At 36.1% G+C, this 67,326-nt stretch overlaps 4 protein-coding genes and 3 long non-coding RNA genes across 8 annotated transcripts; 6 read left to right on the forward strand and 1 right to left on the reverse strand.

The window, feature by feature from the left end:
- The first annotated feature begins 6,730 nt into the window (after positions 1-6,730).
- LOC116016994 lies at positions 6,731-7,921 on the forward strand. The gene is made up of 2 exons (XR_004097829.1): positions 6,731-7,012; positions 7,132-7,921. It is a non-coding gene; the product is annotated as an uncharacterized LOC116016994 (long non-coding RNA).
- Positions 7,922-14,598: 6,677 nt separating this feature from the next.
- LOC116015323 lies at positions 14,599-16,899 on the forward strand. 2 transcript variants are annotated; one of them, XR_004097604.1, is made up of 3 exons: positions 14,599-14,778; positions 14,867-14,918; positions 16,448-16,899. It is a non-coding gene; the product is annotated as an uncharacterized LOC116015323 (long non-coding RNA). The 2 variants fall into 2 exon arrangements; XR_004097603.1 differs by lacking the exon at positions 16,448-16,899 and having other exon boundaries at positions 14,607-14,778; positions 14,867-15,051.
- On the reverse strand, positions 15,007-15,719 carry LOC116015322. Its single transcript, XR_004097602.1, has 3 exons — positions 15,635-15,719; positions 15,369-15,571; positions 15,007-15,280 (listed from the first exon to the last, which is right to left on the reverse strand). It is a non-coding gene; the product is annotated as an uncharacterized LOC116015322 (long non-coding RNA).
- Positions 16,900-28,711: 11,812 nt separating the features above from the next.
- LOC116015899 lies at positions 28,712-30,493 on the forward strand. The gene is made up of 4 exons (XM_031256064.1): positions 28,712-28,723; positions 28,871-29,095; positions 29,192-29,945; positions 30,087-30,493. The coding sequence occupies exons 1-4, from the start codon at positions 28,712-28,714 to the stop codon at positions 30,491-30,493; spliced, it is 1,398 nt and encodes a 465-aa protein (XP_031111924.1).
- An 88-nt stretch (positions 30,494-30,581) lies between these two features.
- LOC116015900 lies at positions 30,582-31,049 on the forward strand. The gene has a single exon (XM_031256065.1). It carries the CDS (start codon positions 30,582-30,584, stop codon positions 31,047-31,049), a length of 468 nt encoding a protein of 155 aa, XP_031111925.1.
- Positions 31,050-41,896: 10,847 nt separating this feature from the next.
- On the forward strand, positions 41,897-43,239 carry LOC116015901. The gene is made up of 2 exons (XM_031256066.1): positions 41,897-41,915; positions 42,029-43,239. Exons 1-2 carry the CDS (start codon positions 41,897-41,899, stop codon positions 43,237-43,239), a joined length of 1,230 nt encoding a protein of 409 aa, XP_031111926.1.
- Positions 43,240-49,483: 6,244 nt separating this feature from the next.
- LOC116017017 (2-hydroxyisoflavanone dehydratase-like) lies at positions 49,484-50,599 on the forward strand. The gene has a single exon (XM_031257521.1). The coding sequence runs from the start codon at positions 49,525-49,527 to the stop codon at positions 50,491-50,493; it is 969 nt and encodes a 322-aa protein (XP_031113381.1). The 5' UTR covers positions 49,484-49,524; the 3' UTR covers positions 50,494-50,599.
- Positions 50,600-67,326: the final 16,727 nt, after the last annotated feature.

The following is a 67,326-nucleotide window of genomic DNA, read 5'->3' on the forward strand; positions in this document are numbered from 1 at the left end:
ATATGATCACCGTCAGATAGTAGAAGCATGTTCTTCAGAATTTCTATTTCTGCATATGTATCATTTTGTCCACCAGTCATTCCATCGCCGATATCAACAATCCAATTAGCAAAATCTGCTAGTTTTTGTTTATCAACACCTTGCAAAACAACGTTTAGACGCAGGTTTTTTGTAAGCTTTAAAACTTTGCAACTGTTCCACAAATATAATGAAGTTACCGCTGTAGATACAATATCTTGTCTTGTACCCTTAGGGACTACTAGGAGTATTTGCTTGAAATTCCCACCTAATACCACTGTTTTTCCACCAAATGTCTTTGCCGAACTATTGGGGTCAACAAATCGCAACAAATCACTCATAGTTCGATCTAGGGCTTCAAAGTAGTGTTTGTGCATCATGGGGGCTTCATCCCAAATAATTAAGCTCGTCTTTATCAAAAAATCTGCTAATTGGCTACCTTGTTTAATGTTACATGTTGAGTCTTCATTGATTGCAATTGGCATTGCAAATCTTGAGTGAGCAGTTCGTCCCCCTACAGGACTCAACTACTAGATTCACTGTTGAGGTAAATCGCAAGTCATGCAATCAACCCATTGATAAGACCTTAGTCTTCATGCGTGCACAAGAGATCCAATCCACGCCTTACATCATTTTGAATCACTTTTCTATTGATACTTCCAGTAAAACATGAACTCCCACACTGTTGCTTTCAGTTATGACATCAAACCAGGCGACAAATCATGTCACTACGCTAAGTCCAGGAGTTACTACAATTACATTTGTCATAGTTGCTCAGTTGCTAGCTAGGCTCGTAGTAGTTGCTAATAATTTTTGACAAATATTGTTTAGGTTGCTTTTATGTATTTGTTGTTATCCCCCTTTGACGCTTTAGCGTTTTCAAGGATTATGAATATGGGAAGATAAAGTCCAAGGGGAGTGTTATGAATATTTATTAATATGTGACCATTATTTTTAGTGGTTATTTATTTTCCTAGTTTTTAGGAAAATATATACATTGTATTATACTGTTCAGTTGAGGAATTAATGAGAATCCCCCGAACCTTTCCCTTTATGCTCTCAATTTCAATTTTATACTTTCTCTCTCTGTTCTATCACTTTTGCGTAACGAAACACTCTAATCAAAGATCACCGAAGATCAACTACGGAAAAAGTCTTAAAATCTACAACAAAAATATCTTCTTTATTTATTTATTTTTTTTTCCACAATATGTCATTCCCTTAGAGAAGTACATTGAAATTTCTTGGATTATTTGTTTAGGTATCATGAGAGAACGTAATCTACTCACCTTTTGGCAATCCAATAATTGTTAATCTAATAATAATATTCCGAAAGTATAAAATTTTATTAATAATACTTGATTTACGGAAAGTCCGTAACCACAACTTGAAAGTGTGATGTGATCTAGATGAAACTCGTCTTGTGATCTTAGTCGATAAAGAAGTATAAAGAGATAAAACAAATTAGGTTGTCCGACCAGTTCAAAGTGATCCATCCGATGTGGATCTAAATGATAAGTGGTCGTGTAAATTATTTCAAGTCGGGTTTGATGATTTTATCGGGACCGGCCCCACCATAAACCGGGTACAGAAAATACAGAGCCTAGGAAATAACAATATTATTGTCTGGGATCTCCAGGCCCAAAAATAGCGAATAGAAAAGACCGAGGCACCAACCCAAGAATGGAGGACCAAAATACAAAGACTATCTCCAGGCCCAAAAATAGCAAATAGAAAAGACCGAGGCAATAAACTGTATCGAAAGAAAACGAGAATCAAACATAAGACAGTTGAGTTGTAGGTATAGATTACAGACCACTAGGCTAGGGTGCTTGTAGTGCTTAAACATGATCCTGATGGGAATTGAAGCTAGACGCCTTATTTATAGCAACCTCCCCTCATCCTGGGACGTCCATGTGTACACCTCAGGATCTCGCATCGCCTCCTTTCGCCACGTGCCCTACATCTTTACCCCGCATTGCCATCACGCACACACCACCGCCCGCACCCCCTTTCCCATCGCACCTCATGACTAGAGGGGTGCAGGCCGCGTCCAGACCGTGCACCAAGTGCGCCAGTTGCGCCCCCCGTGCGTGGCCCCGCCGGCGGTTGACGACCACCCGGCGCGGCACCCACTTGCCCCTTGGCCCATCCTCCTCTATTTCATGGCCTATTGCACTCACCTCACCCCAGTCCAATAGCATAAGCCCAATATACTCTAACCCATACCCAATATCCCAATCACAAGTCCCCCACTTCTTTTAGGTATCAAGATACCTGAAGGAAATAGAAGTAGATTTCCACTTCTTTCCAAATTCAAATTTGGAAACGATTATTCCCTGAATTTCAGAACCACCTCCCTTATTTAAAGTAGACCATTCTCCCTCAATCACACCACAATAATTCCCCTAGTTCTTGAACACATGGTCACTATCACCCCCCTGCGCTAGTACTGATGACTCTATTTCTAAATACCTTTTTACCCCATTTTTCATCTATTTTTGTTGTTAAGTGTTGTTACTTGAGTAGGATTTATTACTTGGTTGTGTGTTTTTGTGTTTAAAGGTCAATTCTTCCACAACAAGTAGAAAAGGAAGCACATTGGACGGCTTTGGATCATTTTTTGTAGCTTAGGATCCCACTCAAGGAAGGAGAGGAGCAATGGAGCAGAAAACGGAGCAAGAGCAATCTGGAAAAAATGAAATGGGTACCTACACGGCCGTGTGGGCACCCGTTTTAGTCTGCCCTAATAACTGATCCGCGCGTCACCGAAATGGGTCCCAAAATGGCCGTATGGGGTGCCGTTTCGGTCTGTACTGTTCTGTTTTAAGCGATTTTCTGCTGCAATTTTGAGGATGACGAACCCTAACTACTGTAGAACTTCTCTCTCTTATTTCCATAGCAAATATTAGCCTAGAATAGCTTAGATCTACAGTAGAGAACACATTGCAAGCTTCGTTTTGTGGATTTGAAGTAGACCTCAACATCATTTCTCTTCCATTTAATACAAAAGTGGTCGTCTATTCCTTTATCTCTTCTTTCATTTACATTTATTGCTATTTAATGGTTTCTTTGCTTGTTATTGCTATGTCTACTCTAGAAATGAGTGAGTAGTTATATGTCTTGGAACTATGAAAAGCCATCAAACCAAAAGAACTTTAATTTCAAGAGTTGTGTTCAAATAGATTTAAATTAGATTTGATTTCTATATCTGATTTGTAATGAAAGGTTGCAACGGTTCAGTATTAAGTACGGAGTATTTACTATTATTATTGCAGGTGCGTTTCTCAAGATCTGCAACATACATTTGTAATACACAAAAACAAAAAAGTTAATATAAAAACTAATAATTATTTCGGCTAAGCCTCCTCAGCATCTGCAACTTAATGTAAAAAGCATTTATTATGCAACCATTTTGTCTAATCCTTTAAACGGTGCCGTTTTTTGTGAGCGGGAAAACATAATTAGGAAGTTGTTGCTTTAATATAACTAGTAATTGCACCCGTGCGATGCACGGCCAAGAGATGTATAGTTCATATTATAAATAGTGTTAACGTATTAGTCGAAGACAAATTGAATGAAATAATGAGAAACAAAATGAAGTTGAATATTATTACACATTATTGAAAACTTCTTTGTAAACAACATTTTTAGTAGTATTCGATATCCTTTTCCTTATGTGGTATCTCAGCCGATATTATGGCGTCCAAATTGCTGGTGATTGTACCTTCCCTTTTCTTTTCAAGAAACAATAAGATATGAGCATGAGGGAGACCTCTCTTATGAAACTCAATGGTATATATTACTGTCAATAGTAAACACAAAACAACACGTTGGAAAATGATTACGGAAAGTATAATTACCAAAATGATAAGCAAAATGCTACGTACCTCCATTTACAGATCCAAACAACTTATTCTTCCGACAATCAGCAATCAAATCGTCCAACTTCATTTTGAAAACTCTACAAATAATGTCTGGCCGATCTTCAGCTCTACAATTTTTCTCTTTTAGAAATCTTTCTATCTCAGGCCACTTCGGATTGCAAGTGAATGTAATGAATAAGTTAGGGTAACCAATCCATTTGCAAATTGCCATAGCATCTTGGTAATTCTGTATCATATACCGAGCACCCCCAACAAAACTTGAGGGTAATATGATTCTTCTACCTTGTGCATTTGGGTCAACCTCCCCTCGAGTCAAAGCATCAGTCAAACAATTATAAGTTTCACACCTCAAATTTTTTTGATGTGTTATAACATAAATTAATCTTCCAGCCTCGACCATTGTGTAACTGTCCACCATAAACTGTTGAAATAACCTCCTTGCGACCAATAAAGTTGATAATTCAGTTAGGCGGGTTTGAATACAGTAACAAAAATATTCTCTTGGACTAATTCTTTGCCGACCACCACTACCGTTACATTTGATAATAGAGAATGGTATGTCTTCCCTATACCCGTCCTCACCATAGGGGAAAAACAACAGGTATTGTAGAGGTAAGTATGAAGGATTTAACTCAGAAATTCGTTGCAGTGTGCCCCATCCCTATACCCGTCCTCACTATAGGGGAAAAACAACGGGTATTCGTTGCAGTGTGCCCCAACGGGTATTCTACCATTATGTAACGCTGCCCCATATTCGTATCAAGGTCTCCAACAACTAACGCAGCAACTTCAGAAACTTGAGGTAAGTTGTATGTCCTCGCATCCTTATTTCGCTTTCCAAGCAACTTTATTTTGACCTCCGCACATGGATTCTTCTCAAACTCATCTCTGGCCATACGGAATGAATTGACTAACACATTATGTTTATCCAAGTCGTTTTTGATATCCTTAACTATTTCTGAATCAATATCCTTATTCTCACCATCACGCCTACATTTTAAGAAAACATAATGTCAAACCAAAGCTAATTAAGGAAATACTTAATGAAAAAAAATTTACGTAGAATAGAAATATTACCTAACAGCATTTAAACGATTGGTAATCTCGTTATGAGTGTCATATATGTACAATTGTGCAAAATGAGGTGATTTCCCTTCCATAGGCAATAAACTACCCATCGAGTGAAAGTTTTGTCCATTCATACGAAAAACAGGAGGTGCACCACCTAAGTTAACACTCTTATCAATTCTTCCTCCCATCGATGTGAAGCAAAACATGTTGTTGTACGTCCTTACTAGTATGCCACCCGTGCGATGCACGGACTAAAATTCAAAAACATATATTTAGGGTCACACTTGTGTGAGACCGTCTCACGGATCCTTATTTGTGAGACGGGTCGGGTCGAAGCATCATGCAAATGTCATACTTATATGTGCAAATCTCACACTTATATGCTCAAATATAACACTAATCAAAAATACAATTTTTGTTACTTATAAGAGAAAAAGTAATACATTTTTCATAATAAGTAATGTTGACAAATGTCTCTCACTTATAAGGGCAAATACAATACTTTTGAGGAAAAATGTAATACTTTTAAATCGAAATGTAAAAGTATTGTATTTTCCCTTAAAAGTATTACATTTACCCTAATAAGTAACAAAAATTTTATTCCTGATTAGTATTACATTTGAGCATATACGTATGGCATTTGTGCATATAAGTGTTACATTTGCATCTTGACCCGACCCGACTCGACTCGTCTCATGGTAAGACGGTCTCACACAAGTTTTTGCCATATATTTAATGTTGTATTATTGCAAAGAATTAAAGTTGTTATATATATTTTACAATATAAGGAAGAATGAGGTTAATTAACAAATGCTATTGTTGTTCATTTAGTATTATAATGGCATTATGACCATAATCAATAAAATAACACATAATAATAAAGGTGGATAATGATATTTATATCACAATATATAAACACATTATTGACTACAATTAAGATGATAATATTCCATTATATATTAAACTTACAAATTCTTAAAAATTTCCTTGTATACAACATTTGACGTTGAAGAACAATAATCTCCATTTTCATTAAGAATAACAACTTTAAGACCAATGGGGTTGTTCACTCTCGATAGCACCACATAAAGTTGACCATGAACAAAAACACGTTTCTTTAAAAATAGTCCAACGGTAGACAGACTTTGGCCATGACTTTTATTTATCATCATTGCATAAGACAACATGAGTTGAATTGTCTCATTTCAAACTTAAAAGGCAATCGAGGATCATAAGGTGTCATTGATAATCTTGGAATCAAAACTCGAGGACCCATATAGTAATGACCAAAACTCGACTTCCTGACATCACTTTATCTTCAACAATATGATTTCCCAATTTAATAATGATGATTCTCATACCATTAATAGTACTAATGATAAAACTAATAATAATAATAATAATAATAATAATAATAATAATAATAATAAAGTGTAACCATAATAATAAAAATAAAATAATAATAATAATACTAATACTAATAACAAAAGCTAAAAATAAAAAGTATAATATTAAAAATAACAATAATAATAGTAATAATAAAAACAATAATACTAATACTAATAACAACAACTAAAAATAAAAAGTATAATATTAAATATAACAATAATAATAATAATAATAATAATAATAATAATAATAATAAAAACAACAACAACAACAACAACAACAACAACAACAATAATAATAATAATATTGTTAATGGACTGAAGCCCATACATTCGCCCCAGACCAAAATCTACCCACAACCCATATATATAAACCCAGCCTATCTACCCGACACAACCCCATTATTCTCTCTCGCTCTGCCTCTCTCCGTCGAATCCTCACCGCTCGTCCTTCTCCTCCTCGACACCACTGCGATTTCCTCTTCCCCAAACCTAAGTCGTTTAGGAAATAGAAGCCATAAACCTCTATCATCTTCAATCGTTCAATCTTCAACCTCGTCCTAGAGGAATTAACCCTTCCGTCGAAACCCTAAACCGAGAGAAGTTCTGCCAAAGAAGATCTGAAATTGTCCACCATTCAAGCAAAAAGTGAGTTCGAATATCTCAGAATACACGATTTCGAACATGCAGTAATTTTTAATTTGATTTTCTTCAAATTTACTTACTTAACTATGTAATAGCGAAAACCTAATCTATGTTTTTCGCAGAAATACGTACCCGAGGCCAAAGAAGAAGAAAAACATCTAATAGCAGAGATTCGAAGTCTGATTATTGCTAAAACATACAAATAAAGAATATCGGCTGAAAAGATAAGTGAATTCCAATGATTTAAACTATATTTTTGTTGGTCTGTTTTCTAGATGATGATTACGCTTAATTTACATCTTTGGTTAACAGTTGATTGTTTTTTATTTATTAATAATTAATGATATGAAACCCTAAATCATTTATATTACACATACGCACCTAAGTCTGAATAGAACAACTCATCGTGAATGAACAATTTGAAATTCAAATTACTCCTGAAAAATAGAAAAAAAACTACACCTACTGAACACATAAGTAAAATCTTCAATTTTTTTTTTTAAATTTTTACTAACTGTGTTTCTCTTTTATCAATATATATATACATCTTAATTCATTTGTTGTCTTGTATATTAATTCCTGTCAGTAGTGTTATTTACTTGAAAATTTTATTTATACTGTATACAGTAATATAAAATTCTTTTTGTACCTTTATTTGAATGACCATACTTTCTTTTGCAACCAATGGTGGTAGATTTTTCTAACTTTCTCATCATTCTTTGAGTTGCTGCCTTGCATGAACAGTCACAGAGAACCTGAAGTTTGAAAGTAGCCTTTAAGTTTTGGATGTTTATTTATATAGAAGCAATAGCACTTGATTACCTTATTAAAGCACTGTTCTATTCTTGTAAAGGATTACTATTTTCTAGACTTGTGTTAAAGAAGTGAATTACCTTTTTATTCCGAATGTAACAGCAATCTGATATTTGATTTCAGTTTTCCATATCTGTTAACTACTACTTAGTTTGTAAGATCAAATTTTTAGTTCAAATTCATACATGAAATTCTGATTTTGTTATTTGCAAGTGACTGTACACATGTTTTTTGATAGATAGGGAGAAAGTATATCTCTTCAAATAGTAATGAATTCAAGTAAATGACATGTATTTTATAGATTTTGCTTGAAATTGAATTTCCTCTCTATTAGGAATGCAAAAGTTTACTGATATTCAATCTCAGATTCTTCATACACTACAAGAAAAATGTCTTTGAGGTAAAATTTCTGTTGTCGAAGCCGGTGTTGTTGTAAGTCCCGCGCAAAGACAACGGTTTTTAACCGTTGTCTTTTCTATAAAAGACAACGGTTAAAAACCATTGTCTATTGAGTGTTGTTGAAGCCGGTGTTGTTGAAAGTCGCGCACATAGACAACGGTTTTTAACCGTTGTCTTTTCTAGAAAAGACAACGGTTTTTTAGCCGTTGTCTATTGAGTGTTGTTGAAACCGGTGTTGTTAAAAGTCACGCACATAGACAACGGTTTTTAACCGTTGTCTTTTTTAGAAACGACAACGATTTTTTAACCGTTGTCTATTGAGTGTTGATGAAACTGGTGTTGTTAAAAGTCACGCACATAAACAACGGTTTTTAACCGTTGCCTTTTCTAGAAAAGACAACGATTTTTTAACCGTTGTCTATTGAGTGTTGTTGAAATCGGTGTTGTTAAATGTCACGCACATAGACAACGGTTTTTAACCGTTGTCTTTTCTATAAAAGACAATGGTTTTTTAACCGTTGTCTTTTCTATAAAAGACAATGGTTTTTTAACCGTTGTCTATTGAGTGTTGTTGAAAGTCATAGGAATAGACAACGGTTTTTAACTGTTGTCTTTTCTATATAAAACAGCGATTTTTAACCGCTGTCTATTGTGTGGCAAATTATACTGTGCACCACGGTGCACATAGCAATGTGCACCACGTACCTAAACGACGTCGTTTTGAGCATTGTAAACTAATCGTCCGGTTTTTTTGGAAATCACGTTTCCCGTTTTGGCCGGTCTCTGTATTTATGTTAATATTCTGTGTATTCCAGGCAATCATTCTGTGTATTCTAGGCAACCGTTCTGTGTATTATAGGCAACCGTTTTGTGTATTCATGTTAGTAACACATGTGATTTCATGTTAGTAACACATGTTGTGATGTGTTTGTGCATTCGAATGTTTAGGAGGATGAGTTCTGTGTATTTTGTATAAATATTATGTGTATTCATGTTATTAACACAAGTTGTGATGTGTTTGTGCATTCGAATGTTAGGAGAATGAGTTCTGTGTATTTTGCGTCAATATTCTGTGTATTATGGGCAAACATTCTGTGTATTCTAGGCAAACGTTCTGTGTATTCTATATAATAATTATGTGTATTATAGATAATGAATTCTCTGGAGTCATTCGCGTCCACTAACATCTGTGTATTTTGTGTCAATATTCTGTGTATTCTGGGCAAACATTATGTGTATTCTAGGCAAACGTTCTGTGTATTATAGATAATGATTATGTGTATTATAGATAATGAATTCCCTGAGTCATTCGCGTTCGCGTCTACTAACACCAAAACGACGTCGTTTTACGTACGTGGTGCACATTGCTATGTGCACCGTGGTGTAGGGTATAACAATTGCTATTGTGTGTTGTTAAAACAAGCGTTGTTGAAAGTCATGCCGGTAGACAACGGTTTTTAACCATTGTCTTTGATATATAAGACCACGGTTAAAAACTATTATTCTCATATTCATAGACAACGCTTTTAAACCGTTGTTTTTTTAAGCATAATAATATAATAAAAATAATTTATGTAAACACCATAAATACCAAAGCATCAATTCATTAGTATAAAATCATCTTCTACTAAAATGTAAAGTATTTCAAAATACACAAGAATTCATCATCTACTTCCAAATACAATAAACAATTCCAATCACCAAGTCTATAAATATTCACAAAGTTCTAATCAAATGCATATCTACTCTATATAACTTGATACACAATCTACCCATTCGAAAAACACTAAATGTGCATATTAGAACCGAAAAGAGTATTAAGCCTAATATTTACCCGCTTCACCATTTGAGTAGTTAGAAGCAGCATGATGGTCCTCATGTGTTTTGAAAGAAGAGAAGATTGTTTTTGGCTTCTGAAAGCTTTCCCTCGTGTGTTTTATATTATGGTCCTCCTATAGCAGCTCTTCAATCCTTGTTGAACTTTGGCACTGCCATCCAACAAATAAATATAAACTTATAATTTTAAAGTAGCAATAAAACCAACAAAAGCTCAAGACAACCCCATATATTCTTTGTACAGATTCTCTCTCTCTTCAATTTTATCACTGCATAATTAAACTAACTGTTGCATATGAGTCTACAATAAATATTGCCAAACTATTTTAATAAAATCTCTTATTTTATCCAATAGGGGCCAATTTGCCTTTTTCATTGAAACAAAGAATAGAACAAAGACACAAAAAATGAGTCATTTATACTGCAAGGTTTACATAAAAGTTTACAATTTCTGGTAAAATATACCTAGTAGTTAGTATATAAGTTTACATACAACTTAATTATATAATTCACTTAGCCATTTATAGTGCTAGGTTAAAAAGCATTATGTCATTGATAGATAAAGTGGTAAAAGTATCAATGGTTGCTGGAATTTCAGTAAGAAGATAACAGCATTTACAAAAGTAAGAAAATTAAGAAAAATAATGCAATATTTATGAATATTTCTCAGTTCCAGCAAATCCTGCATAAGAAAATAGTATACAAGATTTTGAACATAAATGCACTCAACCCTTAATCAGAAAAGTATATCAAGAGTTTGATCCAAAACTAGAAGCTAGTAAATGCCCTGCCCGAATACATTATCAAATATATTAATGACCACAAGATGGTGAGAGCACAAGACTGAATGAAATGTAAAAGATCTCTAAAAAATGATAATAAGTTCAATTCAGGATAAGAATATAAGATGAATATTAAAACTCAGGCACATATCTCCATTTCAATTCAAAGAATAAAACTTTAATAGTCTTATTACAAGCAAAGTGCAAATTGCCCCTCCATGACCTCTTCCTATTTGAGAAATCCTCAAGACAGCAAGTAATGACACACAAATGATTAATATGTATACCCAAAAAGAGTTTATACATAAGAACCCAACTAGTGCTATGAAAACACAATAAACTAAACTGGAATGATAAAGACAATGTCTCCATCAGTTCTATGCAACTTGTGGTCCAGAAGCTTACAAAATGGAGTATTGATCAGTACTTTCTACCCTGTGTAATCTTTACAAAGCATTCATAAGGTCATAATTAAAACTAGGCTACAAGCTTATCTCATAAGCTCCCCACAGAATACAACAGTAATCTGAAAAACTAAATAAATGGAAGGGAGCGAATTCAATAATTATTAACACCACACCAACCACACAATAATTATTAACACCACATAAAGAACAATTGGAAACAAGAAAAAGAACCTCCAAAATAAATGCCCCAAATCTAAAACCAAGTTGGCGGCTGTGCAGTCTGGTGCGGAGGCAGCGGCCGGCGGTGGCTGGGGCGAAGGAGTCGGCCTCGCGTCGCAGGGATTGTGCCTGTGCTTGTCGACGGTCGCTGCTTCGCTAGGAGCCTAGGAGAATGGGGGAATGAGAGAATCGGCCGTGCTGCTTCCGTTCCCGTTCAATTCGCTCAGAAACGGCAGAATCGGGAATTAGAAATTTAGGGAAGGGGGCCGCTGCATCTTGTTCTCTTTCTGACTCTCTATTTCTCATAGTCTTTATTAATATGTTTGCAAAAAAAAAATCTTTATTAATTTAATTAATTTAATATATATTTTTAAAAAACTCTTTATTAATTTAATTAATTTAATATATATTTAAAAAAAAATAGGCGGGCTGACGAGAAGGAAAATTGTGAGGGAAGGGAAATTATTCTATTTAAACTCTTTTAACATGTAATTAAGTCTTTTTTTTTTTATAATAAAGATTTCATTTTTTTTTTATAATAAGACTTATTTTTTTTCTTGATTAAGTATATAAAATGTTTTTTTAAAGTAAGTATATAAAATATATATGCAACACACTAACGAATTAATGATCACGGATTAATAATTGGTGGGCAACTAATCTCATACTCAATTTTGGTTCACAATCGCATATGTTCTTGGAGTTCACAAATCTAAAATACTTGTATTTAAAAAAAATTATATTGGACAAAAATATTATTTGTGCGGCTTGCGGTTGTTGAGGCCGTTGCTAAAAAAAATTAAAGTGAACAAAATTGATAACTGGTTAGAAAAATACTCTGTAATAATATTATTAATTGGAGTGTGAAACCCAATAGGATACGTACAAAGTCCAAATGTACCAATTTAAATATTAGGTGTAGCCTATTTATAAAGAAGTGATGAAGTGGCTTGGTGGTCTTGTTTGTGCGTGCTATGTGAGAAATTGTGGGTTTTATTATTCTTGGTAAAGCTATCTTTTTTTATTTTGCACCAAGGCCACAAATGTAGGAATAAAAGCATTAATCAACGCTTAACTAGATATTTGATGTAGTGTCTTGGTGGACAAGGGTGTATGTAGTTTAAGGAAGGTATTGGGTTCAATTTTTGTTGGTAACAATATTTATTCATTTTATTATAAGACAACGGTTAAATAAAATCGTTGTCTTTTATAAAAACATAATGCACATAGACAACGGTTTTAAAACACCGTTGTCTTTGTAATTTTGTGTATTCAAGTTCACTTAAAAGACTACACACCAACGACAACGGTTAAATAAAACCGGTGTCTAAATAAAAAACGGGTGCACAAAGACAACAGTTTTAATAAACCGTTGTCTTTGAAGTGTTGTCTATTCAAGTGTGCTTAAAGACAACACACAAACGACAACCGTTAAATAAAACCGTTGTCTTTTATAAAAAATAATAATAATACAGCGCGCAACAACAACGATTTTAAAAAATTATTGTTTTTGTAGTGTTGTGTATTCAAGTGCACTTAAAGACAACACACCAACGACAATGGTTAGATAAAATCGTTGTCTAAATAAAAAATGGGTGCAAAAAGACAACGATTTTAATAAACAATTGCCTTTGAAGTGTTGTCTAAGTGTGCTTAAAGACAACACACAAACGACAACGGTTAAATAAAACCGTTTTTTTTTAAATGAATGCTTAAAGACAATGGTTTTAAAAAATCGTTGTCTTTGTAGTGTTGTGTATTCAAGTGCACTTAAAAACAACACATCAACGACAACGGTTACATAAAACCGTTTTCTATATTAAAAAAAAAAACGGAATGCACGGAATGCACATAGACAACGGTTTAAAAAAAATGTTTTGTTTAAAGTATTGTGTATTAAAATGCGCTTAATAACAACACTCCAACGACAACGGCTAAATAAAAGCGTTGTCTTTAAAACAAATAAACGCGCAAAGACAACGGTTTTAAAAAACCGTTGTCTTTGTAGTGTTGTGTATTCAAGTGCACTTAAAGGCAGCACATCAACAACAACGATTAAATAAAACTGTTGTCTAAATATAAAAAAAAAGGGGTGCACAATGACAACGGTTTTAATAAACTGTTGTCTTTGAAGTGTTGTCTATTCAAGTGTGCTTAAAGACAACACACAAATAACAACGGTTAAATAAAACCGTTGTCTTTCCAAAAAAAAAAACACTTGCAAAGACAACGGTTTTAAAAAACCGTTGTCTTTGTAGTGTTGTGTATTCAAGTGTACTTAAAGACAACACACCAACGACAACGGTTACATAAAACCGTTGTCTTTTATTTTAAAAAAAATGCACATAGACAACGGTTTTAAAAAACCGTTGTCTTTGCGGTGTTGTCTTTTGACAAAATGCACAAAGACAACACACAAAAGACAACGGTTCGGTAAATACCGTTGTCTTTGATAAAAGTGTTGCGTCAAAGACAACGGTTTTGTCCTAAACTGTTGTCTTTTATACAAAAGACAACACTTTTGTCAAAAACTGTTGTCTTTTTAGTGTTGTCTATGTGCATTTTTCTTGTAGTGATATTGGTTAATTAGTTAATATTTTGTATGATCAACCTCTTCTCTGAACTAAATTCATGAATTAACAAAATCTAACATAGTCCTATTTTTTCCATCTAAATTCTATATATATTTTTTAAAAGTTTATAATTTTTTTTCCACATATGCCTCACTTTGAAAGTAAAGTATATGTCCTAGTTTTTGTTAAATACACACTATTAAAGATTCACACAAATTTGTAATACTGAAATACTACATTAGAACGAATTCATATTTGCCTTGTATTCTAATATATTCTTAACTGATAATTTCATCCCCAATCAAATTACTTATTAATAACTTCATAAGTTGTAATTACACAATTACATTTTCATAGATGATTAAGTTTGAAATCACAACATATACTAACATTGTGAGTAGAGATCATTATTTACAAATTGTTCTTTGACTTGTATTATTTTTTTCCCAGTTTATAAGTTCATGCCAGGTTAATTTAGTTATTAATTAGAACTACATTTATTTTATTGATTACTCTTTTTATTTAATGATTTACTAATAGAAATTAGTAATTTAATAAGTTCTACGTTTGAATACATAACATTTATTAAACTATATTATAATTAGCCACATAGTGATAGTTTCACTCTGTAATTAGCCACATAGTGATAGTTTCACTCTTTTTTTAGGAAGAAATAAAACTGGTGCTAGAACTGATTCTAATCCAACAATTGATACCAGATGCAAAGCAAGATTAAATAGGTAAATTTAATTTCATATAGCACAAAAGCTTTTGAAAATTAATTACAGTTATCACATTCTCAATTAATACTTAATTTTCTGATTGCAGATAAGGTTCTGAATTGAAGATGTGCATTCTCAAGTATAATCACAGGAAAATGGTATGTATCCCTAAAACCACCTCATAGTACTGTTTAAATAGAAACATGAATAGATAAAAATTGGAAATAGAAATAGGGAAAGAAAAAGTAGCAAAAGACAATATTCATATATATTGTCCATAAAGTCCCAAAACAGAATACATACTTTGTATGTAGAACAAAGTCTAGTTATATTAGAGTAAGATAACATAGAATTAGAGATAGCATCATATTTTTTCTAACTTGATCACTGAAGTCTTAATTCTTTTAGGATCTTCAGACTGATTGAACTCATCCATTACTGACCTCTTTAGTGTGCTCCCAACACTTCCAGATAAACCACCTCATCAAACCCAACCATTTCAAAGTCAGCGAAACCAATCCTGTAAATAAGAAAACAATAATTGAATAATAGGCATAGTGTTATTCAACTTTAAAAAAAAAACAATATAAATCTGTAAGTATCTAAACCTCCTGGTTTTGATCTGTGATATGCACTTCAGGTTCCATATTCCCACAATATTTTGAAACATCTACATCCTTACACACCCCTAACACCACAAATGCAGAGAGCAGAATGTTCATCTGCTCTTTATTTCTTCATTGAAATCCTAAACAATACAGGCTTTCCCACTAATAGATTGCAACTCAGGTAGAACCCAACCATGAGGTCTCTTTAAAAAAATAGATTAGAAAAAAAAAAGTACATATAGTTTAGTAAGTAGGACATATCTCACCTCAGCATACTTCTCTATAAGAGATGAAGCTGAAACACCAACCAAATCATAGCATTCCTTATCCGAAATCAGCAAAGGTGCATCACATGTACTATCCATCTCACGAACCACTACCCTATACTTCACAATTCCCTCATGCCAGCTGTGGTCACACTTAGAACAGGACATGTGATGCACCTATGCTAATTTGGGATAAGGAATTTAGAATGTAAGAATAGGCATCAACTTGTGCTTGAGTTTTATTGCTATTATGATCACAAGTGTCAATGGTAGGAGTATTGTCTGGTATGCTGTTGAAATTCCCCCATTCACCCCTCCTCTTCCACCAAAACAAATGAGAAACAAAAATAAATATTTTGGGTAGGCTGGGTTTATATATATGGGCTGTGGGTAGATTTTGGGCTGGGGGGAATGTATGGGCTTCAGTCCATTAGCAATATTATTATTATTATTATTATTATTATTATTATTATTATTGTTATTGTTTTTGTTGTTGTTGTTATTATTATTATTATTATTATTATTGTTATTTTTAATATTATACTTTTTATTTTTAGTTTTTGTTGTTAGTATTAGTATTATTGTTGTTATTATTACTATTATTATTGTTATTTTTAATATTATACTTTTTATTTTTAGCTTTTGTTATTAGTATTAGTATTATTATTATTTTATTTTTATTATTATGGTTACACTTTATTATTATTATTATTATGATTATTATTATTATTATTATTATTATTAGTTTTATCATTAGTACTATTAATGGTATGAGAATGATCATTACTAAATTGGGAAATCATATTGTTGAAGATAAAGTGATGTCAGGTAGTCGAGTTTTGGTCATTACTATATGGGTCCTCGAGTTTTGATTCCAAGATTATCAATGACACCTTCTGATCCTCGATTGCCTTTTAAGTTTGAAATGAGACAATTCAACTCATGTTGTCTTATGCAATGATGATAAATAAAAGTCATGGCCAAAGTCTGTCTACCGTTGGACTATTTTTAAAGAAACGTGTTTGTTGTTCATGGTCAACTTTATGTGGTGCTATCGAGAGTGAACAACCCCATTGGTCTTAAAGTTGTTATTCTTAATGAGAATGGAGATTATTGTTCTTCAACGTCAAATGTTGTATACAAGGAAATATTTAAGAATTTTTAAGTTTAATATGTAATGGAATATTATCATCTTAATTGTAGTCAATAATGTGTTTATATATTGTGCTATAAATATCATTATCCACCTTTATTATTGTGTGTTATTTTATTGATTATGGTCATAATGCCATTATAATACTAAATGAACAACAATAACATTTGTTAATTAACCTCATTCTTTCTTATATTGTAAAATATATATAACAACTTTAATTCTTTGCAATAATACAACATTAAATATATGTTTTTAAATTTTAGTTCGTGCATCGCACGGGTCATACTAGTAGGCCTAAAGAGCAGTAATCGTTTCCCAAGAACGCTAGTAAATGTAGATAAGAACTAATACACCGATTAGATTAAATATAACCATAAAAAGATAAGAAATAGAAATAGACTCCTATTTAATCTGAATGATTACAAATGACAAAATAAATACAATAATTAACTTCAACCAATGACAGAAAAGAATTCAAAATATTAGTAATGATTTCAATCTCATCCAAATGGTTTAACTTATCCTAGACGTTTGATAGAACCAAAGCATTGGAAATCGAAATCTCTTTGCCCATATTGTAGGTATTAGCATTTAAAGGGCCGAAACTTCATCCCTAAAAAAAGGAAAAAAACAAAAACAAAAACAAAATCTAAATTGCTTGGGCGGGAGAATGGAGCAATTAGCCAAATCCCCTCTCTTTATTATAACAAGAGATGTTGTTAAGGAATTGCTTTGATTTGTTAGTAGATCCAAAAAACAAATCAAAGATTCCTTTGGGAGGCATCAACATTGATGGTAAGGTGATCTTACCGTTATTGCAACAAATAGAAAACTTCGGAGTGCCTCTCGTTACGCATTTGATTTGTCTTTCTTCCATCCAAAACATCGCCCCGCAATGTTCACAAGTGTGAATTGCATCACCAAAATCCAAATACTCGTCTAAAAAAATTTAATGCAATTAATAAAAAACACGGGTGTAATTACGGTAACTAAAGTAAGAAAAATTAAATAATACCATGGTTTAGTCGGCTCAATGTTTGGTTAGGTTGAGGTTGAACTTCTTTCTCAAATGATATAAGCAAATCTCTACACACAACCTCTGAATTTGTGCTAAAAGATCGTGGCAATTATGTTCTTATCTTGTTGGTTGGAATTGTAGCTATTCGCAATGCATTTATATTGTAGTCAACACAATGTTATAAGAAGTATTATTGAAATACAATCAAACAAAAAATGTCTTAAAAAAGGTTCTAGAATTTCTTCAAGTAGAACGTAATGTTGTTAAGAAAAATACCTTTTGTTAACGTCTTCAAAGGTTGGCGGTCTAATTGTGTTACACATGAGTTAAATTCTACAAAATGTAATAAGAATTTATTAGACCAGAGTATGACGTTTTCAAAACAACAACAAATAAAAAAATGTATTATTGAAGACATGGAAAACTTGACCATTTAAACTCGGTTCACCTTGAGTTGAAGACTGCTGACAGAATCGGGTCAGCGCCGATTTTGTAATACAGGAATCATTTGGGTCCTCGTTTTCAAAACTCATCAAAGGTCTTATAATAGTACCTTCATTTTGTTATATTATAGACAAAGTTAGGCTAAAATTATCGTATCAAACATTTGTTTATGAGTGTACACGATTATATAGTTTTATATATATAAAAGAAAAAAAATATATAGCGCCATCGATGAAACAAAGTGAATTAGTTTACCGTTTGATATGCTACTCATCGGTGTATCATTTATAGGAGATCCATGTGGCACCAATCTTCTTTGAGACTTACTATATTGACCTTGTTGTGAGAAATGAGTTGTAGAATTACTTAACCCAAGAACTTTAACATTTTCTACACAAAAAAAATAATGAAAATGTTACAAACTATGTTAATATATGTTCATAATGATATTGTAACTAAACTAAACAAAATGATTATAATACATGTTCGTTATTAAGGTATGCTCAAATTCATTTCTGAAAGAAATAAAAGAATAGAAAAGGCCCATACTAACTACAAAAACAGCTAATTACCACCAAAAGAAATCAACTAACATATGACCCAAATTTAGACCCAAAGATTGGGCCAAAAACCCGGCCCAAACAAAGATCATATATAAACGTTGCGGATAGACTACCGGCCGCCCCTTCGTCTTCCACACTTGGACTGCGTTCTTCTCTCTCCCGACAGCTCTTCTCTCCCGCGACAGCTCTTCTCTCGTCCGCTGCCCTTATACGTACAGTTATGTGCTAAAATTGTCCGATATGTGAACAGATCGGTCGTTTATAGTTTTGCGAGGTTTTATTTTAGGTACAAATTGGTGATGAACAATGGATTTAAGCACATCGGCCCTGATCCTGTAAACAGCTAAGTTAAACTACTCTTTTGATGAGTATAATTTGATGGTTTGTACTAACATTTAGGTTTTTAAATCTGTTGTTGCATGCTTAGCTAAAACGATTAGTATATTTTTCGATCTATGGTTCATATAGATTAGGGTTTTCGTATTCTGTTTATCACACCGTTAATTTCGAGCATTTTTGAATTCTAAATGTACGTCTGAACTCTCTATTATACTAGGCAAGCAACATTTTACATCGAAGCTCATCAATTTAATATTTATAAGAAAATCATGATAGCATATGGATGATGAGACTAATTTTTCAAATACTTTTGCAGTGAAGAACATTTAAAATATGCATACATTCAAAGTGTTGAAGGGAATAGCAAAGCAATGTGCAAATCAGCAACAGATATAACAGCCAAATATGAATTTATGATTATGGCTCCTAATTGAGAGGTAAGTGTTCGAATATGAATTACCTTTATCTGTAAGTGGTTGTTTTCTCTTGTTGCCTATTGTGGTTGAAGTGAAGATTTGCCTCATAATGTTTTTCGCTGGTAAATTCCTGAACTGTGTGCAAAAGATTCAGAGTTTGATGTTGTGTAGATGTTATTTGCTAAAAAACTAAGTAAAGTAATAATTAGTTTACTTATATCATTTATTACAACATAGCAAATGACATGATGTTATTTATAAAAAAACTGAATAAAGTAATGATTAGTGTAATATATCATTTATTACTTTCTATCAAATGACTTTTCATTTTCCATTGAAATGTAAAATGTGTGCTGCTTATAGGGAATTGCATACATATGTTACCCAAATGCACAAATCTGTTTACTGTATATGTATACGTATTGATTTTACTAACATTTTTTTTTTAGTTTTTTGGCATATGATGATATTACAGTTCTGATTTTAATTTCAAGAGTTGTGTTCAAATAGATTTAAATTAGATTGATTTCTATATCTGATTTGTAATGAAAGGTTGCAACGGTTCAGTATTAATTACGGAGTATTTACTATTATTATTGCAGGTGCGTTTCTCAAGATCTGCAACATACATTGGTAATACACAAAAACAAAAAAGTTAATATAAAAACTAATAATTATTTCGGCTAAGCCTCCTCACCATCTGCAACTTAATGTAAAAAACATTTATTATGCAACCATTCTGTCTAATCCTTTAAACGGTGCCGTTTTTTGTGAGCGGGAAAACATAATCAGGAAGTTGTTGCTTTAATATAATGATGATAGATAGTCTGGTTATTTTACAAGTACTGTATAGAATAATGAGAGTTTAGGTGTAGGCATATTAATCCTTATTTTAATTGCATATCTGTATGGTCATAATGTTATTATAATAAGTGAACAACAAAATTTAAAAAAAATATACATCATATTTCCTTTTTATATATTAAATTTAATAACATTAATGATTTTTTAATAAGATATAATTAAATTTATATTTCAAATATTTAGTGCGCGGATCGCATGAGTATCATACTAGACTAATAAAACTGAAACTATGGGTTTGTTATTTAAAAATTATTTTTAGATCCATTTTTTAAAAATTATTTTATGTATTTATAAATACTTGAATAATTAAGGATAAAAATAAATACTTGAATAATTAGGGTTAGGTTATGGACTGGGCTATGTTATGGATTTTTTTTGGGACAATTAAATTAATTGTGTAGTCTGATTTTAATTGTGTGCTATATATCTATTTATACAATTATATTTGTATTTATTAATTTATTATTTGTTTGATTTTTTGTATTATTATGTGTGCGCGCGCAAGATTAATTTTTTTTATATCAATTTTATGTATGTGTATGTATACAATTATTATTATTCGTTTTCACATTTAATAATTTATATTTTACATATATCTTATGGATAAATACTACCCAGGTCTACCACGGGTCAGCCCCGGAGCGGAAATAGAGGGCCAACCCGGGCCCACACGACTGGGCCGTATTGGGCCCAAGTTGACCCCTCGGCCGACCCCGGCCCATGACTTGACCCCTCGGGGTCGACTCAAGGGCAACCCCGGCCCATGAGTCGACCCCGGGGTCGTCTTGGCCGAGACCCGGACTCGGCCACGGCCTCGGGGTCCCGACTTGACGCGGTCTTCTTGGCGCAAGACTTGGTCCTAGGCCATTAGAGTGGTTCTCTCCGAGCGGTTGGGCCTAGGAATTAGTATAAAAACATGCAACATTGTCCTATTGAGACATCTTCTTCATACTTTGTCCTAACGACATTCTTGTCTTGTTATTACCAATCTTGTAATAGCTTTATCCATTATTCAATATACAAAATACCTCCGAGGTACACTTTGATCCGTACTTGTCATACCCCCTATAATCTTATCGGGTTTATTGATTCGGGCTACCCGGGTTATATGGTCTCCAAAAAAGGCATAGAACCCAACCCCGACAAGGTCAAGGCCATCCTGGAGATGGAACCCCCGAGGTCCCTCCGCAAGGTTCAGCGCCTCAATGGTCGGCTAGCCGCCCTCGGCCGCTTCCTCTCGAGGTCGGCCGAGAGGTCCCTACCCTTCTTCGGGGTCCTCAAGAAGAGCAACGGTTTTGAGTGGTCGGCCGGATGTCAGAAAGCTTTTGACGACCTCAAGGCCTATATGATGTCTTTACCCCCCTTGGCCAAGCCTAAAAAAGGGGAGATCTTATATTTGTTCTTGGGAATCTCACAGGCCGCGATCAGCTCCGTGTTGGTCCGGGACGACGTGGGAACACAGAGGCCGGTATATTACGTGAGCAAGTCCCTCCGAGGTGCCGAGCTCAAGTACTCACCAACAGAGAAGGCCATATCTGCTGTGGATGCCACGGCCAAGAAGCTAAACCACTATTTCCAGGCCCATCCAGTGCATGTACTTACCAACCAACCCCTGGAGGCGGTACTACGGGGTGCGGGGTCAGCAAGCCGGCTCGTGAAGTGGTCCATGCGCCTCAGCCAGTTCGACATCCACTTCAAGCCAAGGCCGACCATCAAGGGGCAAGCACTCGCCGACTTCATAGTCGAGTGCACAACCTGAGATGCCACGGAACAGGCGAGAAGCGAAGAGGAGGAATGGTGGACCTTATCCACTGATGGATCTTCGAGCAGTAAGGTGTGTGGAGGCGGGGTCGTCCTAGTAACCCCGGAAGGTTTTCGAGCTTACTACGCGCTTCGTTTCCACTTCAAATTGTCCAACAATGAGGCCGAGTACGAGGCACTGTTGTGTGGCCTCCAACTCGCACTGAGCATGAGGGCCGAGAAGCTGAAGATCAGATGCGACTCCCGTTTAGTGGTCGGCCAAGTCTCCGGAGAATTCGAAGCCAACGACGAGAAAATGATCCGGTACCGCGACGTGGTACTTCGAGTATTGGGACGAATCGCCCAGCATGAGATCCTACAGATTTCGAGAGAGCAAAACTCCGAGGCGGATATGCTCTCCAAGCTCAGCCAGGGAGCCCCGGAATATATCTCTAAAATCGCCCGGATAGACGACCTCCAAAAGTCAAGTTTGGAGGCGTACCCAGTCCTACCCGTACAGAGCCGACCCTCGTGTTGGTTAGACCACCTCGTGTAGTACAAGAGGACGGGGGCGCTACCCCCCGATGAGGCGGACGCTAAGGCAGCCAAGAGACGAGCCCCGACCTATGAGCTCATCGGAGACGTGCTATACAAAAGATCCTACAACGACGCCTTACTGAGGTGTTTATATCCGGATGAGGCCCGAGCACTCATCGAGGAGATTCACGGAGGTACGTGCGCAGCCCACCAAGGGGCTTACACTATGGCCTGGAGGCCCATACTCCAAGGCTACTTCTGACCCGGGATGGCGAAGGAGTGCGCGGACTATGCTCGGAACTGTTCGACCTGTCAGAAATTCCAGGTTGGCCCGGGCCGGCCCGCCACCAACTACACCTCGATCAGCTCGGTAATCCCCATTCTCGAGGTGGGGGATTGACATTGTGGGAGCCCTGCCCATGGGCTCGGGGAAAAGGAAGTACGTCATTGTGGCAATAGACTACTTTACGAAGTCGGTGGAAGCCGAACCCCTAGCCAGCATCACCAGCGTTCGTTGCAAACAGTTTGTCTACTCAAACATACTGTGCTGTTTTGGAGAACCGATGCAAATAATCTCTGACAACGGCTGCCAATTTGAAGGAAGGGAATTTAAACAGTTCTGTCTCGAATGGCACATCACTCACAACCAGGTCGCGGTAGCCTATCCCCAAGCAAACGGCCAGGTAGAGAACGCTAACCGTACAATAGTAGATGGTTTAAAGAAGACCCTCGAGGCCGCCGGAGGGACATGGGTCGAGAACTTGGAGGCGATTCTATGGGCATATCGCACTACCCCGCGAAAGGCAACAGGTGAGACCCCGTTCGCGCTATGCTACGGGTTCGAGGCCCGGGCCCCCGCGGAGGTCATCATTCCGACTCGGCGAGGTGAGGAGTACGACCCTGAGAGTAATGACGAGCACCATCGGGTCAACCTCCACCTGATCGACGAGAAGCGAGAAGCCGCCATGGTCCGTGCCGAGAATTACCAGAGGCAAACCAAGGCGTATCACGACAAAAGGGCCCGGCCCTGCTACTTTCAGGTCGGCGACTACGTGTTAAGGCGACGTGAGGCCAGCAAACCCCTAGAGGGCGGCAAGCTAGCAAAGAGATGGGAGGGTCTGTACATCGTCTCGGCCGTGGTCCGCCCCGGCAGCTACAAGTTGAAGACCCCGAAAGGTAAAGACGTAGAGAGGGTGTGGAACTTAGAGCACTTGCTTAAATACTACCAATAAACACTCTGTTGTAAGGCGGCCCGTCCCCTTAAAATGCATTCAATAATAAAATCGCGACTTTCCTTGCACCCATTTTTCTTATTGTTTCGAAAGTCACGGAGTTACCGCTCGACTGACCCCCGCGGTCATCGTGCGGCCGACCTCCGGGTCACCTCCTCGAACGACCTCTGGGTCCTACACGGCCGACCTCCGGGTCCTCTACGGCCGACCTCATAACCTTAGGCCGCCTCATTTAAATGGCCACACTCCTAGGGGCGATACGAGGTCCGACCTCGCCTATCGCAGAACGGATAAGTCTTTAAGTCCAATAGCGTTAAACGCTTTAACTTCAAAGACCAAAACCCCTAGGGGCAATACGAGGTCCGCCCTTGCCTATTGCCGAACGGAAGAGTCCCTAAGCACAAGACCGAATGGTCTCAACTTAGGACGACTAAACACCCTAGGGGCGATACGGGGTCCGACCCCGCCTATCGCCGAACGGAAGAGTCTCTAGGCGTAAGACCAATCGGTCTCGACTTAGAACGACTTACACCCTAGTGAGGGTACAGGATTGAACCCCCGAGGTTTAAATCTCGCCTACCATCGAACGGGTGTGCTAAGGGTCGAGGGTTAACGCACCCAGGCCCGACGCCAACTTGNCGACTAAACACCCTAGGGGCGATACGGGGTCCGACCCCGCCTATCGCCGAACGGAAGAGTCTCTAGGCGTAAGACCAATCGGTCTCGACTTAGAACGACTTACACCCTAGTGAGGGTACAGGATTGAACCCCCGAGGTTTAAATCTCGCCTACCATCGAACGGGTGTGCTAAGGGTCGAGGGTTAACGCACCCAGGCCCGACGCCAACTTGGAAAAGCAAACAACATCGGTAAAAGCATTAAGTAAAAAAAAAAAAAAGCAAGTGCGTGGCCGGAGCCCTGCGCCCCGGACGACCTCGAGGCCGTGAACGACCCCGAGGCGGTGCGGCCGACCTCGAGGCACTAGGTGTGAAGGCAAAACACAAGTTTCATGGTTGCGAAGAACCAAAACAAGACCAAGTGGGACTTGGAACCAAAAGGTAGAGGACGACCTCGAGGCCGTGAACGACCCCAAGGCCGTGGACGACCCCGAGGCGGTGCGGCCGACCTCGAGGCACTAGGTGTGAAGGCAAAACACAAGTTTCGTGGGTGCGAAGAACCAACACAAGACCAAGTGAGACTTGGAACCAAAAGGTGGAGGACGATCTCGAGGCCGTGAACGACCCCGAGGCCGCGGACGACTCCGTGGGAGGTGTTTTGTAATTTCCAAGACCTTTTTATAAGGTGTAGGAGTGGAAGAAGTATGATAGGATTGTACTAGTGAGGGATAAGGGTGACTTGGGGTTCGGAATTCATCTGCTTGTAGACTTCTACTACGATAACAATTCTGGACGACCCGGGAGTGGCGCGAGATAATATTTGGAGGTGATTTTTTTGGCAAGGATAATATTTTGGCCGTGATTTTAGGCGCGGTAGTGTGGCTCGGGGTGCGATTTATTGCTGAACTACTCTCTTTCGCTGATAACTTCTCGCAGCTCAGAGAGTGGGGGACTGATGATGGATAAATACTACCCGGGTCTACCACGGGTCAGCCCCGGAGCGGAAATAGAGGGCCAACCCGGGCCCACACGACTGGGCCGTATTGGGCCCAAGTTGACCCCTCGGGGTCGACTCAAGGGCAACCCCAGCCCATGAGTCGACCCCGGGGTCGTCTTGGCCGAGACCCGGACTCGGCCACGGCCTCGGGGTCCCGACTTGACGCAGTCTTCTCGGCGCAAGACTCGGTCCTAGGCTGTTAGAGTGGTTTTCTCCGAGCGGTTGGGCCTAGGAATTAGTATAAAAACATGCAACATTGTCCTATTGAGACATCTTCTTCATACTTTGTCCTAACGACATTCTTGTCTTGTTATTACCAATCTTGTAATAGCTTTATCCATTATTCAATATACAAAATACCTCCGAGGTACACTTTGATCCGTACTTGTCATACCCCCTATAATCTTATTGGGTTTATTGATTCGGGCTACCCGGGTTAATTAAATCCATCAATATCGAATATAGAATTGATATATAAATAGAATAATATATTTATATTTTATATATAAATACAATATATATATAACAAAGTATGCTCGTATATTGATTTTTTTTCATAGATTTATTTATTTTTAATGCATGAATGCTCTTTTTTATCTAAATAATTGTGTGTTATAGAATCTGATCCAAGATTACCATTCAAGTTTCAAAGATATGGTAGTTTCTTGTGATGTTATCGACGACTATAAACAAGAGTCAATGACAAACTTTGTCACACGTTGTGTTATTTTTAAAGAAATCGGTCTTTAACCATGGTTAGTTATATGTGGCTGTATCTATCTAGGGTGAGTAGTCGATAGGGACTTAAAATCTTAATATGTAGTGATTCTCAACAATGTTGTAATTTTACTACGGATATTGTTTATCATGAAGTGTTTAACAATTTTTACACAATATGACATATATTATTCATGATCAAATGTCTTATATTTCTTATTTATTATTTCTATAAAATTTATTATATTTTGCATACTTCACTTTTTTTTTAAAGCTAAATTCAGTAATAATAAAATTTTAAATGTTTTTTCCGTGCACCGCACGGGTTAAATACTAGTTATTATTAATACTAATACTAATACTATTACTATTACTATTACTATTACTATTACTATGCATGAGCATTTTAGTTTAATACTACTTATTCACTTTCAAAATTCATGTATATGTCAAACGCTATAATTGAAATTTTGAGTAATTCTATTTTCATAGATTAATGAATGAAAATTAAAATTCTTACATCATTTCTCTTTTATGAAATTACAAATCTTCCTGAACTTAATTCCCTCCTTTGTATTAAAAACCCCATTTGCTATCAAATATATATTCACCAAAGCTAGTTAATAAACTTTTTATGTTGGTTAGGTTTAATTTAAAATATTTTTAAATTTATACAATTTCACAAAAAATTGTACTTATTAAAGAAAATATTTTAAATTTGATTTATTCAAACCAACAAATCAGTGTTCTTCAAGACATCGTGCGATGTTTGGGAGTGAATTTAAATTACCTATATAGCGTCGAGTAGTGGTGGCCATTTGGTGTAGAATGATTACGATGAAGGCATCACTACCTGCGAGGAAACCATAAGAGATTTGTTAGTAGAATTTGATAACATCGAGCAACAACATAATATGGAACAAAGCTGTATTATACAACCTGGTAAGTTAAATCAATACACCCAGATCATATTGTGTTGTACATTCAATTGCACTACTAAATAGGATTCTTAAATAGCAGTTGCGTATAAGGACATTGGGGATCGAAGTTACAATTGTGAGTATTGTGGTGCGATGTTTTGGTTTGAAGAAAGGATGAATAAGGCTGTGGTAAGAGGTACTCCAAGGTATTCATTGTGCTGTAGCCAGGGAAAGATTCGCTTGCCACCTCCTTCAATACCTCCGAGTGGTATTCAAAATTTGTTTTTTTGGACAAGGCGACAAGACCAAGCATTTTCTCCAACACATAAGATCTTATAATAGCATGTTCTCATTTACATCAATGGGTGACCGTGTGGATAGGTCGGTTAATACTGTGAGCGGCCCGCCGACGTTCAGATTAAGCGGTCAAAACAACCATCTCATTGGTAGTCTACTACCGCAAGATGGTGAACGTCCACATTTTTCACAGTTATATATCTACGCTGTTCGGTAACTGCATTAATATTATTACGTATATATACAATAATAAAATATACATATTATCTTTACATTTTACTAATATCATGGTTTATTTAATTTTAGGCCTGATGGTGGTGAAAATCACATACACACGGAAATAGTTGCAGATATACAACGTGATTTAGATATAAATAATGTGTTGGTCAAGTCTTTTAGGATGTTGAGAGATGAAATAGATAATAACCCCTGTGTAGAAGTGAAGATCAAATTGTTGGGGAAGCGAAATAAAGAGGCGAGAACTTACAATTTACCATCAGTATCAGAAGTTGCGGCTTTTGATAGTTGGGGATCTCGACCCAAGTATGGGTGAACGCGATATCTTGGTTGAAAGTCATGGAGGAGGGTTGAAGAGAATAAACAAACTAAACCCAGCATACTTACCCTTACCATACCCCTTATTGTTCCCGTATGGAGAGGATGGGTACTGGGATGATATCCCGTTTAATATTCCAAGAGGTAATGGAAATCGGTGTAAACAAAGAATTACCCCAAGAGAGTATTTTACATTTCGTCTACATGAGCGTTTGATGGAAACCTCAACGCTGCTTTATTCTAGGAGGCTACTACAACAATTCATAGTGGATGGCTATACAATGGTTGAGTGTGGGAGACTGAAGTATATAAGGACACATCAAAAGAGTTTAAGTTGTGAAACTTACAACTGCTTGACTGATGCTTTGACCCGTGGTGAAGTTAACCCTGCTGCTCAAGGTCGTAGGGTCATCTTACTTTCTAGCTTTACGGGTGGTGCACGTTACATGATTCAAAACTACCAGGATGCAATGGCTATATGCCGATGGATTGGGTACCCAAACCTCTTTATTACATTCACGTGCAATCCCAAGTGGCCGGAGATTGAACGATACCTTAACAAAAATAACTTAGCAGCATAAGACAGAGCAGATATCCTCACTAGGGCTTTCAAGATTAAGTTGGATGACTTATTAAATGATTGTAAGAAATACAAGCTTTTTGGAAATGTTAGATCAGGTATATTGTCGTCGTAGATTTTTTTTTTTATATGATATAATGTTAATGACAAGGCTAATGTATATTTGTATGTATTACAGTTATATATACAATTGAGTTCCAAAAGAGAGGATTGCCACATGTCACATCCTACTTTTCCTCGACCAGGATGCTACCGCCGGTGAAGTTCATGATTTGGACGCTATTATCTCAGTTGAAATTCCAAATCAACAATTGGACCCAGACTATTACAAGGTCGTTGCTGAGTATAAGATTCACGGTCCATGTGGTGTTGCAAGGTCAAATTCACCGTGTATGGTAGCTGGAAAGTGTTCGAAGTTTTTCCCCAAGAAATTTGTTGACAAGTCAAGCTTTGATGAAGAGGGTTGCCCAGTATACTGACGACGTGACAATAGATACGTGGTCCCGCATAATCGGCACCTTTTGTTAAAGTACATGGCTCATATTAATGTTGAGTGGTGTACTCAGTCACGCTCAATAAAGTATTTGTTCAAATACGTTAACAAAGGTCATGATAGGGTGACTGCAGAATTTTACAAGGCAAATGTAGATGATGATGGCGTCAAAGTTGTGGATGAGATAAACATGTATTACGACTGTAGGTATATCTCCCCATGTGAGGCTGCATGGCGCATCTTTGGATTTGAGATTCAGCATAAAAATCCTTCTGTAGAGCGTTTGAGTTTTCATTTACCTTGTCAACAAATAGTGGTTTTTGGAGACGATAATGCAATGGATGATCTTATTAACCGCCTGACTGTTGCACATAGCATGTTTCTTGAATGGTTTGAATGCAATAAGAAATACCCAGATGCAAGGTGTTTAACCTATGCTGAAATGCCAAACAAATTTGTGTGGAAAAAAGATGTAAGACAATGGCATCCGCGCAAAAAAGGTTTTGCCATTGAGAGAGTTTTCTATGTACCACCAGGCACCGAGGAAATATATTACCTAAGATGTTTACTAAACACCATCCGTGGGGCTACATGCTTTGAAGATTTGAGAAATGTTCACGGTCAACAATATGAATCTTATAAGGAAGCATGTTATGCGCTCGATTTGTTAGACGATGACCGAGAATATGTTGATGTTATTAATGAAGCAAGTGAATGGGCATTTGCTCATGCTCTAAGAAAATTGTTTGTAACGCTACTTACCTCTAACTCAATTTCAAAGCCTGAGATGGTATGGGAGGCGGTATGGCATCACTTGGCTGACGATGGCCAGTATAACATAAGAAAGCTTACAATCTAGGTTCGTATTTCTGTATATTATTGATTTGCTAGCTAATATTATATTAATTATTACAACGCACAAATAAATAGAATTGTCCTTCAATAAATTTCATGCTTCCAATCTTCAGGGCTAATTGTGAATGAAGCAGATAAAAAGAATTATGCGCTGAATGAGATAGAAGAATTGTTATCCCTTTGGGGTAGAAGATTGCAAGACTTCCCTAATATGCCAATACCCAACAACAATGAAACTCGGATGACATCTAATAGGCTAATATATGAAGAGTTGTCCTATGATTGCCAAGCTCAAAGAGTTGAGAATGAAGAATTAGTTCGGCAACTAACGGATGAACTACAAAACATCTATAACACAATTCTTGGTGATGTTGAGCCAAAGGCTGGAGGATTATTTTTTGTATATGGTTACGGTGGGACAGGAAAGGCATTTCTTTGGAGAGCGCTGTATAGCATCGTTATTGATTCCAGGCGGACGTACAACACACTCAACATTTGTCATTCCAATCAACATAAATGAAGACTCCACATGCAACATTAAACAAGGAAGTCAATTGGCAGGATTAATTGTGCGGTGTAGTCTTATCATTTGGGACGAAGCTCCAATGATGCACAAACATTACTTTGAAGCATTGGACAAGAGCATGAGATTTTTGTTAAGATTTCATAATCCAGGAAGTGCAGGGATGACTTTTGGGGGCAAAACCGTTGTTCTTGGTGGGGACTTTAGACAAATACTTCCTGTAATTCCAAAAGGGACAAGGCAACATATTTTCGGAGCAACAATTAACTCATCTTATTTGTGGAAGAATTGTAGAGTGATGAAGTTAACAAAAAATCTTCGATTGCAAAACCTACAAGAAGATTATGATTTACGTGAAATAGAAAATTTCTCCAAGTGGATAGCAGATATTGGTGACGGTGTTTTAGGGGAAGCAAATGACGTGGATTGTGATATAACTATACCTAGCCAGAATCTTTTACATTGTGGGGATGATCCGATTGCAACAATAGTGGATAGTACATTTCCTTTATTTCGTAATGGAAATTACGATCACACAATTCTTCAGCACTGAGCAATACTTGCCCCTAATTTGGATGTGGTTGACACTAGGGATGGCAACGGGGCGGGGCGGGGGCGGGGAATGGGGTCCCCGTCCCCTTCCCCGAAACCTCTCCCCATTCCCCGTCCCCGCCCCGTTATTCCCCATCCCCGTCTTCGCGGGGATTTTTTGAATTATGTCAATTAAAAAAATTTGTTATGTTATTAATATTGTTTCTAGCATAATGTGAGTATGTGACATAATTTGACATCAATCACATCGTATTCATCACTTAATAAGTTAATATTGACAACATATATTCTCACATATTCAGCAACAATAGCAAAACCACTACACTAACAGGATTAAATTAAATAACACATAGAGAAATAAATAATTAAAATACATAGAGACCAAGAGATGAGCAGTGTTAAAAATTTGAAATACAGAATTAAAATGCATAGAGTTGCAATGTGAATTTAGTTGGAAAATGCAAATTTTTTGCAGTTCGTCTTTTACTATAGCAAAGTAGCCAACTCTTCAGCATATATTGCATGCGAAATTCAATTAAACAGGAAATTGCTCAAGCTATCATCAAGTAAACAGGAAATTGCTATGCTGGGGTTTACTGGGAGTTGTTTTCACTTTTTAAGTTTTACTATTAATATTATATATATTATATTATAAATATATATTTTATATTATATATTATATAATATTTAACGGGGATTCGGGGACGGGGTCGGGGATCGGGGATCGGGGTCGGGGTCGGGGCGGGGAATGCCCTCCCCGTCCCCGTCCCCGTCCCCGGCGGGGATTGGAAAATTCCCCCATCCCCGCCCCCGTTCCCTGAAAAAAATCCCCGAACCCGTCCCCGTCGGGGCGGGGATCGATTTTCCCCATCGGGGGCGGGTTGAATTGCCATCCCTAGTTGACATCATCAATCAGTATATGAATGATATGAATGAAGTTGAAGGTAAAACATATCTGAGTTGCGATTTTGTGTGCAAATCAGATTCAAATGTTGATATGTTCTCAAACATGCATACACCTGAATTTTTGAATAGCATCAAATCATCAGGTATTCCAAACCATTGCCTAACGCTCAAGGTAGGCTCTTCAGTGATTTTGTTAAGAAACATTGACCATTCATTATGGCTTTGTAATGGTACTCGATTGATAGTTACTAAATTGGCTGATCGTGTGATAGAAACTAAGATTTTGTGCGGACCTAATGTAGGGACCAAAGTTTTAGTTCCACGTATGTTATTGACTCCTTCAGATCCAAGAATACCATTCAAATTTTAAAGGAAACAATTTCCTTTGATGTTTTCGTATGCAATGACAATAAACAAAAGTCAAGGTCAAACATTAGCACATGTTGGGTTATTCTTGAAAAAACTGGTGTTTAATCATAACCAAATGTATGTTGCAGTTTCAAGAGTAAGTAGTCCAAGTGGTTAAAAGTCTTGATTTGTGAAGTAAATGGGGGGTCGCTTACTACAACAAAAAATGTTGTATATAAAGAGATTTTCAACAATTTGTAATAATGGAACTATTGATTATTGAATGAAATAGTTTGTATCTTTTTTTTTTCCAATACTATCTGTAACGTTTTTTTTACTTTCATTATTATACTATAATTTTCAACTATTAAAATGCCAAAAATTATTACCGTGCATCGCACGGGTCAGATACTAGTTTTATATAATGCTATTTGAAAAAGCATTTATCTTGAAGTGAAAAAAAAAAGTTGAACAGTTAATAGAATCACAACTAACTTTTCTGATATGCTCTGATCTTAGCAATTGTTCTGATATGTTCTAATCCTAGCTTTAAGATGCTCTGATTAGCTCTGATATGCTCTGATTTACTACGAGATGTGAGTCATAAAAAAACAAATGAGTTTATTGGTACCGTGTATTAATATGTCTAATAACATTATAAAAATGACGGAATACTTTTTAGAATAATAGTTCAAGTGGCCATTTCGAGCAATTTCTTCCCCAATATTTCTCTGCACTATTAAAATATAACAAGCTCACGGCTGGATGTTTCCAAAGGTGGCATGTTTCTAACAGCTTCAACAGGTTAGAACAGGGGAGAAAGAAGTAAGGGTGTAATATGGTCCAACTTAATACAACTTACATTATAAAAACTCACAATTCCAATACTAAGGGATGTTTGGTTGGGTGGAAATTTTTTTCCATAGAAATTGTTTTCCTTAGAATGGAGGAAAATATGGTTTGTGGATGTTTGGTTTATTGGAAAATGAATTTCTCAAATTTGAGGAAAACAAAATCCTTGGTTCTATGGAGGACGTGAAGAAAAAGTGGTATGGATGGACTATTTTACCTTATGTGTCATTTGTTAATTTTTATTAATTTTCTTAATTTATAGGGGCATATAGGTCTTTATACTCATTATTCTTTACAATTCTAAATCCAACCAAACAACAAAATTAGTATTCCCAGTAATTTTTTTCCACCAACCAAACAATGAAATTCATCTTCCTTCAAGACAACATTTAATATTGATGTCTGATCAATACTAAATAATGATGAGTTCAAATACACTGCAAGAGGAAATACACAATAATAATAATATCTGTGGACCACAATAATAATAATAATAATAGTAATAATAATAATAATAATAATATAAATGGGACAGTGAACCAAAGACTCCCAAATCTGTGTAACCTACTGGATGAATGTGTAGCGTGAATGTGTTGCTACGTGTAATATATACATTACATACGGTGTGCTGGGTGCATTATGTAATATATATATATATATATATATATATATATATATATATATATATATATATATATATATATGATGAAGGCTCTAGACCCGTATGGCTGTATGTCTATCCTTATCCTCATCCTCTCGACATCTACAGCTCACCCCTCACCATTTTCAGACTTCCGATGTTCTCTCTATTTCTCTCTCTATTACCATCTCGTTGAATCTTGCTTACCACTCTCAGAATATCACTAATCTAGAAATCATATTCAACTAACCACTCTCAGAATATCACTAATCTAGAAACCATATTCAACATATAATAAATTTAGTTTGTTTATCTAATTCATGTAATTTAGCACTAAACTTGAAGATAATCTGTATGAATTTCTTGAATTTGAAGTCCAAAAACACAGTATCTATGATTAACTGTAATAATCTAACCAACAAATTAACTTAATCATAGATCTAGGTTTTTTTTTTCTTTAAACAGGCAGATGTACGTTTTTCTGAAGCTTCACTACCATTTTTAAATTTTTTAAATTTGTTTTATATAATATTACCCATTTTTTAAATTTATCTTGAAGGGAAAAAGTAAAAAAAAAATAAATGAAAAAATTAAATAGTAATATAATAACAAGCTCTTATATGCTCTGATCCTAGCTCTGATATGCTTATATTGCCAGATGTGAGTCATCAAGAACAAATGGAGCTAAGAGAGATCTCATGCTGTACTAGGCATTAGATCCTCTCGAATTTATTGGAGGGCTTAATAGGATAGTGCTTGAGGAGGATGTGAATGGGTTGAAAATCCTCATACTTAATCATCACAATCCGAATCCGGATTGTTTTCTTTTAAAAAATTATTTAGAAGGTAACCGAATCAAGCTTTAGAAAATTTTACAACTAGTTCTGTATGGTTATGAGAACATAGAACCACAGAGCATTTATAGAATGGTGAGGGAGTACCAGCTCAAATTGAAATTGCTTTAGAGGGTGTATTTTTTACCTTCTTTGATCAACAGGGATGAACATCTGACCATCATTGGGTTCTTTGAAGCAGCTTTATCCTATATTGTCATTTGAATGATTATAGCCACTTCTATTCTAGAACACGCATCAAAGGAGATGGAGGGTTCATTGTATGTCCTTGATTGATCTTCTGCAAGTTCAATCTACAATGACGATTACAGCTTTTTCAGCTTTGAAATTTGATGTTAGGTGTGATACAGTAGTGATAGGGAATACCCATTGGGGATTAGAGGAGTACGGCCCATCGGTCTAAGTCTGCAGGCTGGACCGCAGCCCGATCTGAGCCGACCAAAATGGCACGGGCAGTTCTTATCCCGACCTTAAGTGGTCGGCCTGGTCACCATGCGTCCGTGCATTTCTAGGGTAAGGAACATCTCGCCCCATGTGTATAGTCCTAACCTCGCTCGACTAGAGCCTGATGTATGCGCTCCAAGTGCCCGCCATGCTTGGAGCCCGGAACTTGTCCCCTAAACTATAAATACAACATTAAATGTAGGAGTGAAGGGCTTTTGGCTATACTTTATAAATGGATAAATTTCATATTTCCTTTTTATATATAAAATGTAACAACATAAATAATTTTTAACAACATAGCATAATTATAATATTTTAAATCTTTAGTCCGTGCAACGCACGGGTAATATACGAGTAATAACAAAAAGGAAAAGAACAAGCAAACTTAACTACCAAAAGTAACAACAACAACAACAACAACAACAACAACGATAACGATAATGATAATGATAATCATAATGGTGGTGGTGATGATGATAATGATAATGATGATAATGATGATAATGATGAGAAGAACAAGCATACTTAAGGATGAAAAGAAATCAGACGAAGAAACAAACTTAAGAAGGAAAAGAAAAGTTATCAAAAAAAAAAAAGAGGAAAAGAAGAGTTTTTTTTTTTTTTTTTTTTGAAACATCCAATTTTCCACTCCATTTGGAGAAGTCCAAACCTCGTTTCTCCAAAAATATACATGAATTTGGAGAATGGAGAGGAGTTAGACAATTGGAGATATAATTTTAAACAAGTTTTCCATTTTTCATTCTTCCACCTCTCTAATTCTATGTTGTCCAGAAAATCCTCCATTTTTCCATTTTGGTTAACGACCTCTACTCTTAGTTTTTCAGATTTTGGCTTATTGCCCCAATAAGCTAATTTAATAAATTATTTTATCAAACACTTAAAGTAGCCGACCAGTCAAACCAACTAAAATTAGCTTATCAGCTATGTTATCAAACATGGCCTTGGAAATTTTGACTAATTAAGTTAATTTCTCTCCTCCCAAAATGTTGAATCCCCAATCCCAAGGGCCCCCCACGCCCCAGCCCGACAAAGCATTATTTGGAAGGATGTAAATCATGATAATTCAACTGAACACAGATGTAAATTAAGTTAATTTCTGAATACTAGTAAAGGTGGTTATGTTGAACTCTTAATTAAGTAGTCAAAATTTTGTATATAGCATAAAATAAATTTTCAAAAATTATTAGTCACACATACAAAAATAGACAAAGTAAATAATACAAGTGATGAGCACAAATGATGAGTGTAAAAAGGGTGTGAATTGTCGTTCCGCTGAGGATTGGGGCTATGGCACGTAATTGTGTGAATTACCAGGCACTAGAGTATATGAATTTAATAGAATCCAAGCAACAAAGACTGAATGATGTGGAATAAAAGAAAACAATTGATTAAGGTGTAAACTGTATGATAAAGGTATGGGCCAGATTAGGGGGATTGTAACCTTGATGTTCCAACCAATTCAGGATTAGGGAAAGAATAATTAACCAAGGGATTTATGGGCAATGCACTGAAGAATTCAAGTCAGCTACCTTCGTAATCAATAACAAGAATTAGGCTAAAATTGCCCCACTGTCGTGATGCATCAATTATAACCTTAAACACCTAAGCATTGTAAGCCCCCAAAATTACCTCTACTTTCATAGCAGGAAAATTAGGTTGAAATTGGTAAGGCTCGAGGTCTCCATCCAACTTTCGTTGTAATGAATCCCTCTCCTAGACTAGCAATTAATTGTGGCCATCAATCAATAACAAGTAGAAAGAAATCCCCAAATCAACATAAACCCTAGGTAAGAGATTCAATCCCTTTATGCAATTAATTACCAATTGAACATCAAGATTAACAATGGATCCCTAATCCAAACCCATAAACGAACTACTCCCGCATGATGGGAGTAAACAAAACAAAGCAATAATTAATAACCATAAACATTGCAAGAAAGTAATAGAGGAATAAGAGAACTTAACTGATAAAGAACAAATACAATCTTCAATCTTTGATTCCAATCTTGAAAGAAAATAATCTAATGTAAACTAGTCTAAACTATGCTGGGGAAAATATAAACTAAAAACTAGGGTTCAGAACTCTGTAAAGGGAACCTTTTCAATTGTAGAGAATAGGTCAAATATATAGGAGGTAGATGGGCCTTGGCCCATTAGGCAACTTCCAATTCTTTTCCAACTTGTATTCTTCCTTGTAATTCCCTTTTCTTCCAGAACTTGTCCAAAATGCTCCAATATTCTTCCTTTGTTGTTCCTTGTAGATAATTCAGCACTTGGACAATATAACACACAAACAATTCCCAATTTCACTAGGATACAGAAAATAACCTTCAAAACAACTAGAATAAGGGGTGAATAATTGTACAAATAGCAGATATCAACAAGTAAAGTAAATAAGCTTAAAGTAAAATGAGACAAGAATTTTATAGCTGTTCGAGAATGTTGGAAACAAAAAAGTAAAATGAGACTTTTCCCCAATCTACCTGAAGGAATTTTCACTAGTAACTTTGTACTTCACAAATATCAACTGGAAAAAAAATACTATTTTTTATTTCTTTTTCTTTTATCACAAAGCCACCACTAAGTTTGTAAATATTTCACAAAATTTCACCACGCTTGCTACTCATCCTCTTTATACTCCTCGTGAAGAGATCTACAAACAATCGATCAACCCAAGGTTGATTTTCTTTCAACATTATTCATATTTATAGCAAGATGATGAATCTAGCCATTGGAGGGAAACAAATTCAAATTACCAACATGCTAATAAAATAATTTGTCAATATTTGACAAGTGTAAACTTTTGTCCAACTGTTGTGTGAAACTTGTCCTTATAATATAGCACTTACTCTCCTCGGCCCAAAGTAGCTTTACTTGTTTGGCTAAATATCATCCTTGATAGTTGTGCCAACGTCTACCTTTACCATAGATTTTGGTTGGATCTTACGTGATGCATGGGGTTCATTTGTAGCTACTAAGAGCATCCTTAGTAGTGATGTTATTTTGTGATTTTTGAGGAGTTTTTGTAAGTGTGATTAGGAAAGAGAAAATGAGAAGGAGGAAAAAAAATAAATCATATTTAAAAAGGAAAAAAAAACAACTGTTAGCCGTGCGTCAGGCGCGACTGGCGTAGCTCCCCATCCAAATCCGTGACTGGCATTACTATGTCAAAAACCATGAATTGCAGGAGGTCTCTCTCTCTCTCTCTCTCACTTTGGTTCTCTCTCAAGTCTCATCTATGTAGGCAGCTCCTGTACCAAAAATTCTCAATATCTTCTAATATAGATGCTCTAAGTGTGCTTTTGGAAGGGTATCTTTACTGTTTGTGAGGCGGAGGTAGTGGAGGTTAGGAAAACTGCGTTCTTAGTTGACTTAAGGAATTGCAGGTGGATGTAATTGATGTGGAAATGGACGTGCAACAAGTGGTGTATGCCTTGTGGAGTGATTTCGGGAACGATGAGTTTGATTTGATTGCAGATGATGTGAAATAAATTGCTTTTACTTTTGTTAATTTGAATTTCTCTTTTGTTAAGTCATTTGTGAAATCTGAAATGTGAATCGTGTTATCTGTGCATTAACTAGAGACAGACTTCTATGTTAAAATTTTGGGAAAAGGTACAAATAAGTTATCAAACTATTTGGGAATTAGCAATTAAGCCATCGAACTCAAATAAATCACTGAACTCAGAAAAACAAAGCAATTAAGCGGCGACTTTTCTGGTGACTGGCAAAAAATTTCGGCTACTGTCGACAATTTGAGTTCGATGGCTTATTTGTAACCTTTTCCTTAAAATGTTTGCCAAAATTTAGCACGTGGTAGAAATCTGCAAGTTGACTAAACTTAGTGAAGGCCGCAAGAATCCAATGTTGAGTGCAATAACCAATTCATTTAGAGTTTTACTACATGGACTCCCATTTTATACTCCCTCACTTGTACTCCTTGACATGGCAAGATATGATAGGTTAACTTCTTCCTGTGGGTCCCAAGAAAAGTGTCAACATCAAATTTTTGTACGAGAGAGTACAAGTAGGGGAGTAAATACCAGTGGAGGTCCCCCGACTTTGATGGCACCGCCACTTTTAGTCATCAACTTCTAAATCAACCACTTTTAGTCCTCCGACTTTGATGGCACCGCCACTTTTAGTCCTCAACTTTTAAATCAACCACTTTTAATCCTCTTACTTTTTGTTTCTAGCCACCTATGCATCCGTGCCAGAAGTCGGCCGCACTATTGGCAAGACCTTCAAGAGCTTCCAACAAATCTTTTTTTTTTTTAATTAAAAATTTTAATTTTAATTTTGGGCATCAGACCAATTAGAAAGGGAGTTGGAAAAGTTTAAAGCTTTTGAGTCAGAAGACCTAAAATTAATGTAAAAGTGTACAAACAACATTAAGCAATTTGGACCAATTCCTACTGAAGCCGCCCCCCACTGGGTATCGAACATGTACCTTTCACTTGGGAGGACCACAGCTACGCCGCTTGATCACAAAACCTTTGGGGCTATGTTTCTTTCAAATTTGAAGAATGGTATATTCTCAAGGATAGGGGTTTAGGCAATCAAAATATATATGTTAATAGGTAAGAGGTGTGAGTTTCTAGCTTTAACTTCATCAGCTTTTTTATGATTACACATGAAAATCTGATTAGGAAATTTCTGATCAAGAGTACTTGTTTTAGTTCTTGGAGCCTCACTAGGTAGGTGTCTTACTATGTGCAATCAAGAACTACTAAGTACTAACCACATGGAAAAAAATTGATTCCCACTGAAGACATGGGGGACCCGCGGTGCAAAGTACAGGCAGGGGTGGAAACTAAGGACTGACTGAGGCCCTTGGGCAGGGGTTCTGGGGGCTCAGGATTAGTCTAGCGTAAGCTGGGAAACCTAATGTGGAAGAATGACACTATGGTGACTAATTCTCTGTAGAACTTTATTCCTTTGGGCTTTGACTCCAAAAAGAATGCAATTTGTAGTTCCACAAGTGACTAACTTTACATTTGTTCTGAAGATTATCAATATATATTGCAATTGCAGGCAGCAAAGGAATTTGAACTAGAGATGAAAAAGGACCGCGATGCTCTAGCCGAGCCTGCTTTACTGCTTTAGAGGAAGTAAAAGCTGTCAGTCAAGAAGAGAAACAACATGCTGCAGTCTCCAGCACGAGGGAGGCTTCAATTCCTAAACTACTATGATGATACACATTCAATCATCTACTACTGCTACTAGGTTTGTTATTTGTACGCCGCATTTGATTTCTGAATATTGTTGATTGTTAAGCTAAGTTATAGTGTTTGAATTTATTGGATGAGTTAGTATTTGGTATGACTGCGAATAAGATTTTTATATGGGATTAGTTTGCCATAATTCTTTTCCTTATGAATATGGAATCATTATAAATGGTGAGAAGATAGTTTGGGAGTATTTCGATCACATTTTTCAGAAAATTTGTAAAAGCATTCTGTTTTACGTTTTCATTTTCCTCTTGCAAAGCTATTCAATGATTTGTGTTGAAGATCATGTATAGGTAAAAAATTAAAGATCAACATACAAATTAGTAAATGCGATTTATGTTGACATACTAGCAAGACACTTTTTATTACGGAGTATATCTTTTGCTATGGCTGAATTTAGTCTTTTCAATAACTAAATTTATAATGAAATTTGTGAGTTGAACAGATCAAAATGTACAAAGAATTTGTAAGGGTAATTGCTTCAATAACACTAAAGTTGAATAACTCCCCTTTTTGGTACCATAACGACTTAGTATTAAGTAGTTACATTTGCTTCTGTGTAATTTAGGGTTGATTGATTATTAGACTTTATTTGTGAGTAAAAACATACTCCCTCCGTCCCGAAATATATGTCTTACTTTGTTTTTACACGGAGTTTTAGGAAACAAGGAAAAGAATATGAGTTTTCCTATTTTGCCCCCAACTTACCATGTGATGATCTGACAATTCTTCATTACATCTAACTCACTTGTACTTTCTTGGAAAAAGCAACTCATTTGTCCTAAGTCTTTCTCTCTCCTTTCCTTCCCTGCTGTCCACTTCAATGTCTAACTTCCTTTCTCCTCTTTCACTTCTTCTTTCTCACCTCTACAAAAATGGAGTCCCTGGTAAATCTAGCAAAATCTCAATGAGTTTTCTTCTTCCGAAAATTGATGGAGTTCGATGCTTTCTTCAAAAATTAGGAGCTTTCAACCATTAATGGGAACCTTGAGCAATGACAACCTTCGATTCAATTGAAGAAAAAGGTTGGTCTTTTTAACATTATCTAAGGTTTATTTTTTGTAAAATTTGTTATACGGAGTAATTTTCAAGATAATTTCTACTCGTTGTTTTTTTTTTTTTGGATCCCTAATATGCAATACTTAATTTCTTACTGGTACAGAGTGCTCTTTTTTTTTTTTTTAAAAATTCTAGAAAGAATATTTTATTTGGTAAATTTGGACTATCACATTGATCTTTGTTTTCACTCTCTACTTATATAGAAGAAGAATCAGATTTTGTGAAAAAATAGCGGTAATTTTTTGCGCCAAAAATTGATTTGACAATTAAGGATTAAAATATGGAGTATTCTTTATTTTACCAGTCAATAAAATGACAGTGTATTCACCTTTGCAAAAATACAGAGTAGTACTCTAACTAGTGTATTCACCTTTGCAAAAATACAGAGTAGTACTCTAACTTCTTTTACAATATTCTTTAGAAAACTCTTCTGTACATCTTTAGTTTTTTTTTTTTGTTTTCTTAATGGAAGTTTTAGAGGAAGATAATCCTAATGATTTTCAAATATCCAAGTTTGTTAGGAGAGTGCCTAATGATAAAATTCAAATATCCAAGTTTGTTAGGAGAGTGCCTAATGATAAAAGAAAGATTATATTTGAAGCTTTATTGAATTACAATGTTGAAGGAAAAGTAAGACATGGAGCAATTAGAGATGTTGCAAGTATATACTCTGTTTCTACAAGGACGGTTAGTCGAATATGGAAAAAGGGGATTGATTGTGTTAAACATGGTGTGCCGGTTGATACTTCTTTGAACTTGACAGGAAATGTTGGCAGAAAAAGGATTCAGATTAGTCCTGATGAAGTTTCCAGAATTCCTTTGAATCGTCGTACAACAATTCGGTCAATGGCTACTGCGCTAAATATGTCAAAGACAAGTCTGCATAGAAGAGTAAAAGAAGGATCCTTGAAGTCACACTCAAATGCTATAAAGCCATTATTAACAGAGGAGAATCGAAAGGTTAGATTACAATTTTGCATATCTATGATTGATTCGAATTCACCTCCACATAATCCATCTTTCATAGATATGTATGATCGTGTTCATATAGATGAAAAATGGTTCTTCCTCTCTAAATCTTCTCAAAAATATTACCTATTGCCCGGTGAAGATGAACCATACCGTACTTGTAAAAGTAAAAAGTTTATAGCCAAAGTGATGTTTCTATGTGCTGTTGCCCGGCCACGATTTGATTCAGGGAGAAATGAAATGTTTGATGGAAAAATTGGAATATTCCCATTTATTTATAAGGAAGCAGCTAAGCGTAGGAGTAAAAATCGAGAAGCCGGAACGTTAGTAACTAAGCCAATTGAATCTGTAAATAAAGAAGTTACTAGGAAATGGTTGATTGATTATGTATTGCCTGCAATACGGGCAAAATGGTCACTTAGTAGTTCAAAGTCTATATTTATTCAACAAGACAATGCAAGGCCACATATTAGTGTAAATGATGCTGAATTTCTTGAGGCTGCCCAAAAAGATGGCTTTGACATTCGCTTAACATGTCAACCTCCAAATAGCCCGGACATGAATGTGCTAGATCTTGGCTTTTTTAGAGCTATTCAGTCTTTGCAATATCAAGAAGCCCCACGTAATGTTGATGAACTTGTTGTTGCTACTCAAAAGGCTTTTGATGATATATCAATAGAAAGTCTAAGTAATGTTTTTTTGACTCTACAACTATGCATGGTTGAAGTCATGAAAAGGTTTGGAGGGAACAATTACAAGATTCCACACATAAATAAGCAAAAGTTGGAACGAGAAGGTCGACTACCTACCACCATCTCCTGTGACATGGAAGTTTTAAATGAAGCAATTTCAAGCCTTCAACATTAATGTTTGATGTACATTTTGTATTTTGTGGTTATCATTGCAAAAGTAAGGAGTAGTATATTTTGATGTAAATTTTATAACCTGCATTGTCAGTGTTTTATTTTGTGTTTAAATATCTAGCAGGACTATGGAGTAATTGTAATATGGAACTATGGTGATTAATGACTTAGTACATTTTGTGTTTTTTTTTTCTAAGTCAATGGAATACTTAGAAATTGAATACTCTTTTTAAGAATATTTTGAGCTAATTAATGACTTACTGATTTGAACTATGGTCATTAATGACTTACTGATTTTGTTTGGAATTTTTGTTAAAAAAAATGGTGAGAGTTTTAGTGTTGATGATGCTCTCAAGAGCATGTACACTAAGTTAGGGAGGTACAGCACAGATTTTCTGATTTGCTGGGAGATTTCCAACAGACAGTTGTTGTGTCTGTATGCAGTCTTGTGGCACACAGCCATGAATCCAACGCTATCAAAAAAAAAAAAAAACTCCGCGTGATTTTCAGTGTCATCTTCTTTGTTGTTAAGTTTCTTTTCGTTATGCAAAAACACGGGTACATTGGGGTGTTTGAGTATGTAGATGATTACAGAGCTAGAAAAATTTGAGTAGAGTTTGTTGTTTTTACTAAGTTTCTTGTTGATGAGAATGACAGAGATCTATATGTTTGATTTTAACTTCTTTTTTCCCTTAAGATTTGAGTACAGCTTGTTGCCTTTATTTCATTATCGATTATTCGAGATCGGTTATTGATTTCATCATTTTTATAATTGACCAAAGAAAAAAAATTTATCAATTCGATATCGGTTATTGATTTCGTCATTTTTATAATTGGCCAAAAAAAATTTATCGATTATTTGAGATCGGTTATTGGTTTCGTCATTTTTGTAATTGACCAAAAAAATATCGATTCGATATTGGTTATTGATTTCGTCATTTTTATAATTGACCAAAAACAAAACAAAAAAAAATTTACTCCGTATTGATTATTCGATAGCGGTTATTGATTTCTTCATTTCTATAATTGACCAAAAACAAAAAAACTTTTACCGATTATTCGATATCGGTTATTGATTTCGTCATTTTTATAATTGACCAAAAAAAAAAGTTTATCGATTATTCAAGATCGGTTATTCATTTCGTCATTTTTATAATTGACCAAAAAATTTATCGATTCGATATCGGTTCGATATCGGTTATTGATTTCGTCATTTTTATAATTGACCAAAAAAAATTGATTATTCGAGATCGGTTATTGGTTTCGTCATTTTTATAATTGACCAAAAACAAAAAAAAAATAAAATATCGATTCGATATCGGTTATTGATTTCGCTATTTTTATAATTGACCAAAAACAAAAAAAAAAGTTATCGATTCGATATCGGTTATTGATTTCGTCATTTTTATAATTGACGATTCGATATCGGTTATTGATTTCGTCATTTTTATAATTGACCGAAAAAAAAATGGATTCGATATCGGTTATTGATTTCGTCATTTTTTCCTTAATTTAGTCGATATCGGTTATTGATTTCGTCATTTTTTCCTTAATTTAGCTCATTAAGAATGAAAAATTAAAATTCAAGAACAAAATTGCGGAGCATCTTGGTTGGTTAAATAAAGAGTAGAGAAGTATGTAAATGAGTAAAAATAGTCTTATCATTTTGACTACAACAAGTATTACATAGTACAAAGTACAATAAATTAACATAAAAGTATGGAATAAACATAAGGGAAAAATTGGAAAAGTAGAATGATAGTGGTGTGTAGTTTAGGAAAGTGGACAACATTATGGGAGCAAACTAAAAAGGAAAGTAGGACAGATAAAATGGGACAGAGGGAGTACTACTTATTCACTTTCAAAATTCATGTATATGTCAAACGCTATAATTGAAATTTTGAGTAATTCTATTTTCATAGATTAATGAAATGAAAATTAAAATTCTTACATCATTTCTCTTTTATGAAATTACAAATCTTCCTAAACTTAATTCCCTCCTTTGTATTAAAAACCCCATTTGCTATCAAATATATATTCACCAAAGCTAGTTAATAAACTTTTTGTGTTGGTTAGGTTTAATTTAAAATATTTTTAAATTTATACAATTTCACAAAAAATTTACTTATTAAAGAAAATATTTTAAATTTGATTTACTCAAACCAACAAATCAATTAATTATAATCAATGAAATTTGCAATTCTTTCATTATTTCCCTGGGATCACAAATTTTTCCGAACCTAACTTCCACAGTTCCACCTTTGTATCAAAAGACAAAAAAACCCCATTTGCTATCAAATACGGTATATATTAACCAAAGTTATTTCATAAACTTTTTGTGTTTCTTCCCCCTTTACTTTTTAAAGAAAATAGGAATAAATGTTAAGTATGACACTCACAAAATGGTTTCTATTCCTTCGTGTATTGAACATTTGCTTTAATAAAACTGTTTTGTTGGTTTTCAAAAAAAATGTCAAATAGGTCATTCAGCTGCACACCAAAATGCAGTTGTTATACGGTGGACCTATGTAGACCATGGTCTGAAAACGGCAGTCGTTAAATTTTAACAAATCCCATACTTTTTGTGTGTTTAGAACAAAATGAAACCACAATGTATTAAAAATAAAACTGAATAACTTGTCTCGCATATTGTGTTTATATTATCAAATGAAACTGTAATTAAATTGAAATGATATTTTAGTTGTGCTAAAATGAAACTGCAGTATGTATAAAATGAAGCTGAATAGCATGTCTCACATATTGAGTGTATATTGTTAAATAAAACTGTAGTTGAATTAAAATGATATTGTAGTTTTGCTAAAATGGTAGTTTTGCTAAAATGAAACTAGAGTATGTATAAAAATAAACTGAATAACATGTCTCACATATTGAGTGTATATTGTCAAATGAAACTGTAGTTAATATCAAAATGATACTTTAGTTGTAGTAAGACTATTGTAAGACTATTGTATATACAATGTCAAATGAAACTGTAACTGAAACAAAATGAAACTTTAGTTGTGCTGAAATGAAACTACAATGTATATAAAATGAAACTAAATATGTTATACAAACAGAATTAATTAGATGGAACGGGTACCATTTCTTATCATTAAAAGAAACGACACCGTTTTGGATCATTGTCCACAGTAAATTTTGTCACCAAAATGCAATTAGGCCATCAAACTCAAATAAAAAATGCAATTGAAATCTGTTTACTTGAAAATATGCTGACGTGAGTGTTACCGAATTTAAAAATAATTTTTTAATAGTTTTAAATAAAAATAATTTTTTTAAATTAAAAACAAAACTGGAGACGGAGGTTCTTCATTTCCATGGCAAGAAACAAAGAACCTTCGTCTCCCAGTCGAAGACGAACATACCTTCNATTCGATATCGGTTATTGATTTCGTCATTTTTTCCTTAATTTAGCTCATTAAGAATGAAAAATTAAAATTCAAGAACAAAATTGCGGAGCATCTTGGTTGGTTAAATAAAGAGTAGAGAAGTATGTAAATGAGTAAAAATAGTCTTATCATTTTGACTACAACAAGTATTACATAGTACAAAGTACAATAAATTAACATAAAAGTATGGAATAAACATAAGGGAAAAATTGGAAAAGTAGAATGATAGTGGTGTGTAGTTTAGGAAAGTGGACAACATTATGGGAGCAAACTAAAAAGGAAAGTAGGACAGATAAAATGGGACAGAGGGAGTACTACTTATTCACTTTCAAAATTCATGTATATGTCAAACGCTATAATTGAAATTTTGAGTAATTCTATTTTCATAGATTAATGAAATGAAAATTAAAATTCTTACATCATTTCTCTTTTATGAAATTACAAATCTTCCTAAACTTAATTCCCTCCTTTGTATTAAAAACCCCATTTGCTATCAAATATATATTCACCAAAGCTAGTTAATAAACTTTTTGTGTTGGTTAGGTTTAATTTAAAATATTTTTAAATTTATACAATTTCACAAAAAATTTACTTATTAAAGAAAATATTTTAAATTTGATTTACTCAAACCAACAAATCAATTAATTATAATCAATGAAATTTGCAATTCTTTCATTATTTCCCTGGGATCACAAATTTTTCCGAACCTAACTTCCACAGTTCCACCTTTGTATCAAAAGACAAAAAAACCCCATTTGCTATCAAATACGGTATATATTAACCAAAGTTATTTCATAAACTTTTTGTGTTTCTTCCCCCTTTACTTTTTAAAGAAAATAGGAATAAATGTTAAGTATGACACTCACAAAATGGTTTCTATTCCTTCGTGTATTGAACATTTGCTTTAATAAAACTGTTTTGTTGGTTTTCAAAAAAAATGTCAAATAGGTCATTCAGCTGCACACCAAAATGCAGTTGTTATACGGTGGACCTATGTAGACCATGGTCTGAAAACGGCAGTCGTTAAATTTTAACAAATCCCATACTTTTTGTGTGTTTAGAACAAAATGAAACCACAATGTATTAAAAATAAAACTGAATAACTTGTCTCGCATATTGTGTTTATATTATCAAATGAAACTGTAATTAAATTGAAATGATATTTTAGTTGTGCTAAAATGAAACTGCAGTATGTATAAAATGAAGCTGAATAGCATGTCTCACATATTGAGTGTATATTGTTAAATAAAACTGTAGTTGAATTAAAATGATATTGTAGTTTTGCTAAAATGGTAGTTTTGCTAAAATGAAACTAGAGTATGTATAAAAATAAACTGAATAACATGTCTCACATATTGAGTGTATATTGTCAAATGAAACTGTAGTTAATATCAAAATGATACTTTAGTTGTAGTAAGACTATTGTAAGACTATTGTATATACAATGTCAAATGAAACTGTAACTGAAACAAAATGAAACTTTAGTTGTGCTGAAATGAAACTACAATGTATATAAAATGAAACTAAATATGTTATACAAACAGAATTAATTAGATGGAACGGGTACCATTTCTTATCATTAAAAGAAACGACACCGTTTTGGATCATTGTCCACAGTAAATTTTGTCACCAAAATGCAATTAGGCCATCAAACTCAAATAAAAAATGCAATTGAAATCTGTTTACTTGAAAATATGCTGACGTGAGTGTTACCGAATTTAAAAATAATTTTTTAATAGTTTTAAATAAAAATAATTTTTTTAAATTAAAAACAAAACTGGAGACGGAGGTTCTTCATTTCCATGGCAAGAAACAAAGAACCTTCGTCTCCCAGTCGAAGACGAACATACCTTCTTAGTCTCCGGCTATGGAAACAATGGTCTCTTCATCTTTTGGCCATGGAAACAAAGGTCTCTTCATCTCCTGGCCGGAGACGAAGGGATCGCCCCGGCCATGGCTTCGTCTCTAGTTTTTTTATTTTTTCAAAATATTCGTCTTTAATTTGGTCATGGCTTGATCTCTATTTTTATTTTAAAATTCTGTAACTGTCACGTCAGCATATTTTCAGTTAAACAAATTATTTTGAGTTGAATTACATGAGTTTGTATTGTTCAAGTATTTAATTGTATTTTTTTTTTTTAGAGTTTGATAACTTAATTGTATTTTGATGTAAAGTTGAGTGACTTATTTAACTTTATTCCATGAAAATATCTTAAATTTGATTTAGTCAAACCAACAAAGTCTAGTAATTATATTCAAGGGAAAATGTTACTTTTTCCCCCTATGTTATATGCTTATAGCACTTTTCCCCCTTGTGTTATTAAAGTGGTTGTTTTCCCCCCTCAGTTATTTTAAAAGTGGTAGTTTTTTCCCTTGTAATGTTAAATTGACATTTTAGCCCTTAAAAATAACTATTTCATTTATTTTTATTCTCCAATCAATTGTTACTAATATATATGGAAGATCACGGTTCGATACGAACCTAATCGAACACTATAACAATTGAATTTAAATAGTATAGACGGTTACGGTTATGATTCAAAACCGAAAAAATAAAATAAAATAATTGTTAAATTTAGACTATTTTTAAATAAAAAATAAAATTATAAAAAAAATAAATAAATACATAAGTTTTGATTGGCGGTTCAAAATCGAAATTGGAACCAAATCGTACCAATTTATCAAAATAAGTGTTTGATCATTTTTACTATGACTATGGCTAAGTTCCGGTTCATGGTTCAACAATTATTTAATTTTAATTTCCCTATATTCAATGAAATTAAAAGTGAGAGCCGTGCAATGCTTGGAACTTTTCTCTTGACTTTTCAGCACTCCCCGTTAAATTGCTTCTTCACAGAGATCATTGCTAGAGTACCAAAGTCATGGCTGATAGCAACATTAATGATGATAATATAGCCGTCGATTTTTCTCCGTTCATCAGAGTTTACAAAGACGGCCGAGTTGAGCGCCTCTTCAACTCCCCCCACGCGACGCCATCGCCGGAAGACTCTGCCACTGGCGTCTCCTCCAAAGACCTCACCATTTCCCCCAACATCTCTGCCCGTGTCTACCTCCCAAAACTCGCCACCGCCGCCCAAAAACTCCCCATCCTAGTCTACTATCACGGCGGAGGCTTCTGCTTAGAGTCCGCCTTCTCCTTCTACAGCCACCGCTATCTGAATATCTTAGTTTCCAAAGCCAACGCCATCGCAGTTTCCGTAGAATACCGCCTCGCACCGGAGCACCCTCTCCCGGCCGGCTACGAGGATTGCTGGGAAGCTCTTCGGTGGGTTATTTCCCACGCCGGCATCGACGACCAAGATCAACGCGTTACAGTCAAAGAACCGTGGTTGGTTAACCACGGCGACTTCGAGAAGATTTTTGTCGGCGGCGATAGCTCCGGGGGAAACATGGCCCAAAACGTCGCCATCAGAGCCGGTAAAGAAAACTCAAAACTCTTGGGAGCGGTGCTGTCTTTCCCATACTTCTGGGGGTCGAATGCGAAGGGCGGTGCGCAAAGCACGCGGGGTAAATTTTGGGATTTCGTTTATCCGACGGCGGAGGGAGGGATTGATAACCCCATGGTAAATCCGATGGCTGAAAATGCTCCGAGCTTGTCCGGGCTGGGGTGTTCGAAGCTTCATATCTGTGTCGCGGAGAAAGACGAGCTGAGAGAGATAACTCTCCGGTACGTGGAAGCTGTGAAGAAGAGTGGGTGGAAAGGAGAAATTGAGGTTGTTGATGTTCAAGGAGAGGACCATTGTTTTCAGATCATCAATCCAGATTCTGAGAAAGCCAAAGATCTTATCAACTGTATTGCTGCTTTCATCAAGGGTGAATTAGTTTGCTAGTTTCAACAGTTTGATCTTATTAATTAGCATTGTTAATGAATTGTTTACTTTTAATTCAAAGCAAAGTATTATATTGAAATTGGACAAACTTTGGCCTTGTTTGGCAGTTGTGGTTTTGTTAAAGGATTTGTAGGGAGAAACCACTTAGGATATGTTTGGCAAACTTAACTGAAAAGGTAGCTGAAAGCTGAAAAGTTATAAGCTCGAAACTGAAATATGAAGAGGTGTTAAACTAGCTGTTATGCTTAAAAGTGTTTGGTAAATTTGTTTTTTAATAAGTTAATAAATGTAAAAAGACTAAAAAGGACATCTTCATAAAATTTAAATAGTTTTAAATTTAAATAGGTTTGTTTACATATTTAAATAAAAAATAATGAAATCAATATATTTTAATAAAAATATAAAGAACATATATTTGAAAATATATAAAGTAAAAATAAAATGTTTATAATTCATAAAATTAGTTCATAGAAAAATTATTGTTCAAACACAAAAGTCAAACTAAAATTACAACGAAACATATTGATCGAATCGAAAACGTCAAAAGAGTTTTAATTGGGTAGGTAAATGATGTCATTTATTTAAAATAATAAGGATAAAGATGGAAAAAAGTTAAGAAGCTACTAGCTTATTTTTGAAAAGCTACCTAAAGTAATTTTTTCAAAATAAGCTCTTATTTTAAGCTACTAGCTTATTTTGAGAACATTACCCAACAGAACGTATAGCTTATTAGTAGCTTAAAATAAGCTATAAGCTCCGCCAAACAGAGTCTTAATGGATCGTGTTAGCAGTGTTTAGGGAGAGATTTGATAAAATTAATTATTTAATATTAATGATTATCAGGTAAAAAGACACTGTTGCAAACAAATTAAAGTTAAGAATATAATATGACAAATTTTAAAAAATATGACTAAATGTAACAATATTAATTGTTGCAAACAAATTAAAGTTAAAGATGTAATATGACAAAATTTTTTTAAAAAATTAAATGTAACAATACAACAATAGTTGAGTACTAAAATTTAAATTTTCTAACATATAAAAAAGTAAATAAAAATATATGTTAATTATTAATTATATTTGAAAAGAATAATTTATATATTATTAATATTTATTAATTCATTAATATAATATTGGTGGTTTTATGGGAAGTTGGGAACCGAGTCATCAAAAATTAGGTATGGATATACAAAATGGGGTATAATAATAATAATAATAATAATAATAATCTAAAAACATAATAAGTGTGAATGAAAGTTATACCCTTCACTTATGTCCGTTTTTTCCGTTAAGTTTTTTTTTATACATTATGCTATAAAAGTTGTACAATATAATATTTTGGACAAATATACCCCTACCGTTATAACTTCCTTTATCTTTTCCACTATTGTTACTATGCACATGCAACAACCATATATTTTCTTTTCTTCTTCAATAATAATAATATATACATATTATATATTAGAGTTATATGTTAGTTACTTTTTGAAATATAAATATCAAATTTATAATAATATTTTACATTATTAGTATTATTATTATTTTCTATAATTTTTTATGAAAACCAAACAACAAAACTTCATTAATTATGCAAAAACAAATGTCGTATACAATCCAGGTAAGTAGTAAACCAAGAACGAGGACCAGACTGCGAAGTCGCAGCGCTAGCTTACACATGAGCTAACGTATTTGCTTATCTAGGAACAAAATGAAACGATACATCAATAAAATAACGTTTCAAGACAATACAATCATGAATAATGCAGTCGATATAAGAGTGAATCGGGGAAGAGTTCTTCAGCCAGTTACAAACCAATTGACAATCCGAATAGATAGCCACCTTATACCAACCCCGATCCTTAGCCTAAGAGAGTGCCTCCTTAACAGCCATGACTTCAGCTAGAATAGGATCCCGAATTGAAGGCACCTAACATGATTATTATGTGCCGCCAGAAACCTCCCATCACCCTCAAGCACCAACGTTGAGATAAAACCTTACTCTCTGTCCGGGAAGACTGCAACATCTACATTAATGTTAACTCCATCAAGAATAGGCGTATGAATATAAGCATGGTGATTAGTTGGATTACTAGGAGCACGTGGCGTTACCTGCAAAGCACACCACTCATCATTCAGAAGCATAATTCGTCTCACCACCTCCTCAGGTGACCATCTTTTATTATTCCAAAGCAGCTCATTTCTACAATTCCATACTGACCAGCACAATGCCCCACAATTACTATTAGAACCTCATCTTTCTCCTCAACAAGCTTTGAAAGCCAAGCAGCGAAATCATCAGAAATACATACAGGGGGAAGACCTTGGAGATTATCCCATAATCTGGCCGTATAAGCACATTGCATGAAGAGGTGTAATGCAGATTCCAAATGGGACTGGCACAACGGGCATAAAACATCAACATTAACACCCCGACCAGCAAGAGTGGTACACATGGGGAGAATATCACAAGCGCACCTTCATACAAAATTTAGAATCTTTGGTGGAAGTCTCAATTTCCACAACAACTTCCAAGCGGTGAAACATGTAGACTCACTACCCACACCCTCCACCATCAACTTATAACCCTGTTTAACCGTGTACATCCCTCTAATGTGACTTCGCCAACACCACTGATCAACAAATGAAGCAGAAATAGGCAATTCATGATAAGGTCTACATCCTGGTCACAAAATAATTCTCGAAGCAGAGGGACGTCCCAATCGAAGATCACTAGATCAATGAGAGACGGCACCATAGCTAAACCATGAAAATCTGAACGGGGAGTAGCAATGAATGGGGAGTCCTTATCAAGTAACCAAGGGTCATCCCAAATATGAGTTGTACAACCATCACTGATTCTAGAGTAACAACCTCTTTGCAGGAGACTCTGGGCTGCAATGACAGACCTCCATACATAGCTTGGATTCGCGCCTAATTTAGCTTGTAAAAAGGAACAGTCATGGAAGTACCTGACCTTATAAAGTCTTGCAGCTAAAGAATTCGGCTGAGTTAAGAATCTCGAACCTTGCTTGGCCAAAAGAGCTAAATTAAATTCCTAGAGCCGTTTAAAACCAATGCCACCACAAAATTTCGGCATATACATTCTGGACCAAGAGAGCCAGTGAACATCCCCACCACCAGTTGTCTTCGACTCCCACCAAAACTTGTTCATAATCCTTTCCAGGGCCAAACAAAAGGTAGTAGCTAGGAAGATAGTAGATGCTCATTGTATAAGTGGGTAAAGCCTGAGCCACCGTTTTGGGAAAAATTTCCTTACCCGCTAACAACACTTGCGTGCATAGGCTGAAATGTAAAAAGATATGTGTATGATAAAACGGAAAGTCAGTGACTCCCCGAGTGTGGGTCTCGAAGGATGGACGTAGAGGTGTGTCAAACGTTTGTATGTTCGAATGATTGAGTCATGCTAGAGATGTGAGTGTGGTTAATGATGATTCGAGAATGAAAGGGTTCATAAGGTTGGTAAGAGAATAGGAGTAAAACAAGTGTGGATAAATGTGTGTAAGGGAAGTAAGGGATTGGATATTGCTCATTTATGTTACATCCTAGTGTGTCTAAGGTAATGGATAAACGGAGCAAGAATGTTGGCTATTCAGGAGCGTGTCTTCTTAGTCCTCTTCCACCTCTATGTACTAGGGGACTTAGGAGTGCCTTTAAGCAACCAAAGTCCTAAGAGACATTTTATCGAACACCTTAGCTACACACTTTCCTACTATTCTTAAGAAGTGCATAGGATCTATGGTTGTTACAAAGCTTTCAATCCTAACTCTAATCAAAGACATGAAAGAGTCAAAAGCTCAATCTCTCATCTAGATTGGCCAAATCCAAACAAGATATCATCAAAACAACAATCAATAGACAAGAATAGAAATTCCAACAATCCAAGCATTTAAATCCAAAATAAGATATAAGATCATCACACTAGCAACATATCTTCACACAATCCAAATCCCTAGATTAAACTAGCCACTCATGATCAAGAATTCAAAGACAATAGCTAATTCAATCCAAGAACAAAATAGTAAAATAGATTAAGATGAAATAGAAATCACTTAGTATTGAAGTATTCCTTCAATCCAAGCTTGTTGTCTTGCTACAAGGAGAATTTGCTAAGCTAAACAATTCTAAAAACTAAGAAATGAAAATTATTGCAAGAAGGAGGAACTAGCCACTCATGGGGGCTCTCTCTGAAATTCTATCACGGGGGCTTAAATAGTCTCCGAATTTTTGCTCTAGGGAATTTCTCGCGTAGAGTCCAATCCACGTTTCCCACACGCGTGTAGACGTGCGTGGTTGGCTACTGGAATGAATTTAAAGCACAAATCATCATAAAATTATCATCTAAGGATACTAAAAACATTATAGAGCACCCTAGTTTGCACTCAAATAATGGGTATCTTGGGAGCTTATCCGCATAAAAATAACAATATTCCTTTGTAGGTAACACAAAAGATTTCTTCCTTTTCGATAGTATTGAGAGTACAGTGTGTGAAAAAAAAAAGGAATATTGTTATTTTTTTTTATTTTTTTAAAGGGTATCCACGTCTGTTGTTAAAAGAACAGACACGGATTCCCTATTTTTTAAAAATATTTTGTTGCCAAATCGCGATGGAATTGCGACAGAAATATTCCGTCGTTATATTTCGCGACGGAATTTTTCCGTCGCCATATTTCGCGACAGAATTTTTCCGTCGCAAACGGAGATACGACGAGCTGATAGACGACGGAACGAATTCTGTCGCCAAACCTGTTTCGCGACGGAATTTGGCAGTTTCGCGACGGAATTTTTCCGTCGCGAAATGTGATTTTTCTTGTAGTGGAATCCTAGCGAAGCGGCTCACCTTATCTCTTATTTTCTCAATTCCTAGGATCCTTTTATGTGAACAACCGACTCCAGATAAAGCTTTTTGCTTACCGAAGACTATGGTTGAACGCAACCCAGTGAATTGGCTTTCCTCAATTTTTAATCTCGGTGATTGGCCTTTTGCCTTTTCGACTTTTTCTCCATGCAACCCCTCATGCCTTTTTCTTTTGGGATTAAGGGATTTTTCTCTCTTAAGCTTACCAATAGGCTCACCTTTTGCCCCATGCCCTACCAAGGTTAGTTCAATTCCGGGCCTCGCTAAAATTTATCTTTCTCAAATTAAAAACTGCACAGTCCCACTTCGAGAGATCCTTGACGAAAGTCCTACGTAAATAAGAGGCGAACATCATGCAAGCAGGCAAGAATATAAACTTATTTGGCTCTCAACACTCTCATGGGTGCGAAAAGTAACTTCCTCAAAGATATTTCAAGAATAAAAAAATTTGGGCATCTAGTCAAAATTCTCTCTAGATAACACAAATAATAACTTTCTTTTCACATTGCAAATACACCCGCTTATCATTCCCAAGAGCTCAACTTTCCAACTCTAAGCAAATAAGCATGTTAAACATCGTCCTCGATGTTTCCTTACAATATAGGGTAAAGGAAAAAAACGGGTTTCAAAAGATTTTTCAAATAAGAAATCCCTTTCCACACTTTGGAAATTGCTCTGGGATATAGGGTTTATTGTAATGATCCTCTATTGATAAAATAACATGGTAAGCTCAAACAAACGCATCCAAAGCTATATAAACAAATTTTCCACACATTAAAATAAAAAACCGGGGCTTAAAATAGAAAAGGGATAAGAGGTTAAACCAAGTATGCATCCCTTTTTCCACACTTTAGCTTCCAACATTGGTCAGTGATAAGCACCAAGAATGATACGTAAAAAGGGTCTAAAATGGAATAGAAGTATAACGTTTTGCCATCCGATCATAACAATGACCTGCATTTTAGCTCAGATGTGATTAAAATCTTCTAACATCAATTCTAGGAAAAGTTTTGAAGTATTTTACAGGTTGGAAAGGGATTTAAGGCTCAACAGAGCAAAAGACAAACGAAATCGCAATGCAGCATCTTCCCACGCAGCCCAACACACGTGTGGAGAGGAGTGGAATCTTTCCAGTAACTTCCCACGCCCACCACCACGCGTGGTAGCATGCTTGGTCGAGCCAAAGGGCCATTTTGGGAAAATTGTCCCTTTTTGTCACCTATATAAATCCCTTTTGCCCTAAACCTAAGGAGCTCTCCTTTAGAATAGTTTAGATCTGAAATTGTAGAGGGTTTTCTCCCCTCTTGGGGGAAAATTCCTTTTCTTCTAGATTAGATTAGATCCAAGGGCAAGGATGAAGATTGGAATTTCAAGAACAAAGTGTAAAAGAATCCCCTCTTGAGAGTGGTAACTATTCTCTCCAAATCTTAATCTAATATTTGTTTCTTTGATATTTCATTTCTTCTTCTTATTTCTTTAGCATGTTAGAGTAGATTAGAAAGGGGATTGGTGGCCCCAAAGTTAAACTATGTGGATGTTTGATATAATTGCTAGTTGATATAATCTCCTCCCAACTTGAGATACATGGCGAAGAACTCACTCACGGAAAAGGCAACCATGGGTCCCTCATCTTTTTCACCTAAAAGACGGTTTACAAGGCCCAAACCCTGGAACAATCTCGTCGCAAAGGTCCTATGAAGACTATTTGTACCTTTTTCTTAATCTGGGTTTGAAGCAATCTCCTTGCTTGAACGCCCATGTTAATGTCGATATTATTCTCCATGCTCTACATGTAGAATAAGTCTTGCCTATAGACTTTGCTTCTGTTGGTTGTCCTTCCTGAGAGGTTCACCACGAAAGCCAATCTGATGGCTTTCAGATAATTCTTGGTGATGAACTTCGCCTTCAAATTGGATGAGTCATACATTGCGTTATTGGTAATCTCCCTCCAATAGTTGACAACATCCCAGTCTGAAGTAAAGTCAGTCTTATAATCCCTAAAATAAGGCATGGTTACCTCTATTGCATCATGAAACCCGAGAGCAACACTCAAGTCGTTAACCGAAATGTGGTAACAATTGCCAAATAGACAAAATTTAATCGATTCCTTTGCATCATTGGCCTCAAGCCGTATGTCCAGCGTGGCCAAGAACTCATAAGTAACAGGCGAGTAGGTTGGACCTCGCCACTCGAATAGCCTGCTCAATTGTGGGTGCCTTCTTAGTCGATTTACTTCCTCTATGCAATCAAACTCCCACAAAACGTTATGATCGAAGAACCGTCCCTCACTCAACCGTTTGCTTTTGTAAACGTCCACCAAGGCACGTTCCCGAGCTGTCAGATGTCTTAGGGATCGTGTGCCACGTTCTCGAGGAACAGGTGGAACTTTCGGTTGATTCCTTGGATGCTGAGCTCTTGCTCTCGATCTACTAGATTCAGCGTCATCGTGTTTTGCCTTTTTAGCCATTTCTTTGTGTCGTCTCATCCTACAAAATTTAGAGAATTCAAAAATAATGCTCATAGTAATTAGTTCAATGCAATTATCATTCAATAAGACACCAATGATTGTAGCTAAAATTTCTTGTCAAGAAGTGGGGAATTCGAAAACAAGTAGGGGTAAGGATTTTCGAAAATTTTGCCACAGTTTCCCCTATATTTTCATGAATTTCCATCATGAAAATATCAACAAAATCATTCCACTATCACACACAAGCTCAATTTCATCATAAGATAATTCAATTTGGTAGTCAATTATGAAGTCAACTCAAAAGTCAAGAATTTCAAAAAGTCAACTTCATCTTCTTCCCCAAATTCAAGAATTAGGGTTTGAAGGTGAAAATTCAATTTCAACAATGTAGCATGTGTAATGTCAAATTGATGGCATATAATGGTTCTATAACAAGTTTACACATCAATTCAATCATCAATTTCATAATCTAAACAAGAAATTAAGCAAACCCATATGCCCAACAATGGTGTTCATACTTCAAGCTCAAAATTGAAATTCAATCCATCAATGTAATCATGAATAATGAAAGAAAACATCAAAGGATAGTTCTATGAAACTTTATAAACCAATATAAATTCAAATCATTCAAAACCATTCAAAGCATTGTAGGATAAATTTTCAACATTCAAATCTTCCAAACTCATGAATATTCAAATAGATTGGTAAAAAGAGATGTATTTACCTTGATGGTGATGTTTTTAACTGTGGGAAGATGAAAATAAACTCACTTTCTCAAACCTTTAGACTTGGATGATACCTTGCATGGAGAAGAAGAAGAATTTTGAGGTTTTGGGATGGAATGGGCGTGGTTCGGCCGAAGGGGGGTTTTATGCGTGATGTTGAGTCCACGTGCACCACACGCGTGTGGTGGCATACTGGATTGCTGCCACGCGCGTTAGCACGCATGTCAGCCTGCGTGACAGTCCAGTTCGACCTTTCTCCTCCTGTTTTGGTTTTTCCTTCAACTTTTGTCCGAATTGGGCCCTTGCAATGCATTTTTCCAGTCTTTAAAACCTATAAATTAATCTTCCAAAAACATTGCACCAAGTAGAATTCTAACAAAACATTAAAAAGAAAACTTAAAAAGAAACATAAGACAATTTATTAAATCTTGGGTTGCCTCCCAAGTAGCGCCACGGTTTACGTCTTTGGCTAGACGCATCATACCTTTTTCTTCTCAACCATATTCCTTGGTAGTGGGTACAAAGCATTTTGGTACCCACGTATTTTTCCAGATTAGCTTATCATTCTTCCATTTTTGTTTTGTTTTGGTCCTTTTCTCGACCAGTGCATTCACTTTTTCATCCTTCTTTTCTTCTCTGTCTTTTCCTTCTTTCTTGGCTTGTCCATCAAACCACAAGGTGATTTCCCCTGAGCTAACATCTATCCGGGCATGACAAGTGGCCAAGAACGGTCTACCAAGTATCAAAGAGCCATGGGGCTCCTTTTTTCCCATCTTAAAAACAACAAAATCAACATGCACAAGAAATTTTCCTATTTTCACTATCACATCTTCCGCCAAGCCTTCCTGATACCGTATGGTTCCGTCAGCTAAGCGAAGCGTCAGCCTCGTCGGTTTCAGACTTGGTAATTTCAATTTTTCAAAAAGACTTGAAGACATTACATTGATTGAAGCTCCGAGATCGGCTAGAGCGTTGTGGAGATCCATGTTCTGTATAGAACAAGGAATCACTAGAGCTCTCGGGTCACCCTTCTTTACGGGGTAACCCATAGTCAAACAAGCCGATGACTCTTGGCTTAAACAAGCATAATTTTCACAATTGTCTTCTTTAAACAACTCACGACATTCTTTGTTATTGAAAATTTTTCTAATAAAAGCATTAAGTGTACCTTCCTTTGTCGTGTCCTTCTCCTTTGTAGTTTTGATTTTGCTTTGTTGTAGCATTTGTAGTGTTTGATTCCAGACTTGGACTACACGAGGTAGTCTCTTTTTCCTTTCCATTTTTCATGCATTGGCATATTCCGCAAATCACGTCCACCGGATCACATCCTTCATGTTTTTCTTCCCTTGCTTCGATCGCATTAACTCTCTCCTCCGGGTTGTTCTCAGTTTTACTAGGGAGTTGTCCGTAGTGTCTCTCAGACATCATCTTGAACATTTGAGAAATTTGGTTCTAAATTGTCTTGAGAGTGGCCTTTGATTCTTGCCTAAGACTCGATATTTCTTGCCTGATTTCTTGAGTAATTTCCTATTTAAGATTTGCTCGATCATTTTTGAATTCCATGATCGTCCTAGTAAGTCTTTCATCCACTTCACGGATATCGTCCCTTCTTTATTGAGTAAAATCAAGTTGAGAGTTATATTGTGGTCTGAATTGGGTCATATGGCCTCCATTGCCTTGATTTTGACCATACATGAGTATTCCTTTGTCATTTTGTCCGTAATTAGGCTTGGTTCCATAGTTGTATTGTCCTCGCGCTTGATATCCATCATTGTTGTTCCATCCCTTGCTTTGCTTCCAATTGTTATTCGGTCTCTGATTTCCTCCATAAGCATTATAGTTGGAGTTCCTTTGATAGTCCACTGCTTCAACTTGCTCGGATGCAGATGGTGAAGTGTAGATATTTGTATCATGTGGTCCTCCACAGATGTTACAATACAGTGCCAGAGCCATGCAAGGCTTGGGTTTTCCTTCCATTTTTTCCACCATTACTTGTAATTTCTTAATCTCATGATTCATTGCTTCGATCTTCGCCTCGCTCACTACATGACTATTTATCTCATACATGCCTCCGTGATCTCCTCTTCTGTCATACCAACAGGAGGTATTCTTAGATATCCTTTCGATCAATTCTTCTACTTCTGGTAATGCTAAGGAAACGAAAGCGCCGCTCGAGGATGAGTCAAGTAACATTTTGCCTTCATCAGTCAGCCCTCCGTAGAATGAACTTATGACGTCCCATGGGTGCATTAAGTCTTGTGGGCATTGCCTTTTTAGAACTTTAAACCTTCTCCAAGTTTCTCCCAAACTTTCAAGCCTTCCTTGCTTGAATTCTTGTATTTGTCTTCTGATTCTCATGGTCTTAGTAATAGGGAAGAACTCGTTCATAAACTCACAGTTTAGCTGCTACCATGATCTGAAGTGGTTATCATCTTGACTTTCCAACCAGCGTGCTGCCTCTCCTATAACTGAAAACGGGAATAGCTTGAGTCTAATTATCTCTTCACTGACGCCTTCCTGTCTGTACATTCCACATGCTCTTATAAACCTTGTGATGTGTACATTAGGATCTTCTAATGGCAATCCTGAGTATTGGCTATTTTGAACCAAAGTGAGTATAGTTGGATGTACATGGAAGTTGACGTTTTCCATCGATGGTACATAGATCGAATTGTGCATATTGAAGTCTAGTGTCATGTAGTTGGCGATTGATCTCTACTGTTCTTGAGAAATTCCATAGTAATCTTCTTCTTGAATGTGCTCTTGTGGATTTGCTCTATTAACTTGTGGTTCTTCCAAGATGGGTTCCTCATGGTTAATCGGTCCTAGCAGATTAACTGGCACAGGGGCGGGTTAGGTATAGTAGCTCCTCTCCCTGGGGGATTTCTTATTGCGCTTAACGAAGCCATTTGTGATTTTTGAATGCTTTTCTTCCGAGTTGCCTTGTTGATTTTTGGAATATAAGGGAATAAGCCTTGATTTCCTTTTGCTCGTGTGTGCATTCACCTGTTAAGATTATCAATGAAGCAAATGTTCCACAATTGACTAAAAGTAGTCAATTGAGTAAGTAACAAAAACAAATAAAATAGAAAATGAAACAAGGTAAAATGATGTTGATTAACAATGCTCAAATCTCACAATCATTCAATCAAAATAAACAAAAAACATTTGACAATGATAAGCCTCCGAGATACACTTAAATCAGGCACATATTAGGGTGTTTTGTCACGTCTATAGCATCCTTACATGATGAATTATGCTCATAAATGCTTGAAATTCACTAACCAACACACAAAAGCAACTTTTAGCCTAAAGGAGGTAAAACAGGAGCCCCGGGAGCAAATAGGAGCAAAAGTTGAGCTTAAAGAGCGAACCAGGCAAGATCGGAGCCCCGGAGGACCCACAGGATGGCCACACGCGTGTGAGCATGCGTGGAAATAATCCAGTAGCCTCCCACGCACACTCACACGCGTGGAGACTGCATTGCGCGAAATTTGACTAGGGTTGCTTTTTCGGAGACTATTTAAACCCCTTTGATAGATTTTCAGAGGAGGTTCCCAGAAATTTAGTTTTCCCTTTCCTTAGTTTTTCCTTTGGAGAACTTTCTCCATTTTTCTTAGTTTTTCATTTCTTAGTTTAGAGAAATCTCCATTGTAGCAAGACAAGAAGCTTGGATTGAAGGATTACTTCACTCTAGGTGATCTCTATTTCATTTCTATTACATTTTGTTATCTTGTTCTTGGATTAAATTAGCTTTTGTCTTGAATTTCATATCATGAGTGGCTAGTTTAATCTAGGGATTTGGATTGTGTGATTGAATGTTGCTAGTGTGATGATCTTATCTCTATTTTGGATCTAAATGTTTATATTGTTGGCTTGTCTATTGATTGTTGTTTTGATGAGATCTTGTTTGGATTTGGCTAATCTAGATGAGAGATTGAGCTCTTGACTCTTTCATGTCTTTGATTAGAGTTAGGATTTGAAGCTTGACACAATCATAGTTCCTATGGACTTCTTAAGAATAGTAGGATGTGTGTAGCTTAAGTGTTTGATAAAATTCCTCTTAGAGCTTTTGATGCTTGAAGGCACTCCTAAGTCAAAGAAGCCTTAGTACACAAAGGTGGAAAAGGACTAAGACAATACACTCTTGAATAGCCAACATCCTAGCATTACCGATCCATTACCATAGTCACACCACAATGCAACATACATGAACACTATCCAATCCCTACCCCTTTTACATATTTGCGAACTATTTTACTTTAATACTCTCTTGCACTCAAACCAAACCTTATGAACTCCTCTCACTCACGATCCACCACTCACCACACTCGAATCCCATGCATGACTCAATCAAGTAAACTCCCGAACACTTGACACACCTCCACGTCTCTCCTTCGAGACCGACACTCGGGGAGTCACTGACTTTCCGTTTTAACATATAAATATCTTTTGACATCTCACCACCATGCAAAAACCGCAATGTCAGACAACCTATTGCCATCCCCGGCAACGGCGCCATTTTGACAACACTTGCTTGCATGGGGTCAAATGTCAAAAGATAAGTGTATGATAAAACGGAAACTCAGTGACTCCCCGAGTGTCGGTCTCGAAAGATGGACGTGGAGGTGTGTCAAACGTTTGTATGTTCGAATGATTGAGTCATGCTAGAGATGTGTGTGTGGTCAATGATGATTCGAGAGTGAAAGGGTTCATAAGGTTGGTAAGAGAATAGGAGTCAAACAAGTGTGAATAAATGTGTGTAAGGGAAGTAAGGGATTGGATAATGCTCATCTATGTTGCATCCTAGTGTGTCTAAGGTAATGGATAAACGGAGCAAGAATGTAGGCTATTCAGGAGCGTGTCTTCTTAGTTCTCTTCCACCTCTGTGTACTAGGGCTTCTTGGACTTAGGAGTGCCTTTAAGCAACCAAAGTCCTAAGAGACATTTTATCGAACATCTTAGCTACACACTTTTCTACTATTCTTAAGAAGTCCATAGGATCTATGATTGTTACAAAGCTTTCAATCCTAACTCTAATCAAAGACATGAAAGAGTCAAGAGCTCAATCTCTCATCTAGATTGGCCAAATCCAAACAAGATATCATCAAAACAACAATCAATAGACAAGAATAGAAATTCCAACAGTCCAAGCATTTAAATCCAAAATAAGATATAAGATCATCAGACTAGCAACATATCTTCACACAATCCAAATCCCTAGATTAAACTAGCCACTCATGATCAAGAATTCAAAGACAATAGCTAATTCAATCCAAGAACAAAATAGTAAAATAGATTAAGATGAAATAGAAATCACCTAGTGTTGAAGTATTTCTTCAATCCAAGCTTATTGTTTTGCTACAAGGAGAATTTGCTAAGATAAACTATTCTAAAAACTAAGAAATGAAAATTGTTGGTCCAAAGGGGATGGGGTACAAGTCTAGAGGGGGGGGGGGTGAATAGACTTGTATAAGATTTTGCAAATCTTTTCGACCTCTTGTGTGTATTGAACTTAGGATGTTTAGGTTTGATACCTCACGAGGTGAAGACAAAGTTTTATGCGCAGCGGAAAAGTTATCCCCTTTTAGTTAGCACGAGTTTGAGTTAGTTCGAGAGGTGTGTTTATATGTAGTGCAATCGAGAGGTTAGCGAGAGATAAAAGCAGTAAGTAAATGCAAGAGAGATTTTTAAGTGGTTCGGCCAACCCGCCTACGTCCACTCTTCTTCCAGAAACTCCCTGGAAGGATTGCACTAAAAACTTCCCTTTTTAGTACAATATCGAGCGCTTGAGCTTTGATCACGAAGCCCGCCTCAAGCCTCAGGTTTTTCGCCCCGCTTCTTGTTACTCCACCTATCGAGCACTTGAGCTTTGATCACCAAGCCCGCCTCAAGCCTCAGGATCTTCACAAGACCGCTCCCAGGTTACTCCGCCTCTCCAAGGTCTTTCTCCCCGCTTCCAGCTACTCCACCTCTCGAGCACTTGACCTTTGATCACCAAGCCCGCGTCAAGCCTCAGGTTTCTTTCACTCGGACAGCTGCCAGGTTACTCCACCTCTCTTGCTTAATCCAAAGCAAGGTGTTTTTTGGTTGTCACAGTTGAATGTAACAGACTCCAATCTGACCACAAGCTATCGTTGAATCAACTTCGGTGTAGAGCAGCTTCGGTCACCTTCTAGATGTAAAACAGTTTAAGCTTTGTAACTCTCTTAAACACTAAGATGTTTTTTCTCGCTGTTTTGAATATCAAGATGATATTCCAAATTGAGTACTTGCACTTGAACGTTTGAATCAGACACCTCTTTCGAATTTTCTTTCTCTGTTTCTTTTAACTCTCCTCCCCTTTGTGTCTTCACGTCCTTTTTATATGAGAGTTGAGGAATAATTCCGTTGGAGGGAAAATTATTCCGTTTGAAATTTGTCTCCCATGCTGATCATGGGTCTTGCATATTTTCAGCATATTTCATGGAGTGGTGATCTTGTAACTTGAACCTCTTTGTCTTGTAGTGAATATTCCATAGTTCACTTTCTTGAGTCCATGCTCCACTTTCGTCTTTTGGTAAAAGTTACTCTTTTTATATTCCCATTATTCCTTGTTTGTAGGGAATCAGACCACTTCAGCATTGGTGCACCTTTTGACCGTTTGTGGTGGAAATCTGACGTGTCATCCATTTCCACCCATTTTGAAATCTTCACGTTCGGCACCTCTTCATTATTCTATCTCCATGATATTCTTCTTCTCCAAACTTTAAGTATGCTTCCTGACCGTCAATCAGCTTTGTTGGAGAATTGTTAGTGTATCGAGACCAAGGTTGATATCTTGATTGCTTGTTGTCTCGAACTCAAATATCGAGAGGTCTATCTCTCGAACTCTGTTTATGTCTCGAACTGGATAACTGTATCGAGAGGTTCTACCTCTCGAACTCTGCTTATGTCTCGAGACTTAGTTGATGTCTCGCAGACCCTTATTCCTCCAGTGTTGTCCCATGCTTTCTTCTGATCTATCTATATGATTACAACACGAGACTTCTAAGATGTTCAAACAAATTTACCTCAAGCTTAAATATTTTCCGAGTTGAGCTCAAAGTTACCCGGTTGTATTTTCGCTCTTGGTTTACTTGTCGAACTTACAGCGTTTTGTCTATGTATCGAGACTTGGGGATTTCTACTTATCAGTTGGTATCATCAAAACCTATTACATGATGTTCCTAACAATTTCCCCCTTTTTGATGATGCCAACACTTATACTTATTCTATATGGCTGATTTGATAGAAAGAATTAACATAGATTTTATTTTTCAGCGCATATGGTAAGTTTGACAAAATACTCTACTAAACTATGAATAATATAACTCACGCAACACCCCCAGCAAAAGATATATATGATTATAAGAAGGGAATGTTTACAAAGTAGAGTTTAGTAGACAGGATTGAAAGAAATAAGACCAAGAACAACATAGATATCAATACATTGAAATGAGATGGAGTTTGGACCATGAGAGCTTACTTCTTGTTGGCTTTCCTTTTCTTGTTAATGGCTTCTCGTGTCTTGATGGGGTCTTTCGGATTTACCAGGCTTATGTATTCATCTGTGACATCTAGATGCCTGTAGTTCCTGTAGGCTTCCCCCACGAACTCACCATCAATTACTCCATCTTTCCACCAGGCAATGCATTCTTCTGGAGACATATTGCTGTGTGTAGATATCCCAGTGGTTTTCAGAAGCTTGAATATCTCCAGGGTCAGAATTTGTTCAGTGTCTTCTCTGTTCCCAAACTTAAAGCTTGTCATGAGAAGATCTATCTTCCTTTCTTCTTCTGACTGTTGTTCTTGTCTTTTTCTTCTTCTTTCTCTGTCCTCTTCTCTCCTTCTCTCCATTTCCAGTGTGCGCTGGACCCTTAGGTTTTCTGCCTTTTTAGCATCCTCCATTGCTTTGCTCATGATTCTTGGTATTTTTGGAGGTGGTCCAGCTGGTTCACTTGTTGCCCTTTTCTTGCTTGTTGTATCCCCCTTCTTTTTCCCTTTATTTTCCCCCTTGTTGGCATCATCAGCACGGGAAAGAAGGATGAACATACCTTCGAAGATTGCTTGAAGTTGGGCAGGCACTTGGTTCGACAGGTCATCGAGTATGGCCTTCATCACATCCTGTCGAAGTTCACTGGAATGTTGAAAGGCTCGAAGCTCTGCTCGCATCTCGGCTAATTCAGCCCTTGCACTTGCAGCCTCTGCTCGAGCTACAGCAGCTTCATCAGTGGTTTTCCGTGCTGCATCCTCAGCCCATATTGCCTGTTCGAGAAGTTCGGCATGACGGCCTTGGGATTCACTTGTGCCAGTAGTAGGCATTGCAGCATTGCGGACCACAACGAGTATTCTTTCGAGCTGAGCCATCTTCTGAGATTGATCAGCCATGAATTGACGCACTTCGCCAATGAAGACTTCTTCGGCCTGTTGATCATAGTCAGAAGTAGGAGAAGAGGATCGAGATGTACCTTTTGTCGGAGGGGACTTGGGTGCTTCCAGATTTCCACCCATGACTTGCAGTTGCGAGTCCACCTCTCGATTAAGTGTCTGAGGGGCCACAGGGACACCGGGTTCAGAGCTCGAAGGTAGCTCCATGTCAGGCGCTTCCCGGTTTCCACCTGAGGGATGGATCACTTCTAGCTCCTCACCTCTCGAACCTGGAGCCTCAGCTTCAGCAACTGTGAAGATAGGATCAGCCGGGGAGGGTTCTTCGGTATTGGACGCTTCCCGGTTTCCATCCAAT

The sequence above is a fragment of the Ipomoea triloba genome, chromosome 4, assembly GCF_003576645.1.
Source record: "Ipomoea triloba cultivar NCNSP0323 chromosome 4, ASM357664v1".
Taxonomy (NCBI): Eukaryota; Viridiplantae; Streptophyta; class Magnoliopsida; order Solanales; family Convolvulaceae; genus Ipomoea; species Ipomoea triloba.

Bases quoted from the DNA above. Each gene is read 5' to 3' on its own strand.
- LOC116015899 (XM_031256064.1), top strand. The intron at 29,096-29,191 runs GTATACTGACGA...TGGTGTACTCAG, and splicing joins TTGATGAAGAGGGTTGCCCA to TCACGCTCAATAAAGTATTT. The intron at 29,946-30,086 runs GCCAGTATAACA...TCCAATCTTCAG, and splicing joins GCATCACTTGGCTGACGATG to GGCTAATTGTGAATGAAGCA.
- LOC116015900 (XM_031256065.1), top strand. From the start codon at position 30,582: ATGCACAAACATTACTTTGAAGCATTGGACAAGAGCATGAGATTTTTG.
- LOC116017017 (XM_031257521.1), top strand. From the start codon at position 49,525: ATGGCTGATAGCAACATTAATGATGATAATATAGCCGTCGATTTTTCT.